General features: G+C 42.8%; 1 protein-coding gene across 1 annotated transcript; it reads left to right on the plus strand.

Annotated features, from left to right (window-relative positions):
* The first annotated feature begins 10519 nt into the window (after positions 1–10519).
* Positions 10520–55983, plus strand: NFE2 (nuclear factor, erythroid 2). The gene is made up of 4 exons (XM_077299785.1): positions 10520–10597; positions 10875–10935; positions 25462–25622; positions 53020–55983. The coding sequence occupies exons 3-4, from the start codon at positions 25551–25553 to the stop codon at positions 54055–54057; spliced, it is 1110 nt and encodes a 369-aa protein (XP_077155900.1). The 5' UTR covers positions 10520–10597; positions 10875–10935; positions 25462–25550; the 3' UTR covers positions 54058–55983.
* Positions 55984–72089: the final 16106 nt, after the last annotated feature.

Below are 72089 nucleotides of genomic sequence, written 5' to 3' on the forward strand. Positions count from 1 at the left end.
TTGACATTTTTTTATTTTAGTATTTTGAGCCACTGTGCTATGAATGATATTGTGTGAGTAACCATTTTAACAATTTAGACATATTTTCCCCCATAGACTTGAATTAGAGGCAGAAAATCCACAGGTAAAATATGCACATGCATTTTTAGTGCGTTTCCTAGGCGGAAATGCATCAACAGTGCATGTAGTCTGCATATGATTATATCAATAAAGTTTTGTCAAAGCAAAGAAATACTAGGAAGTATAAAAACAGAGGTTTATTTAAAATATGACATACCAACAAGAGACAAAAAAACGCACTGTCAAAAACGCAATAAAAACAGACGTAAAAACACACACTTAAAAATGCAAGTAACCTCATTTACATAACAGGTGCAGACATTCTGCAACATCAAACACTCACCAAACGTTCATGGTGGGAACGTACCCTCAATCTTACTGAATCTTGTGCTAATAATTATCACAAGGGTCTGAATACCAACTCTGTGAAACATACAGAACTTTCCAAGATGAAACGCTGGAACCAAGCAGTGGACAATCTTTGATTCTTGGATGATCTGATGTCTCAGTTGCATAACCATCATGATATCTTCCTTAGTAAGTGACATTATTGGTTAGAAAAGCAACGCTCAGCTAAATATAAATCATCTTTGACTGGCTAGCCTTCTCATTACACGGGACTATGCTCCCCTAATTCTCTATTATTAGGCTAAATTGTATGACACATGTAACATGTACAAAGGCGACAGACTATCTTAGTCTTTATTTGTCATCAACTTTCTTTATTTAGAACGTTGTATAATGGCAAATTACAATATATATGCAAGTGTATAGTGAAAAAAAGTACGACACGTTAACACACAGACCTCCAGTAAAATTCTTGACTCCCGCCAGGCTCAGATAAGCATGCTCCAAACTAATGGGCTACAACTGTGCTGATAATGTAGCTTTATCTATGTCTAGCAGTGTGAAAACGCCACTCGTCGTCTGACAGCCCTAAAGCCATAGGTTAATAGACTGAATTTGAAGCAGCTAATCCCTGAGTACTGTTTCTAACAGTCCATTAACACCATAGCATAATTGTTCAGACCTAAAATACTACAAGCATTCCTAGTTTGCCCCATATCCATGAGTAAGACATTCAGCAAATCGGCAGGTATCATGCTTTAAGATAGGAGCACAATACCTGTCGTACAATGTGTCCAGGCACGTACAGTGGGTATGGAAAGTATTCAGAACCGTATACATTTTTCACTCTTTGTTTCATGTTATCCCTGCTGATCAATAAAGTCATCCCATAAGTGGCAATATTAATTTGTTCTAAGACTAGCATTGTAAGTAGAAACTTTGGGTTTGAATCATCATAGCTTTCACTACAGAAATCTAGCATAAAAGCATTTAAAAGTCTCAAAATTTAAAGAGGTTGTCTACCACCATTTCATGGATAGTCAATCCTTAGGATAGGTCTTCAATGTCTGATCGACCGGGGTCCGGCACCCGCCCCATTGCCAATCAGCTGTTATCAGTGGCGGCAGCTGCCGACCAGATGTACTCATTTGCTGAACTGCCCCGTCTACTTGTAGTGGCTGCTACTGGGTACTGTAAATCAGCCTCCTATTGATTTTAATCGGAGACAGAGAAGGAGCAGCTCGTCGAGTGCGCACATGTGGCCACCAAAACCAATAACAGCTGATTGGCAAGGGGGCCAGGTGTCAGACCCCTGCCGATCAAACATTAATGACCGATCCTAAAGATTGGCTACCATTGTAAAAGTAGTAGACAACCTCTTCAAACTTTTAGACTTTTCAATGATTTTATGCCAGATATCTGGCGTGAAATCTATGATGAATCGAACCCAATGTTTCTACTTGCAATGTTTGCCTTAAAACAAATTAATATTGCCACTTAAGGGATGACTATATTTATCAGCTGGGATAGGCCATCAATGTAAAAGTAGTGGACAACCTCTTTAAGCACTACTTGGAGTTACGTCAGAATTTTGCCACATTTGGCGTCTATACTCCAGTTTCTCAGAGCACTGATAAAATGGGGCTGGAGTAGGATTTGTGGTGAGATGCACACAGAGGTGTACTCCGCTCATACGACGCTTCTGATTTATAAAGAGGATCTCAAAAAAATAACTTGATGTCGTAAGGATTGGAACCAGAGCTCTATCATAAGGTTGAGAGGCTACTAGACAGCCAATCAGTGTGTGCATTTCTGTAATACTGGTGTTTAACCAGTTACATGTCCATACAGAGTCTCTGGACTGTGGGACTGAATGCTGGAGGAAGTTTTGAATTACTATTGCTCAAGAAATATTAATGTATGTAGGAAACATTGTAACGCGAGGGACCACTGTATTTGTATTTAGAAAAAGTTCTTGGGTCAGAATTGATCAGTGTGGCTTTTTGTTAATACTGTTATGTGAACATAATATGAACATATTGGAGATACTGATTGTATATTATTAATAATGCTATATAATACAATACAGAAGTGGTAAAATGTAGTCATGGAGCAGCTCTAAATAATCATCATATTATCAGTGAACATTAGACAAAGTTGTTCTTACTTTTTGTAAGTTTTTTGCCAGCACCAATGCCATTGGTACCATATAGGGTGCATAAATGGGGCAGTAAATCTGCAACATCAAAAATTCACCTAAAGCTCATGGTGGGAACATAGCCTTAAGGAGTATTCTAACACCAGCCTCCGGCTTCTTCGTTACTGGGTTCAGATTTGGCTGTGTGAGAGGCGTCTAACCAGGATCCAAGGGGTATTGTTTCTTCTTGCAGAGGTAACATGTCAAGCATGCTGAGATGAGGGCTTAAAAGTCTCCTCATCTCAACATACTTGACATGTAACTCTCCACAAGGAGAATCGATACACCTTGGAGGGGAAGCTTTAGCTCTCATTATGAAAGTAATGGAGGGCTGCTGGAGGACGTTAGGGGAACTAGATGTCACTATCCGGAGAGCTCTGGATCTAACTCGTGACCATCAGGCAGAGTTGAATGTTGCTCCTAGGGTAAGAAAGGTTGGGGATCATTGCTCTATAGCATAAACCCTTCAAGTGGTGTACAGTTCCTACCTAAGTAATCGGCCACTCTGAGACTGCATGGTGGCCAGTAACCTAAGGAACGAGCTATAAACTATAAGATTAAAAAGCCTCGCGGTTTTGAGAAGATGCTTGATTTTACCAGCACTTTACAATTTCAGTCATTCTGGAATTCTGCGGAATTCCAAAGAAAATATAGATTTAAAAGCCAGGTAGGGACCATGCTGCTCAGGTGACTGGTCCAGAAAGACCTTGCCGGTTTCTAACCTCTCTGGTTTCCTTGAGTGACAGTTCTTTCCCTGTATACACATAGAGAAAGACCTATCACTCAAGTGAGAGAAGTCTCCTGGCATCGGTTTCTCGGAGTAGTCACCCAAGTGGAACGGTCCCTGGACGGATTTTAAAAGTATGCTATTCTCAAAACGCCCCAGACCCCATCATACTGCTTCTGGAATGCCCGCCAGGGCCTAGAGGTACTCGGTACCGGGTCCGGTACTTAAAGGGATGTGTCACGGCGGCGGTGACCCGGTCCGTGGCCCTGGGCGCCCATGTTAAAGGGAAGGGCTTTAAAGGGGTTTGTGAAATAAGAAATGTTTGTGACGCCACCTGTGGTATTCGGTCAGAGATGACCGACGCTGCTTAAAGGGGTCCGCTGGGGTGATGTTATGGCAGCTGGGATGGTATGGCTTCCCACAGGTGAAGCTGGGTCCCTAGAATTCCCGATGTAGTAGAAACAGAGGATACAAGTTGCAGTCTCTTTACCTCTTTACTGTAGAATTCAGGCAGCCACAGTCCAGGGTACCGGATCACAGGTGCTGGTATGGTCCGGCTGGCTTGGAAGTGAATCTGGAATCTCCTTAACCAGATGGGGTTGGAAGCCTTCCTTCTAGCACTGCGTCGTAGTCCCTTGCTGCCTTAGGGCCTCGCACAAGGTCTTCACGTTTTCTCTCTGTCCCTCTTTAGGTAGGACACTACCTGCATGATCGGTAACTCGAGCCATGGGGCATAGCGTTACCCACACAACCTCAGTCTTCTGGCTACCAGTATCTACGTTTAGCATGGAGGAAGCTCAGTCGCAGCTTTTCTCTCCAGCTCTTCACTCTCCTTTGCTCCTTTTCCTCCTTCACGCTCTCTATAGCTTGTTCCCTCTTCTCTCTCCTTTCCAGGAGCTGCAGCACCTCACTTGGCTGCACAGCCCCATACTTTCCTCCCAGGAGCTGCAGATCTTCTCGTCTCCATGGCCCCTTTCCTCTGTCTCTCTCACAGACTGACTACTTTCCCTCCAGCCAGAATATATATAGGGGAGCCACCCACAAACTGGATCAGAGCTCCCCCTTCTGGCCTCGAGTAAGAACATGTTGCATGTTTGTGAATACCTGATAAAGGGATCCTTCCTCGCTTCCAAACATGACATCACTCTCCCTGTGAGGAAAGCAATGCCACTGTAACAACCAGGAACCTGGGTTGTTACACTTCCTGTTTTGTATAATGAGAGTGTCCACTGAGCAGCACAGAATACCTAATAGTGACCACAGATATTGTATCTGTTTAGTTTTCTTCATAGCAACATCCATTACGGATTCTGTTGCATTTGACTGAAAAATAGTACAGAACACTGAGTTATATTTTCCACTTAAATAACAGCATGATGGAACCCAACATTATAAGTCAGTTGTGACTATCAAATGACATCGGGGTCCATTATTTTTTTAGTTTGCTTAAATTCCAGTTTTCTGCTCCTGTGATAAAAAAAAACGAATTCCGGACGCATTCAGGAAGAACGGGAACATGAAAAGGAATGGTCTGAGGGATGAACACATAGTAATAACGGGCAATGCATTTATTAGTTTTAAATTATATAATAACGGGCAATGCATTTATTAGTTTTAAATGATAGAACACTGCTTTTACAAGAAGAATTAGGATATAACCAGTATCTCCCCTAGAATAGTAAGATTTTAGGTACTTATGTAACACTAGGAAATTACAAATATTAGGTGGTGAAACAAGTGTGCCCGTTGCTGCACCACGCTGAAATATTCCAGTAGTTAGGTACGAATCCTTCTCACCAGATGAAAGTAGTTCTTGCATTTTGTTTTTAGAAACTTTCCTTTCTTCATTATTTCTGTGTGTCACATTTCCAACTGGTCCTGTTCCAGGGAAGTCTGCATCAGTCACTTGGTGCCACCATATTCACTCTGCAGGTGGTGCTGGAGGAGACATCAAGGCCAATGCCAGGGATTAGTCTAGCTGGTAACTTTGGTGCTGTCCAGCAAAACTAATAGGTATGTGTGCTGTCCATCAGCCCAGCAGGTGTAATCAGCTCCCTGCTATTGGTAATGTGACAGTACCACTCTCTACTTAAACTCCCTGCATGCTACTGGGAGTTGCCAGATATTTTACCTGTTTTACTCCTTGAACTCTGGTATTTTTTGTTGCACTGAAATGCTTGAGTGCTTGGTACTCACACCGAGTGGGTCGGATGCTTGGATGTTCTCGACTAGAATAACAAGCATAATGGAAGTGATTGGAAAACTCGAGCATTTTTCCAGAGGATGGAAAAAAAATCTCTTTCTCCCTTTCTCTCTCTCAAGTATCTGCGCTCCTAGCATGGGAATACCCCGCTTCTGTGCGGCACATGGCTCAGGTGATGCAAATGAGCTTCTTAGGTGGACCCAAGCACTCGAGTAACACGATGCTCGAATGAGTATCGAGCGATGCCCATCACGCTCACCCATCACTAATCTTTGTCACGTGGACATGTGCCTGAGACCTTTTAGTTATTAATAGAGGACTGTATAGAGAACTCTTCAGGCCCAAACCATTTTTGTGCACTTAGTGAGCGGCACAGGCTATAAGCAACAAAACATAAAATCTGTAAAATAAACCCGTAATAATACACTGAACAGTAATAGTACCCCATAAATGGTGATCAAGATGTCTTGATCCTATTTAAAGGTACAAGATATTTTCTTCTCTATACATATCTAAAGCTAAATGCAGATTTCTGCTGGTTTTCTGTGGTTGGTGTGAAGTGTACTGAGGGCGCTCAGATAGGAGTAATATGGTAAACCTGGCCGTACACTTAAGATAACTATTCTACCCTAGCCCAGTATACATATGCATATGTACATTTGACTTCCAGAACATACATTAAGGTATCATCTATGCTGTGGATTGGTGATGACTTCTACCTACCGTAATATCCCTTTAACATTAGAAACCTTACTGTAAAAAGCATGTTATACACTTGAATTGGATTAAATTGCCATTGAGTGTAGTTTTCATGAGCATGCTGTAGAACAGCTACATGTGGCTTTCAGACCCATGTTTTGTGGCTCACGGATGTCTGCCAGCTTGGTGAATTGGCACAAGGTCTAGCAAATAGCCCTGAAGAGCAGCTCTCTAAATGGTGACTTTTGTGAGTAGCCCCACACAGAAGAGCAGATCTGGATGCGCATATACTCTCCTTGTGGGTATAGAAATAATTTATCGGTGTGAGTGCTTGATGCAAAAATACTGAATAGTTGTGGGAACCCTTGGATCTTGGTATACTGCCTCGGCGTGAGCTGGATGTGGTTTTTGATCCTCTCTCAGAGCTGGATGTGATTTGTGACCCTCTCTCAGAGCTGGATATGGTTTGTGACCCTCTCTAAGAGCTGGATGTGGTTTGTGACCCTCTCTCAGAGCTGGATGTGGTTTGTGACCCCCTCTCAGAGATGGATGTGGTTCGTGACCCTCTCTCAGAGCTGGATATGGTTCATGATCCTCTCTCAGAGCTGGATGTCATTTGTGACCCTCTGTCAGAGCTGGATGTGATTCGTGATCCTCTCTCAGAGCTGGATGTGGTTCATGACCCTCTCTCAGAGCTGGATATGGTTTGTGATCCTCTCTCAGAGCTGGATGTGGTTTGTGACCCTCTCTCAGAGCTGGATGTGGTTCGTGACCCTCTCTCAGAGCTGGAGGTGGTTCGTGATCCTCTCTCAGAGCTGAATGTGGTTTGTGACCCTCTCTCAGAGCTGGATATGGTTCGTGATCCTCTCTCAAAGCTGGATGTGGTTTGTGACCCGCTCTCAGAGCCGGATGTGGTTCGTGACCCTCTCTCAGAGCTGAATGTGGTTCGTGACCCTCTCTCAGAGCTGGATGTGGTTTGTGACCCTCTCTCAGAGCTGGATATGTTTTATGATCCTTTCTCAGAGTTGGATGTGGTTAGTGACCCTCACTCAGAGCTGGATGTAGTTTGTGACCCTCTCTCAGAGCTGGATGTCGTTTGTGACCCTCTCTCAGAGCTGGATGTGGTTCGTGATCCTCTCTCAGAGCTGAATGTGGTTCGTGACCCTCTCTCAGAGCTGGATATGGTTCGTGATCCTCTCTCAAAGCTGGATGTGGTTTGTGACCCTCTCTCAGAGCTGGATGTGGTTCATGACCCTCTTTCAGAGCTGAATGTGGTTTGTGACCCTCTCTCAAAGCTGGATGTGGTTTGTGACCCTCTCTTAGAGCTGGATATGTTTTATGATCCTTTCTCAGAGCTGGATGTGGTTAGTGACCCTCACTCAGAGCTGGATGTGGTTTGTGACCCTCTCTCAGAGCTGGATGTGGTTTGTGACCCTCTCTCAGAGCTGGATGTGGTTCGTGACCCTCTCTCAGAGCTGAATGTGGTTTGTGACCCTCTCTCAGAGCAGGATGTGGTTCGTGGCCCTCTCTCAGAGTTGGATGTGGTTCGTGACCCTCTCTCAGAGCTCAATGTGGTTTGTGACCCTCTCTCAGAGCTGGATGTGGTTCGTGACCTTCTCTCATAGCTGGATGTGGTTCATGACCCTCTCAGAGCTGGATGTGGTTTGTGACCCTCTCTCAGAGCTGAATGTGGTTTGTGACCCTCTCTCAGAGCAGGATGTGGTTCGTGACCCTCTCTCAGAGTTGGATGTGGTTCGTGACCCTCTCTCAGAGCTGAATGTGGTTTGTGACCCTCTCTCAGAGCTGGATGTGGTTCGTGACCTTCTCTCATAGCTGGATGTGGTTCATGACCCTCTCAGAGCTGGATGTGGTTTGTGACCCTCTCTCAGAGCTGGATGTGGTTCGTGACCCTCTCTCAGAGCTGAATGTGGTTTGTGACCCTCTCTCAGAGCTGGATGTGGTTTGTGACCCTCTCTCAGAGCTGGATATGTTTTATGATCCTTTCTCAGAGCTGGATGTGGTTAGTGACCCTCACTCAGAGCTGGATGTGGTTTGTGACCCTCTCTGAGAGCTGGATGTGGTTTGTGACCCTCTCTCAGAGCTGGATGTGGTTCGTGACCTTCTCTCAGAGCTGGATGTGGTTCATGACCCTCTCAGAGCTGGATGTGGTTCGTGACCCTCTCTCAAAGCTGGATGTGGTTCGTGATCCTCTCTCAGAGCTGGATGTGGTTTGTGACCTTCTCTCAGAGCTGGATGTGGTTTGTGACCCTCTCTCAGAGCTGGATATGTTGTGTGATCCTCTCTCAGAGCTGAATGTGGTTTGTGACCTTCTCTCAGAGCTGGATGTGGTTTGTGACCCTCTCTCAGAGCTGGATATGTTGTGTGATCCTCTCTCAGAGCTGGATGTGGTTCGTGACCTTCTCTCAGAGCTGGATGTGGTTCATGACCCTCTCAGAGCTGGATGTGGTTTGTGACCCTCTCTCAGAGCTGGATGTGGTTTGTGACCCTCTCTCAGAGCTGGATGTGGTTCGTGACCCTCTCTCAGAGCTGAATGTGGTTTGTGACCCTCTCTCAGAGCTGGATGTGGTTCATGACCCTCTCTCAGAGTTGGATGTGGTTCGTTACCCTCTCTCAGAGCTGAATGTGGTTTGTGACCCTCTCTCAGAGCTGGATGTGGTTCATGACCCTCTCTCAGAGTTGGATGTGGTTCGTTACCCTCTCTCAGAGCTGAATGTGGTTTGTGACCCTCTCTCAGAGCTGGATTTGGTTCGTGACCTTCTCTCAGAGCTGGATGTGGTTCATGACCCTCTCTCAGAGTTGGATGTGGTTCGTTACCCTCTCTCAGAGCTGAATGAGGTTTGTGACCCTCTCTCAGAGCTGGATTTGGTTCGTGACCTTCTCTCAGAGCTGGATGTGGTTCATGACCCTCTCAGAGTTGGATGTGGTTTGTGACCCTCTCTCAGAGCTGGATGTGGTTCGTGACCCTCTCTCAGAGCTGGATGTGGTTAGTGACCCTCTCTCAGAGCTGGATGTGGTTAGTGACCCTTTATCAGAGCTGGATGTGGTTCGTGACCCTCTTACAGAGCTGGCTGTGGTTCGTGACCCTCTCTCAGAGCTGGATGTGGCTCGTGACCCTCTCTTAGAGCTGGATGTGGTTTGTGCCCCTCTCTCAGAGCTGGATGTGAGCTGCAGTGAGGTGCCCTGATGTGAATAAACTTAAAAACAGCTACAAAAATTATAAAACTGGCACAAAAATGGGCATCAAATTGGGCACCGAAGGGGAATAATGAAAGAGTTAAACTTTGGGCTACTGATATCACGCTGCAGACATATAGAACAGGGAGCCCCACATCAAACCCAGGACCCTCTAGCCTGGCCCAAATGGGTTCTGGGAATCAGAACTGGCATCAAAGTGGACAAACAGACCATTTTCACAGATTTAAATAAGTAACTTGACATCACTATCTATGTATTCTTAGTGTGAGATCAGTGGTCAAAGTCATTTAACCCCATAAAAACATCAGTTACTTATTCAAATATGTGAAAATCTGCTGCTTGCCCACTTTGATCCCAATTCTGATGCCCAGAACCCATTTGGGCCAGGCAGGAGGGTCCTGGGTTTGATGTGCGACATCACTATCTGTGTATGCTTAGTGTAAAATCAGTGGAACAAAGTCATTTAACTCCTTGAAAACACCAGGTACTTATTCAAATGGCCAAAATCGACTGCCCACTTTGATGTCAGTTCTGATGCCCAGAACCCATTTGGTCCAGGCTGGAGAGACCTGGTTTTGATGTGGGGCTCCCTGTTCTATATGTCTGCAGTGTAATATCAGTGGCCCAAAGTCATTTAACCCTTTCATTAACGCCCTTAGGTGTCCACTTTGATGTCCATTTTTGTGCCAATTCTATAATTTTTGTAGCTGTTTTTAAGTGTATTCACATCAGGGCACCTCACTGCATTGTATTATTATGTATTGCTATTATTGTGATGCTTATTTTTTGTTGTTAAACCTATAAAAAACAGAAAAGAAAGAACTTCAGCTCTGAATAAGAAACTGGATGAATAAGAAACCAACTTCAGCCTCGTATAATTTGAAGCATTTCTGTTGCTATGAACTACAGAGAAGAGCTAACATACAAGTTCTTTTTTATCTGACTTTAACAACTGTCCCTAATCTGTACCCATGGCCCTCAGTTACAGCAAAGGAGGTAGCTGCGATCAGGAAGGTGGGGAAAAGAGGGTGGGGAAAGGATGCCACTGTCTCTAGTTTGTGGTTTAGCAGCAGCAAGTGTGGATAAACAGGGTAAGACTATGTGCCGAAGCCACTTCCAGTGATAGGACAGGATGGGGGACTAGGAGGTAAGAAAGGGAAAAGGGCGTACGGCAATGTGAGGGGGCACATGTGACAGAGACTGAGACGTGAGGCTGTGAGTATTGGGTTTAGTGTTAGATGACAGGTCTTTTAGACTCAGGTTATTAAAATAAGTAAGAAAAGAGTGAAGAACTAATGGGATGGGACAGGAAAACCTCAAATGGCCAAATGTAGTAGACAGCGCAGAGGAATAGACCTTACTGAAGACAGCTGACTGATGAGATCCACTTCATATCAAGAAACATCATAATTATCTATCAACAGGTTGGACTCCACCAATTTCCACAATGGCACAATATGAATGGTCAAATCAGGAGGACGTCAGGTAAGACCATGGCATTAGCGCATTGTGTTTCCTGGGCTCTGGCCATCGAAAGACCAATAAAGCACGGTGGCATTTAGTACAGCCTCACACTGGCAAGAGGTTTGTGCCCACCATACACTTCTTCAAATGATTTAAGAGGTTTGGTACACCCCCTGTGTGAGTAATCCGTGAGAGCAATAGTCATCATTATGTCTGATTACCTTTCTGTTGATATTGGCTTAATTGCATAAATTACCTTAATACTTAAGATATCAGAAAGGCTAAGCTCACACGAGCATATACAAAAATTATCTCGCTTCCATCCAGAGAAAAAGGTTTTTTTTCCATTTGTATTGTCACTCATATGGCTTCTGTTTTTATACATCAGCAGTGACTTAAGTGTACAAGACCAAATAAGTTTCTTATGTTAATAATAGTATCCATAAAAACCGGATGCTCTATGGCTGATCCTTAAGGCATCCGATTATTTTTGTGCACCCATAGACTTGAATGGACAAATCTCATCCAAAATATGGAAGAAACGAATGCGTGCTGCAATTTTTTTGCACATGGACTTTTGGTCCGTGTAAAAAAAAAAACCAAAAGACGTTCACCTCAACGTCCCTACTGAATACCATTGGTCCTAGTGCTGTCTGTGTATTGTCAGTTTTTCCTTGGACAACACTCGGATAGAATATATGGTCATGTGAAAGTAGCCAAAGAACGAGGGACAGTTTATGCCCACATTACCACAATAGTCCATTACTTGCTGATAGTCCTGATACTTTTAAAACAAGAGAAGCAGCTGCTATATGATGACATTTGTATGACTTTCTTCAAGTTTTGGTTCCAAAAGATTTAGTCTTGGTTTACACCTGTGCTACAGGGCAATATGGGAAGACGTGGCAGTGTTCAAGATCTGTCGTATTTAGGATCTCAACAGCATCTTATGCGAGCATAGCTTTATAATACAGATGTGAACATAGCCTTATAATGCAGATGTGAGCATAGCCTTATAATACAGATGTGGGCATAGTCTTATAATATAGATGTTAGCATAGCCTTATAATGCAGATGTGAGCATAGCCTTATAATACAGATGTGGGCATAGTCTTATAATACATTTGTGGGCATAGTCTTATAATACAGATGTTAGCATAGCCTTATAATACAGATGTGGGCATAGTTTTATAATACAGATGTTAGCATAGCCTTATAATGCAGATGTGAGCATACCCTTATAATACAGATGTGAGCATAGCCTTATAATACAGATGTGGGCATAGTTTTATAGTACAGATGTTAGCATAGCCTTATAATACAGATGTGGGCATAGTCTTATAATACAGATGTGAGCATAGTCTTATAATACAGATGTTAGCATAGCCTTATAATACAGAGGTGAGCATAGCCTAATAATACAGATGTTAGCATAGGCTTATAATGCGGATGTGAACATAGCCTTCTAATACAGATGTGAGCATAGCCTTATAATACAGATGTGAATATAGCCTTATAATACAGATGTGAGCTTAGTCTTGTAATACAGATATGAGCATAGCCTTATAATACAGATGTGAGCATAGCCTTATAATACAGATGTGAGCATAGCCTTATAATACAGATGTGAGCATGGCCTTATAATACAGATGTGAGCATAGCCTTATAACACAGAGGTGAGAATAGCCTTATACTGCACAGGAGAACATAGACTTATACTACAGATGTGAACATAGCCTTATACTGCAGAGGAGAGCATAGACTTATACTACAGATGTTAACATAGTCTTATAATGCATATGCGAACATAGCTTTATAATACAGATGTGAACATAGTCTTATAATACAAATGTGAACATAGCCTTATAATACATGTGAGCATAGCCTTATAATACAGATGTGAGCGTAGCCTTTAAATACAGATGTGAGCATAGCCTTATAATCAATATGTGAATATAGCCTTATAATGCAGATGTGAGCATAGGCTTATAATACAGAGGTGAGAATAGCCTTATACTGCACAGGAGAGCATAGACTTATACAACAGATGTGAACACAGCCTTATACTGCAGAGGAGAGCATAGACTTATAAAACAGATGTGAACATAATCTTATAATGCATATGCGAACATAGCTTTATAATACAGTTGTGAGCATAGTCTTATAATACAGATGTGAACATAGCCTAATAATGCAAATATAAAGATAGCTTTATAATGCAGATGTGAGCATACCCTTATAATGCAGATGTGAACACAGCCTAATAATGCACGTGAACATAACCTAATAATGCAGAAATAATAATAGCCTTATAATTCAGATGTGAGCATAGCCTAATAATGCAGATATAAAGATAGCCTTTTAATGGAGGTGTGAGCATAGCCTTTAGTCTTTAATGTATTTGAATCATTATTTCATCTAACATTAGGTTTAAATTAAACAAAGCAATAAAATAAAAAATACATAATAATAAAAAAAATTGAAAAAAAAGCCCTCATTCCCATTTGCACAGTTTATATTTGAGTAAATGTTCAATTTCCAGTACCGTCAAGATACATTGAATTGATTACTTTTGGTTGCTTTTACCTGGACATAACCTGCTGGAACTGCAGCAAGCGTATGGGTGATTTTATACACGACATACAGAGGTGAGACCAACACGTGCTGCTGGTTTGTGCTGAATCTGGACAGAATGAAAGTTACAATGACTTAAAGGGTTGTTCTCAGCATGTGAAATGATCCCCTATTCATATGTTTCTATGGAATTGTCGCAAGTAGCTGAGTACGGCATTGTGCTTACTCCTACAGTCCCATACACAATAAATGACAGAGCCCTTTCTCGCCATAATTGGAGGACCCATGTCAGATCCCCAGTGATCAGTAATTTATTCACTATTCTGTGGATTGGAGATAACTTGAAACTCTGATAACCCTTTAAAGTGAATGTTTGCCCTTGAACCCCATTTTGTTTTTAAAATGGATGCAAAGTACATTTTTCAACACCAGTCAAAGCTCTGGTTTTCTAAAACAAAGCTAGAAATGCCCTTTATAGACATTCTGTTCATTTACTGTTCGATACAGCGCTCATCAGCCCCCGCAGATGGCTACACCGAACTGGCTTTCCCTAAATGCTAACATTCCGGACAGCGGCGTTTGCCACTAGAGGGAGCTGAGGAGCTCATTGTATATTGTTATACTAATAACGCATTATGTTCCCGCTAGTGTCACCTGCAGGGGCATTAGATGCCCTTTAGGAATAACTGGAGCAGACTCAAAGGCGTTGGTAGTCTGGTGAAAACAAATTATTACCTATTTACACAAGATCTAATCACTTATTGATCAGTGGGGGTCCGACTGCTGTAACCCGCATCGGTGGGTAGAATGGGGAACTTTTATCCCTGTTAGAATGTAGCAGAAGTGCAGATGCTCACCCGCTGCTCCAGTCATTGCCTATGGGGCTGCCAAGTGCTGAGCTGAGCATTTCCCAACAGTTTCATAGAGAATGAGTGGAGCGGTGTTCGAGCGCCTGACCTGTCACCCATTTTGTTACAAGGACGAAGGTTCCCCATAGGGGATAACAATTCCTCTTTCTACCTATCGGTAATGGGACACCCACTGATCAGTACGTTATTACCTATTCTGCGGACAGAGAATAACTTACTTTCACTTGCCTTTTTCTGTAACTACTCTATTTCTCTGTGCCATACATTGTCCCTATCACAAGCACACTTGCATCCTCCTTAGCCAAGTCTTCAGTGTCACAATTTTGCTAGAAAGTTATGTAATAACTGAAACACTTGTATTTCCAGTACAGACGGCACTACAACATAAACTACATTGTGTCTTATCCAACAGACCACATACAAAAGCAGTAAAGGCAGTAGAACCATCAGTAACTGAACATCATCCACACGATATAGAAGCCATTGGGTCACCTTTGTGATACAAGCGCAGTATTGGCTTGTAGACATGTATCCTGAATGTGCGAGGATTCTGCAGGTCTTCCAACCTACTTCAGTGTTACATCGTGGTGTGATCTACTTACACAGTATTTTCAGAAAATGGAGAAACTTTGGAATGTGTTGGGCCAACTACAAATACAAACTATGCAATTTCTTGAATTGGCTAGAAGCAATCCTATTATCTGAGCCCGGAAAATGAAAAACAAAGGGTCCAATTTAATTTGCAAAAAGGGCTTTATTAGTATTTGTGCTAGGTTTACTAAGTGTAATCAGGAGCAAGGGTATAAAATATCTATTGGACCCCATAGAAAAGTCAGGAATAGCCCTCATCCTTATAGTAAGCTGAACAATACTACGTTAATTGCTTAAGGACCACCTAATTTTGTATTTTTTCGGTTTTGCCCCCACACCACCCTCTCTTATTCCAAGAGCCCTATCTTTTTTATTTTTACCATTGACAAACCCGTGTGAGGGCTTCTTTTTTGCGGACGGGGACAAGTTGTACTTTTGAATGACATCATCCATTTTATCATGTGATGTGCTGGAAAGAGGGAAAAAATTCTATGTGTGGCAAAATAGTTTGTTTTTTCACAGAGTTCATTTTATGGTAAAAATGACCGGGCAATGTGATTCCCAACGTCAGTACGATTATGCAGATACTGAACATACATAGTTTTTGTTTTACTTACAGTGAAGGAATTAATTATTTGATCCCTTGCTGATTTTGTGAGTTTGCCCACTGACAAAGATGTGAACAGTCTATAATTTTAAGGGTAGGTTAATTTTAACATTGAGAGATAGAATATCAAAAATAAAATCCAGAAAATTACATTATATAAATTATGTAAATTTATTTGCATTTTGCAGTGAGAAATAAGAATTTGATTCCCTACCAACCATTAAGAGTTCTGGCTCCTACAGACCAGTTAGACGCTCCTAATCAACTCGTTTCCTGCATTAAAGACAGCGGTCTTACATAGTCACCTTGATAAAAGACTCCTGTCCACAGACTCAATTAATCAGTCAGTCTCTAACCTCTACAACATGGGCAAGAGCAAAGAGCGTTCTAAGGATGTCAGGATCATAGATCTGCACAAAGCTTGAATGGGCTACAAAACAATACATAAGACACTGGGTGAAAAGGAGACAACTGTTGATGCAATAGTAAGAAAATAGAAGAAATACAAATTGACTGTCAATCAACATCGATCTGGGGCACCATGCAAAATCTCACTTCATGGGGTATCCTTGATCATGAAAAAAGTGAGAGATCAGCCTAAAACTACATGGGGGGGGGTACTTGTTAATGATCTCAAATCAGCTGGAACCACAGTCACCAAGAAAACCAAAGCTAACACATTACGCCGTAAAAGTTTAAAATCCTGCAGTACCAGCAAGGTCTCCTTGCTCAAGAAGGCACATGTGCAGGCCCATCTTAAAGGGCCACTGTCACCCCCCTCCAGCTGTTATAAACTAAAAGAGCCACCTTGTGCAGCAGTAATGCTGCATTCTAACAAGGTGGCTCTTTTAGTTTTAGGTTCAAGTATACCCCCCAAAAAAGCGATTTGATACTTAGCCACCATTGCTGTCTCTAACCAGGGAGGCGGCTCCTCACTCCCCAGCTCGAAACGCTCCTCTGCCGTCACTCACATCTTCTTGGTCTTTCTGCGCCGCCCCCTCAGCGCTGTTTACGTTTTCAAACCGGCGCCTTAGGGTATGTGTCCACGTTCAGGATTGCATCAGGATTTGGTCAGGATTTTTCATCAGTATTTGTAGCCAAAACCAGGAGTGGGTGATAAATGCAAAAGTGGAGCATATGTTTCTATTATACTTTTGCTCTAATTGTTCCAGTCCTGGTTTTGGCTTACAAATACTGATGAAAAATCCTGACTAAATCCTGATGCAATCCTGAACGTGGACACATACACTTACACTATGGCTGATCCAAACAACGAAAGCAATTGTTACCATCCACCTCTCGTGTCTCCCCTTTTCCTCATAGTTTGTAAGCTTGCGAGCAGGGCCCTCATTCCTCCTGGTATCTGTTTTGATCTGTGTTTATTGTTATGCTGCAATGACTATTGTCTGTACAAGTCCCCTCTATAATGTAAAGTGCTGCTTAATATGTTGGCGCTATATAAAGAGTCAACAGGACTCTGGGTGAAGAAAGTCCTAAAGTAAATCATTTGTGTATATGGTTGATCTGTTTAGTGCTGAGAGGTCGCTCAGATATGGGTAAAGGACTTCTCATACTGAGGAGTGCTGCCTTTTTTTATATTATTGGAGGACTTTAAGCCGAGGCTCAGAGGCCTGGACCCACACTTACCACAGCGCTTCTTTTTCTTCATTTATATTAGTTGACTATAGTGTTCTATATTATTATTATCAGTCTGTGCTGCTATTGAGAATATAATCACTTATGAAAGTATAGTAGACACATAATTACACTGTGTGCAGAATTATTAGGCAAGTATTTTCACCATATAATCAATTTATGCAGATTTTCTAGCTCCAAGCTGTATAAACTTGAATGGCTATTGGATGATGCTGATCAGGTGATGTGTATTTGTATAATAAGGGGGGAGAGGCCTAAGGATACAACACCCTGTATCAAAGTGTGCAGAATTATTAGGTAGCTTGTATCACTCAGGCAAAATAGGCCAAAAAATAGATTTAACCAACTGTGAAAAATCAACAATTGTGACAAGTCTTACAGGGAGATGCAGTGCTCTTGAAATTCCTAAGATATTGTGGCTTGTTCACAGAACCATCAAAAGATTTGCTGCAAATAATAAACAGGGCCACAAAAATTTTTTTAAGAAAAAAGGATATTACTACAGATTTGAGAAGAATCAAACGTGAAGCGACCAAGAAGCCATTATTCTCCAGTTCTGTCATATTCCAGATCTATAACCTTCCTGGAGTGCCCAGAAGTACAAGGTATGTAGTCCTCAGAGACATGATCAAAGTAAGACGGTTGAAACCCAACCATCACTGATCAAGACACAGAAGTGGAAATGTCAACACTAGGCTAAGAACTTTCTGAAGACAGATTTTTCAAAGGTTTTATGAACAGATGAAATGAGAGTGACTCTAGAAAGACTAAATGGATGAGCCCGTAGCTCGATCAGTAATGGGCTCAGAGTTGCTCTTTGCACCAGCAAAATTGAGGTGGGGTACAGCTATGGACTGGTATTATTAAAGATGAGCTAGCTGGACTTTTTCGGTTTGAAGAGAAATCAAAATCAACTCCCAAATCTACTGCTAGATTTTAGAACACACCATTTTTAGTGGTACAAGAAAAAGTCTGCATCTTTCAAGAAAATCATGATTTTTATGCAGGACAAGGCTCCATTTCATGCATCAACGTCTCCACTGCTTGGCTGCCAATAAAGGCCTTACAGATGAAGGAATAATGACACGGCTCCTTCCCCACCTGACCTAAACCCTATTGAGAACTTGTAGGCCCTTCTTTAATTGTAAATTTACGGAGAAGTAAAGCAGTCACCACTCTGAACAGTGTCTGGTAGGCTGTGGTTGGCGCCACTCAAATACCATAATTGTTTGTCAACAGATAAAGAAACTAACATACTCCATGGATGGAGCTTATGTTATTGAAAAGAAGGGCGGCTATATTGGTCACCAATATTTTTTTTTTTAAATGTCAGAAATGTATTTTGTACATGTAAAGTTGTTTGGTTATTATTCCCACTTTAAAAGATAAAACAAACAATTGAGATGGGAAAATTTATGTTTTTCATTGAGTTACATAATAATTCTGAACACATAGGTATTGTCCTAAGAAAGACAAAACATCACTTTTACTCTCTTAAATATTCCGGTTTCTGGTTGATTAAGCTCTTTTAATTTAATGACAGCAAAGTAGTTGTTCAATAATAAAATTAATAATCAAAAATACAAATTGCCTAACAATTCTGAATACAGTGTATTTTTCTATATACAGTACTTTAATTCCAGGGCTATGTGGTTGCTTTTTCCAAGCAGCACAGTTCACGCACCTCAGCTTATGGACCGTGTAGCCTATAAAGCTTTGGCTATAGATATACAGCTCTGGCAAAAATTAAGAGACCACTGCAAAATGTTCAGTTTATCTGATTTTTCTCTTTATAGGTATATTTTTGAGTAAAATGTTAATTGTTCTATTTTATTCTATAAACTTCTGACCACATATCTCCGAATTTCCAAGCAATCAATTTTGTATTTTTTTTTCTGAAAAGGAGAAATGGTCAAAATAAAAATAAAAAATAGTGCTTTCAGACCTCAAATAATGCAAAGAAAACAAGTTCATAATCATTTAGAAACAATACTAATGTTTTAACTCAGGAAGAGTTCAGAAATCAATATTTTGTGGAATAACCATGATTTTTAATCACAGATTTCATGCGTCTTGGCATGCTTTCCACCAGTCTTTCACACTGCTCCTGGGGCAAAAATGTAAGTTCTTCTTTGTTTGATGGCTTGTGACTATCCATCATCCTCTTGATTACATTCCAGAGGTTTTCAATGGGGTTCAGGTCTGGAGATTGGGCTGCCCATGACAGGGTTTTGATGTGGTGGTCTCTTAATTTTTGCCAGAGCTGTACAGTAGCATTTGATAGGTTATCCACCCTTTTTTTCATTTGTTTTTTTTTAAAGGCATCTGATGGCACGAAAATAAACATATACTCACCTACTTTGTAGGGTTGTCTCAGTCCCCTACCGGTCTGTTTTGTGGTGGGGGTAGGCATGTGACCATTCAAAGGTTGCAGTGGTGGATAATGTGTTATTATTTGAGGCAGAGGTTGACTGCATAGGTCAAATGTCTGTACGATCAGAAAAGGATGTACTAATACTAGCTATGTAAAGTAGTACTTTTCGAGGTAGGCCTCTAAAACTTTTAATGTGGGCATCATAAATACCCTTAAATAAGTTATAGCGAGGGTACAATGATCACCCTGTTGATGTGGTGGTGGAGAAGCAGGAGAAGGATGACACAAAATAGACAAAATCCTGAAGAGTATACCCATATTTGGGTGGGAAGGGGTCCATGAGGACAGAAAATAAACACTGGATATGAATTTATGTTCCGCTGCCGTCATCCGGTGGTGTTGTGAAGTCCTGGGCAATCCAGCCCTTGTTCATTTTAAGAAGAGTCAACCTGTCAGCATTTTCAGTTGACAGGCGGCTGCGCCTATCGGTTGTAATACCCCCAGCAGCACTAATGTAGCCGTTTAGTATTGTGGCCTGTGGGTGAGTGCCTGCGTATTTATACTTCTTTTCCAAGAACTAGTGTAGGGAAAGCTGAACGCTGTGCTGTGACAATGGTTGCTGATGGTGGTTGCAAGTGTGCAACAACAGGTGCAGGCTGGGAGGCATCTTTACCTGTATCATCGACAGGGGATTGGAATGTAAAACAGGAGAAGAGGCAGTGGTGTCACCTGCAGACACTGTTTCTGGACCCTGGTGTTCAGCCCAACTAGTCGGGTGCTTTGCTGTCATGTGCCTGAGCATACTGGTAGTGGTCAGGCTGGTAGTTGTGCTGTACCTGTTGATGCTGGATTGGCAGATGTTGCAAATGATTTTTTTTTTGTTTAAATGGACTGTCTTTAAAAAAGTGACAGACATGGGAACTACTAACCCTTGGCCTGGCAACTTCACCCATGTTGGTGCTCTGGGGAACAGTTGCCCGCCTTGTGTCTGTAGCCACCCCACTGCCTCTTCCTGCGCTGGTGTCCATGCTCTGCATGTCACCTTCCCAGTTTGGGTCAGTGACTTCATTGTCCACCACCTCTTCTTTTGGGTCAGTGACTTCATTGTCCACAACCTCGTCTTCTACTTCTGCACTCTGGTCCTCCTGACTTGCTGACTTAGCAACATCACTTGTTGGCAATTGTGTCTCATCACCATCCACCTCTTGCAACAGTAATCGCATTTTCCCACTGTCGCTTCTTGTAAGCGTGGCTGCTCAAATATTTGGGCATCGCTACATACGATCTCCTCATGTCCCGCTTGAAACGGGCAGGGCGAGAGGCCAGAGTCTATAAATGGAAATATGAACAGCTCTTTGGAATGTCCAAGTGTGAGATCACTAGTCTCCGGTCACTTGGCATGATAGGAGAAAGGAAGATCAGGGTGAGGATTATGTGGTCCAGAATCACGACTACAGAGACTGGACCGTGTGGAAGACAGTGTGGTGCTGGCAAAGTGACTGGAAGCATTATCTGCTATCCATCCAACAATCTTTTCATACTGGTCTGGCTTCAAGAGTGGTGTTCCACGCTCCCCTACAAAGTGGTACAGTAAGCTAGGTTGACATGATGTGTGTGTTTGTTGTGCTTCTGCAGCAGGCACAGTTTTACCAAGCCCAATTCCTCGAGGTCCATGCTCAGAGTCACCATTAGCATCATGTCCACTTCCCTGTCCCTTACCACGCGCCTTGCCCATTTTAAATTACGTATGATGTATACCTGTTGGATACTGCTGAAATAATCCAGACAGCCAACCCGTTCAAGCACATCACTGGTCTGATGCAAACATAGTGTGAGGTATCTAGCTATCTTGGGGCTCGTTCACACGACTACATTTTTGGTCCAAATGATGTCATTAAAAAATGGAAAGCACTAGGACCAATGTTATTCAGTAGGACAGCGCAGATGAGCGACTTTTTTCACTGACCAAATCTGCATATGAAAAAAAAAATCGCAGAGTGCACTGGTTTCTTTCCAGAGCCGCAGTAGAGGATCTGATCATTATGGATACATTGTAATTCTGTAGTATAGGAAACTGTAAATGGTTCTGTAAAAGATTAATAGCTGCTGAGTAAAGAAACAGATTGTATACAGACTGCATACAGATGACAAGTGAGAAACAAAATCGAATGAAACTCTGACAATTTTTTATACGGTGGCGTGAACCTGTTCTTATTGTGTTGGATAAAACGTGGAAGAGGAGCTGCCAAAGCAAGGAGAGGTGACTGGAATGGTGCAATCCCAGCAGATTTGATATTAATAAGTTTAATTTTTAGGTTTTAAGATATTTTACTCCTTCAGCCAGAAAATAATAATGGTAATTGATGATGATTAATGATCAGTTGTGTCATTGATCTCATAGATCTCTTGTAGTGCTTGACTGGTATGTTGAGCCTGTATATACAGCACACCTGAGCTGAGCAGTATATTTAATTTGTGTTTTAGCTATTACACATCACGTATAGTACGTGCGGTTCTATTTCCAACATTTTGGAAACTGCATGTCTCCTGATAAGCTTTATCTACTGTGTGCAGTACATACAGAGGAAGACAGGGAAGGAAAAGGGCCTTGCAGGGGAAAGTAATTACCAAAATCAGCTGCTTCAAATGGAAAAGTGCACATTTTAGAATACAAATATTATTTGTAATTTTACTAAATATGCCCCCAACCAGGTGGCTTGTGATCACTGACCTCTATTCTCAAAAAAAGTCACATCCAGGAAGGGTCGTAATAACTGCTGGACTTTCTTATGGGCAGCATGGTGGTTCAGTGGCTTTGCATCACTGGGGTCTTGGGTTTGAATCCCACCAAGGACAACATGTCCAAGGAGTTTGTATGTTCTCCCCATGTTTGTGTGGGTTACTTCCGGTTTCCTTCCAAACTGTAAAGACATACTGAATTTAGATTGTGAACCCCAATAGAGACAGTGAGGAAAATATCTGTAAAGTGCTCTGGAATTAATGGCGCTATAGACGCGAATAAACTAAGCTCCTATCATGAGTATTTGATTTTGCAGATTTTCCAAAGTATTTCTGCACCAATTATGTAAATTAAGTTCATTGTCCATTGCATTTCATTATCTTCAGCTGTTATTTCGTCGCCTTTTGCTGTCATGTTTTAAATAAAATTACTTTGTTTTGGATAGTTCCTGGTATTTAGTTTTGATAAAAACTTCATTGATTAAAGTCATGTGCGAATTACATGCATTTTTAATGAGCTTCCGAAGTGGAAAAGCAATCAAAGCACATATACGTTTTCAGCTGTGAATTTGTAGTGCCCCCACTGCCGCAGGGCCGAGGGGTACCCGGTACCGGGCCTCTGAGTCTCTGCTCTGGGGTTGTCACGGTGGCTAGGCCCCGGTCCGTGACCCTGCCGAAGGGCGCACAGTATCTGATAGATGAATGTGGATGGTGGTAGTGCGGTGTTGCGGTGCAGTGCCGGTCGCAGTAAATAACAAGGACACAGGGGTGCAGTCTCTTTTACCTCTTTACTGAAGATCTCTGGGTCCTCAGTCCGGATTCCGGATAACCAGGCTGCGCAAGTCCGGCCGGTCCAATGGCACCTCCAGAGTTCTCTTTGCAGGTGGAAATCTGTGCCTACCTGCTAGCGCTATGTGTTGCGGTCCTTCCCTGCTGTGCTTACGGAAAGTCCCCACAACTGTTGTGTCTGTTTCTTAAGTTCCCTCACAACTCGATTAGATGATGTTCTGCTAATCCTCCGTCCCTCCCTGATGTTACGGTTAGGACGGCACCCGTTTGACGGGTAGGCTCGGAGCTCTTCCGGGACCCTAGAGTCGCCCCTCTCCACAAGTTGCCCCCCAAGACTGCATAGGTGATTTAGATGAGACAGCCCGCCTTTGACTGACTGTCCTGCCATTGGTTTGAAGTATTGCTTGAAGCTGAATTTATAAATACTTCCTTGGCGTTCCGGCCGCCGGTTGTGCGCCTCAGTAGGATGTTGCCTCGGTCTTACAGCACGACTCCTACTGGTATTCTCCTTCTTGCTTTGATCTCGTTTCTCACTCAGCACAATATATCTCGCTTCTGATCCTTCCTTAGGGCACCGCCGCTATGCTGAGCAGGCACGGTCCCTTGACGTTCCTTCCTGTAGCCAGGCCTCTGTCAGGATCCCACCCCTGACAGGGACCCTACCGAATCTTCCCCCACAACACCTTCTGCCACAAGGTGTTGCCTGGTTCCAACCCAGTCAGCTTTCTTCCTAACTTCCTGCCTGACCCCCAGTTTTACCAGTATGTGAGGAGTGGCCTAATGAATAGAACCCTTAGCTCCCCCTGGAGGCCCGGCTGTGAAATGTATTGGTGTCTGTGATACCTGGTCAGATGAACTCCTTCAGTGCCATCAGACGTACCATGGCTCCCCTTAGTGGCGGAGCCACAGTACTGCAACGACCAGGACTCTGGGGCGCTGCAAATTTACCTTATCTTATTTAAAGCACCACTCCAAAGGGTTTTTTTTTCATCAATGGAGTGGCGCTTTAAATGTAAGCCCCCTACCCCGGGTCCTATAATCACCCTCCAGCGTCTTCACCATTTTTCGGTGCTGCTCCGGTCCTGCTCCAGTCCTGCGATGCTAACTTGTGAGCACAGATTCTGACTGGACGGAAATCAGAAGGTACATCGCAAGCCCTCGATGCAAGTCTATGAGACCTAGAATGAGGACACAACGAGGCCATTATAGACTTGTATTGAAAAGTGACCTCTGCACCACTCATAAAACACTGGAGCAGCCGAAAGATCAGTTTTCACCAGAGACTGACAGGAGCGGCCCTGGAAAACAATGAAGGTGTCGGCAGGTGAGTATGAGACCGGGGAAGGGGAATTACATTTAAAGCACCACTCAAGCGGAGCAATAAAAAAAATGCTGGAGTGGTGCTTTAAACCCATGGGGAAAATCTGCAAATAAAATGTATATTTACATAAAAAGAGATTGACGTGTTGCAAATTTCAAAATCGCACCACAGGTCACTTTCTGCAACGTAATGAAAAAGCACAGTGTGCATGAGATTTATATAAATCCTAAACACTTTGCTGGAGACAGTACCTTTTTTTGCGCTCTAAAATATGCAGCCAAAAAATGCCTAGTAGCAGGTGCTAACAACCTGATAACTCGGACAAGTGCTTTCCTTCGTTTTGACCAATAGCATTCGTACCCATGTTATTCTATGGTGCTGTGCACATTTGATTTTTTTCCTCGGGCCAAATCCGTTTAAAAAAAATATTACAACATGCAATATTTGCCTTTGATAATCGGATGGCACTCTCCCATTCATGTCTAAGGGTCCGTGGATAACAGTGGACCGCAGTCGGATGACATCAGAATGCCAGATGTGGTCCGATTTTGTCACACAGGCTAAATGGAGAACTTTTATTTTCAATCTCCACATCTGAGAAAATCGGATCACAGATCAGAGTGATCAGAGTGTAATTAGCATAAACGGGCCTATTTTTTCTGATGTGGAGAAAATGTCGTCTGCACCTGCCGTGACTGTTCCAAGCAGAGAATGGTGATAGAGATGCTCTCCATTATAGTTCTTAGCCGATAATAAACAGCCAAGACAGCATGCAGGGATCATCCAGTGAATATGTCCATATATGACGGACACATATCATACCATAAAAAAGTGTCCGACAAGCAACGTTATCAATCTGTGATCCTATTTGTTCTGTCTAAAATTTCCACAAATCTACAGGCCTTGCAGACACAGTGTGCCATAAACCATTATTTATAACCAATGTGTTGCTAATGTGTGCTTCATTACATTATGTAATAAACTTGGAAAAAGCTCAAAACATATTTGTTCATTAATTATTTTTCAGTATTACGGAGAACTAAGATGAGCCCGTCCTGCAGATTAATACCTGGTTTCCTCAATGTAGAGCCTAGCTTTGGATCACTCCTTTCGTAAATGGGAGAACCGTGTGCACAAGGAGACATGGATCTCACTTGGCAAGAGATCTTCTCTATCAACGAACTACAGGTAAGTCCAAGTTTCTATTAGTTATTATTGTATAATATGCAACCTGGTGACTTCCATACTTTTTGTAAAATAAAGATTTGAGTGAAAATCTCTTTTAAGACTCGTTCAGATTTCAGTGATTTTTTCCTCCTTCTTGGAAGAAAAGAAAATGAACTGATGGAGGTTTCACGCTTCTCCTATCAGACAGTGGGTGAAAAACAGACATCACGCGGATGGCACCTGAGTGCTATCCATTTTTTTCACGATCCCATAGATTTGCATTAACAAGTTTGATCTGAGACTCAAACAAAATAGGACATGTGTCCTTGATTTTGAGCAGAACAATCCAACTGAAATATACACGGACATGTGTAGAGGCCCATAGACTAGAATAGGTATGAGTTCTTTCCATGAAAAACACAGATAGAACTTGCGAAAAATAAAACACAAAAAATGTAGCTCTTAGGGCTCATTTCCACATGCGAGTCACACGTCCGTATCTCGCATGTGGAAACCAAGCTGTGGAGCCGGCACTCAGGAGCGGAGCTGTGCGGCCGCATAGGAACACATGGAGCTGCACAGCTCCGCTCCTGAGTGCCGGCGCCAGGGCTTGGTTTCCACATGCGAGATACGGACGTGTGACTCGCATGTGGAAATGAGCCCTTATTGATATAAATGACTAATCACAGTTGCACCGTGGAGACAATTCTTTTTTTTTCCCTCTAGCAAGATGGTGCCGGCGGCACCTGTGCAGCAGCAGCTATCAGATCGCCGATAGATGTTACTGTGCAGCTGTCGCCAGGACCATCTTGGTGGAGACAATTTTTTTTTCTAGCAAAATGGCGCCAATGCAGTAGCATCTATCGGCACCATTTTGATAGAGAATTTTTTTTTCTGAATACATGTATATCACCAAATAAAATAATTACATGGACATTATACATGCCAGCATGCTACAACGCAGGCACCCCTTGACTGCTGAATGTAACGTTTCTTTTTTCATCAAAATATATTATATTCAGTATGTAAAACGGGGCAGGTCACTGAGGAATCAGTGACCTGTCATAAGGCATACCGATGAATATGTAAGCAGAGCACCACATAAAGACCCCCCACAGGCCGCCTCTGAGCACAAGCATATCATTAACTGAAAATAAAGATTAAACAACCACAAGATGGATTTCATCAACTAAGGTATCATCTTAATCAGAAAAACGGAGCCAACATGACACTGTCTGTAGTTTACTCAGCACAATCATGCTCACAGGTTCCCTTTAAAGGCACCAACTAGAGTGCCTCATAAAAAAAATTAAGAAGATGTAGTTGTGGAACTTCTAGACTCATAAAGGCATTGAGCAGATTGCAAAGCCAGGAAAATTTTATCAGGTGGGTCATCCAGTCATCCATAGACCATTGTTGAAGGCAACAACTGGTGGGACTCATTCAAATATTTTGAAAGCATAGTTGATGTACCCACACATTCATGGAGGCTTTGCACAAAGTGCACAGCCAGGAAAAAAATTATAAGGGGGTCATCCATAGACCCTTGAAGGCAACAACTGTCCATCTTCATTAAAATTGTCATGATCCAGGATAGGGTTTTGCTTCCTTCCGTCTTGGTCAGGTCTGGGTTAATTTTATCCTCCTCTCTTTGGTTCTGGAGCGGCTATTTAGTGCTGTCTCTGCCTAGGTCCGGTGTCGGTGATAGTTCCGGTCCCTCGGCTTGAGCAGCTGACCTAGGTTTATCTGTGTGATTCTCCTGTCCCCTCTGCTCCCTGTTTGGTGTCTGCCCCGCTTTCCCTGTGCCCCTGTCCTATGTCTTTGTTTATACTTGGCTTCCACATGCATGACCCAGCTTGGTTTATTGACTTGTCTTCCCGTCTTCTGATTTTGTACCTCCCTGTGCTCTCTGGCTTCTGACCCTCTGCCCACTCTTGACGTTGCTTCCGCATCATCCTCTTGTCTCTCCAGTCCCGGCTGGTTACCGACCCCTGTCTAGTTACTTACCTCTCTTCCGTCTCTTCCCCTCAGCGGTCGCGCACCCCCACAGATCTCCGGCGGTTTGGTTCTGGTTGGGTGTGCTCTTGTCCCCGGTTCAGGTCCTGGACATCGGCCCTCTCCCCACCGGCCAGGTCGCGCCTCAGACATCGTCGCTCTCCTCACCGTCCGGGTCACGCTGCACGCTTGCAGCATTGTCCCTGCTCTCCGGCAGGTCCACATTCTGTAGACTCATCTGTCAGAGCTGCTGCACCACCCAGTGGTCTGTTATGATCCGGGGACCCTGGAGCCGCATGAGGCTATCTCTGGAGTAGGTGGTACCTGTACTGACCGCAATCCTAATACTGACACCGCAACTAGAAGTAGCCGTGGGATGTACCTAACATGTCCTAGACACCTCGACACAGCCGGAGGACTAAATACCCCTAAAGATGGAAATGGGAAATCCTATCTTGCCTCAGAGCAGAGCCCCAAAGGATAGGCAGCCCCCCACAAATATTGACTGTGAGTTTAAGAGGAAATACGTACACAGGCAGAAAAGACAGAGTTTAGCAAAAGAGGCACTTCTAGCTAAAATAGAAAAGGATAGGACAGAACTCTAGAAAAATCCACAGCAGAATATACTATCACTACATCTAACTAAAGACATAGGATGTATATCTGCATCTCCAAAGAATCCAGCATGACAGAAAAATCCAAACAAAGTCTAGCTGGACAAAAACACAATAGATTGCACTGCACATAAAAGCACACTGCATGCGTGCTAAAGAGAACAAAAAACAAGACACTTATCTTAGCAGAAAAATCAGCAGGGCAAGTGGAGCCAGACAGAGATGCAATCCCTCCAAGATACAATGGACAACTGGCAGGGATTGAAGGATCCTAAAACCCTATATACCCAATAGAGCTGCAATAAGCAGAAACACCTGCCCTGCTTACAATCCAGAGACCACTGCACTACCACTAACAATCACCGGAGGGAGCCCAAGAGCAGAATTCACAACAGTGGTCCCTGCCATGTCGCGTCCTGTACAACGCAACAAAAATATTGAAGATTAAAAATAGTATGTCATCTGATGGTGTGAAAAAGTCAGGGCTATTAGTGTTTATTAGTCCATGTACATAACTTTTCCGTGTGTATGACCCATGACTTTCTATACACTATTCCTCTTGTATCGTCTTTGAGTTATAATTTTTTTACCATCTCATACTATGGATAAATTCACAGTGTCCATTCAGTGTGGATTTTACATCAAGATTACTACAGCATAATACAGTACTAACTAAATCAATGAGATTTTAAAAATCTCATCATGTTGCGTAAATTTTGCACTTATAATTTGACCGTGGTTTGGATTTTATAATCGGTCACATACCGTATTTTTCAGACTGTAAGACACACTTTTTTCCCAAAAAGTTTTGGGGGAAAATGGGGGTGCGTCTTATAATGCAGATATACCTTACCCAGTAGCATTGCAGCAGGCCGCAGGCTGGATGAGGGGGTGTCCGGTCCTGGTGCCACGGGGGTGTCCTGCGCTGCCGAGTTTCAGGCGGTGCTGCACGGTGGTGCTCATGCTGGTCTCCGGTGGAGCTCCTGGCAGTTCCATGGGTTTCCTCCTGTGCGGTGGACTTCAGGAAAATGGCCGCCAGGGGCGGTGCATGCGCAGATGGAGATCTCGTCACCGAGAACTCGGGAGATGAGATTTCAGCGCTGATAAAAAAATTTAAATCGAGTTAAGTGAGGAAGAAGAGGGCGCGTGGTGTAATGAAGCATCTATTTCTCATGACCCAACCTCAACTGAACCACAACTTACCACACAAAGTAAACTGAATCATCCTGTTAGAGCTTTGGACCTGCCCAAGAGTAAGGCTGAGCTCTTAACTTCCAGGCTACAGCAGTGGAATCTCCTAGTGGGCGATGTTCGGATTTCTTTGTTCTGCAACGGTGATAAAGAGGTATTGTCCAATACTTTTTCATGGAGGGCAATCTTGTCGTATGCAACAAATGCAACTACATCAACAGTTTTATGGTGATAAGTAATAATCCAGAGGAATGGATGCTTTTCAATGATTCATCCAAAGCAAACATAAAAGCTATCTTGGTGCATAATTGTAATGCGCTACCTTAATTCCAGTTGGTTATGCAGTCCACATGAAAGAAACCTATAACAACATGAAACAGCTGTTGAAGTGCCAGAACTAACATTTGTGGCCTTTCTGTGGTGACATAATCCCTTAATGACCGAGCCAATTTTGACCTTAACCCCTTAATCCCATATGACTATCCCGTCGAGGTGACCTGGGACTTAATTCCCAGTGATGGGATAGTACGTCATATGCAATCGGCCGCGCTCACGGGGGGAGCGCGGCCAATCGCGGTCGGGTGTCAGCTGACTATCGCAGCTGACATCCGGCACTATGTGCCAGAAGCGGTCACTGACCGCTCCTCGCACATTAACCCCTGGAACACTGATGATGATCGCAGCGTTCCGGGGGCATAGGGAAGCATCGCGCAGGGAGGAGGATCCCTGCGTGCTTCCCTGAGGCCCTCGGTACAAGGCGATGTGCTCACCTTGTACCGAGCATCTCCTCCCTCCTGGCCCCGGATCCAAAATGGCCGCGGGGCTACTTCCGGGTCCTGCAGAGAGGTGGCTTACAAGCGCCTGCTCAGAGCAGGCGCTGGTAAGCCTGCAGCCCTGCTTGTCAGATCGCTGATCTGACACAGTGCTGTGCAAAGTGTCAGATCAGCGATCTGACCCTATAGTGTGATGTTCCCCCCTGGGACAACATAACAAAGTTAAAAAAAAAAAAATTAGACGTGTAAAAAACAAACAAAGAGACAAACAAAAATTTCTAAATAAAAAAAACTATTGTTCCCATAATAATAAATAATAATAATTTTATTTATATAGCGCCAACATATTCCGCAGCGCTTTACAAATTATAGAGGGGGCTTGTACAGACAATAGACATTACAGCATAACAGAAATCACAGTTCAAAATAGATACCAGGAGGAATGAGGGCCCTGCTCGCAAGCTTACAAACTATGAGGAAAAGAGGAGACACGAGAGGTGGATGGTAACCATTTTATTTAGTTATTCGGACCAGCCATAATGTAAGGCTCGGGTGTTCATGTAAAGCTGCATGAACAAGTTAACTGCCTAAGTATGTAGCAGTACAGACACAGAGGCTATTGACTGCATAAAGTGTATGAGAACATGATACGAGGAACCTGATTATGGTTTAAGTTTTGTTTTGTTCTTTTGTTTTGTTTTTTTAATGGGCCACACAGGGATAGTTAGATTAATGTGTTGAGGCGGTAGGCCAATCTGAACAAATGTGTTTTTAGGGCACGCTTAAAACTGTGGGGATTAATCTTATTAACCTGGGTAGTGCATTCCAAAGAATCGGCGCAGCACGTGTAATGTCTTGGAGACGGTAGTGGGAGGTTCTGATTATTAAGGATGCTAACCTGAGGTCATTAGCGGAGCGGAGGGCATGGGTAGGGTGGTAGACTGAGACCAGAGAGGAGATGTAGGGTGGTGCTGAGCCATGGAGTGCTTTGTGGATGAGGGTAGTAGTTTGTACTGGATTCTGGAGTGGATGGGTAGCCAGTGTAATGACTGGCACAAGGTAGAGGCATCGGTGTAACGGTTGGTGAGGAATATGATCCTGGCAGCCGCATTCAGGACAGATTGGAGCAGGGAGAGTTTGGTAAGAGGGAGGCCGATTAGTAGAGAGTTACAATAGTCCAGACGAGAATGAATAAGTGAAACAGTAAGAGTTTTTGCAGAGTCGAAAGTAAGAAAAGGGCGAATTCTAGAAATGTTTTTGAGATGCAGATAAGAAGAGCGATTCCCATAAATACATTCCTTTATCTAAATAATAAAAAAAATAAAAGTACACATATTTAGTACCGCCGCGTCCGTAACGACCCCACCTATAAAACTGTCCCACTAGTTAACCCCTTCAGTGAACGCCGTAAAAAAAAAAAACGAGGCAAAAACGCTTTATCATACCGCCGAACAAAAAGTGGAATAACACGCGATCAAAAAGACAGATGTAAATAACCATGATACCACTGAAAACGTCATCTTGTCCCGCAAAAAACAAGCCGCCATACACATGCATCATCCGCAAAATTAAAAAGTTATTGTCCTCAGAATAAAGCGATACAAAAATCGTTATTTTTTTTATAAAATAGTTTTTGTCATATAAAAGCGCCAAAACATAAAAAAAGATATAAATGAGGTATTGCTGTAATTGTTCTGACCCGAAGAATAAAACTGCTTTATCAATTTTACCAAATGTGGAACGGTATAAATGCCCCCCTCCCGCCCAAAGAAATTCATGAATAGCTGGTTTTGGCCATTCTGCATCACAAAAATCGGAATAAAAAGCGATCAAAAAATGTTATGTGCCCGAAAATGATATCAATAAAAATGTCAACTCGTCCTGTAAAAAACAAGACCTCACATGACTCTGTGGACCAAAATATGGAAAAATTATAGCTCTCAAAATGTGGTGACGCAAAAACTATTTTTTGCAATAAACAGCGTCTTTTAGTGTGTGACAGCTGCCAATCATAAAAATCCTCTAAAACCCCCGCTATAAAAGTAAATCAAACCCCCCTTCATCACCCCCTTAGTTAGGGAAACAATAATAAAATTAAAAAAATTTATTTATTTCCATTTTTCCCGTTAGGGCTAGGGCTAGGGTTAGGGTTAGAGCTAGGGTTAGGGCTAGGGTTAGGGCTAGGGTTAGGTTTTGGGATAGGGTTAGGTTTTGGGCTAGGGTTAGGGTTGGGGCTAGGGTTAGGGCTACAGTTAGGGTTGGGGCTAAAGTTAGGGTTAGGGCTGGGGCTAAAGTTAGGGTTAGGGTTGGGGCTAAAGTTGTGGTTAGGGCTACAGTTAGGGTTGGGGCTAAAGTTAGGGTTAGGGTTGGGGCTAAAGTTAGGGTTGGGGCTAAAGTTAAGGTTAGAGTTGGGGCTAAAGTTAGGGTTAGGGCTACAGTTAGGGTTGGGGCTAAAGTTAGGGTTTGGATTACATTTACAGTTGGGATTAGGGTTAGAAGTGTGTCAGGGTTAAGGGTGTGGTTAGGTTATGGTTGGGATTAGGGGTGTGTTGGAGTTAGGCATGTGGTTAGGGTTGGGATTAGGGTTAGGGGTGTGTTGGGGTTAGGGGTGTGGTTGGGGTTAGGGGTGTGGTTGGGATTAGGGGTGTGGTTGGGATTAGGGGTGTCTTTGGATTAGGGTTTCAGTTAGAATTGGTGGTTTCCACTGTTTAGGCACATCAGGGCTCTCCAAACGCGACATGGCGTCTGATATCAATTCCAGCCAATTCTGCATTGAAAAAATAAAACAGTGCTCCTTCCCTTCCGAGCTCTCCCGTGTGCCCAAACAGGGGTTTACCCCAACATAAGGGGTATCAGCGTACTCAGGACAAATTGGACAACAACTTTTGAGGTCTAATTTCTCTTGTTACCCTTGGGAAAATAAAAATTTAGGGGGCTAAAAAACATTTTTGTGGGAAAAAAATGATTTTTTATTTTCACGGCTCTGCGTTATAAACTGTAGTGAAACACTTGGGGGTTCAAAGTTCTCACAACACATCTAGATAAGTTCCTTGGGGGGTCTAGTTTCCAATATGGGGTCACTGCAAATGCAATGAGACACCTGCAGACCATTCCATCTAAGTCTGCATTCCAAACGGCACTCCTTCCATTCCGAGCCCTGCCATTCGCCCAAACGGTGGTTCCCCCCACATATGGGGTATCAGCGTACTCAGGACAAATTGGACAATAACTTTTGGGGTCCAATTTCTCTTGTTACCCTTGGGAAAATACAAAACTGAGGGGTAAAAAATAATTTTTGTGGATAAACAAAATCATTTTTATTTTCATGGCTCTGCGTTATAAACTGCAGTGAAACCCTTGGGGGTTCAAACACAACACATCTAGATAAGTTCCTTAGGGGGTCTACTTTCCAAAATGGTGTCACTTGTGGGGGGTTTCAATGTTTAGGCACATCAGTGGCTCTCCAAATGCAACATGACGTCCCATCTCAATTCCAGTCAATTTTGCATTGAAAAGTCAAATGGCGCTCCTTCTCTTCCAAGCTCTGCCATGCGCCGAAACAGTGGTTTACCCCGAAATATGGGGTAACGGTGTACTCAGGACAAATTGTACAACAACTTTTGGGGTCCAATTTCTCCTGTTACCCTTGGTAAAATAAAACAAATTGGAGCTGAAGTAAATTTGTTGTGAAAAAAAGTTAAATTTTCATTTTTTTAAACATTCCAAAAATTCCTGTGAAACACCTGAAGGGTTAATAAACTTTTTGAATGCGGTTTTGAGCACCTTGAGGCGTGCAGTTTTTAGAATGGTGTCACACTTGGTTATTTTCTATCATATAGACCCCTCAAAATGACTTCAAATGTGATGTGGTCCCTAAAAAAAATGGTGTTGTAAAAATGAGAAATTGCTGATCAACTTTTAACCCTTCTAACTCCCTAACAAAAAAATATTTTGGTTCCAAAATTGTGCTGATGTAAAGTAGACATGTGGGAAATGTTACTTATTAAGTATTTTGTGTGACATATCTCTGTCATTTAAGGGCATAAAAATTTAAAGTTGGAAAATTGAGAAAATTTTCAAAATTTTTGCCAAATTTCCATTTTTTTCACAAATAAACGCAGGTTATAGCAAATAAATTTTACCATTATCATGAAGTACAATATGTCACGAGAAAACAATGCCAGAATCATCAGGATCCGTTGAAGCGTTCCAGAGTTATAACCTCATAAAGGGACAGTGGTCAGAATTGTAAAAATTGGCCCGGTCATTAACGTGCAAACTAAACTTGGGGCTTAAGGGGTTAATGACCAAGACAAATTTCACAATTCTGACCAATGTCACTTTATGAGGTTATAACTCTGTAACACTTCAATGGATCTCACTGATTCCGAGTTAGTTTTTCTGTGACATATTATACTTCACAATAGTAGTAAAATTTCTTTGATATGACTTGTGTTTATTTGAGAAAAAAATGGAAATTTGGCAAAAAAAATTGACAATTTCACAATTTTCAAACTTTTAATTCTTATGCCTTTAAATCAGAGGGATATGTCAAACAAAATAATAAATAACATTTCCCACATGTCTACTTTACATCAGCACAATTTTTGAAATACAATTTTTTGTTAGGAAGTTATAAGGGTTAAAAGTTGACCAGCGATTTCTTTTTTAGGGACCACATCAAATTTGAAGTCACTTTGAAGGGTCTATATGATAGAAGATACCCAAAAGTGACACCATTGTAAAAACTGAACCCTTCAAGGTGCTCAAAACCATAATCAAGAAGTTTATTAACCCTTCAGGTGCTTCACAGGAACTGTAGCAATATGGAAGGAAAAAATGAACTTTCAATATTTTTTCACAAAAAATTAACTTTAGACCCAAACTTTTATTTTCACAAGGTTATCAGTAGAAAATGGACCCCAAACATTTGTAGTACAAGTTCTCCTGAATATGCTGATACCTTATTTGTGGGGGAAACCTGTTTGGGCTCACGACACAGCTCAGAAAGTAAAGAGTGCCATTTGACTTTTTTAACATAAAATTTGCTGGAATAATTAACGGATGCCGTGTCACGTTTGGAGAGCCCCTGATGTGCCTAAACAGTGGAAACCCCCCACAAGTTTTACATAGGGATATCCAGGAAAGATATATATCTTGGTACCGTGTTAGCCAGTAGATTGAAAAATATTTAGAATTGAGAGTCCTCAGTGGTTGATACCTTTTAATTAGTGTTGAGCGATACCGTCCGATACTTGAAAGTATCGGTATCGGAAAGTATCGGCCGATACCGGCAAAGTATCGGATCTAATCCGATACCGATACCCGATACCAATACAAGTCAATGGGACTCATGTATCAGACGGTATTCCTGATGGTTCCCAGGGTCTGAAGGAGAGGAAACTCTCCTTCAGGCCCTGGGAACCATATTAATGTGTAAAATAAAGAATTAAAATAAAAAATATTGCTATACTCACCTCTCCGACGCAGCCTGGACCTCACCGAGGGAACCGGCAGCGTTCTGTGCTTAAAATGCGCGCGTTTCCTTCCTTCCGTGACGTCACGGCTTCTGATTGGTCGCGTGCCGCCCATGTGGCCGCGACGCGACCAATCACAGCAAGCCATGACATAATTTTGAGGTCCTGGAAGCCTAATTCTAATTGCAGAAATAGGCATTCAGGACCTGAAATTACGTCACGGCTTGCTGTGATTGGTCGCGTCGCGGCCACATGGGCGGCACGCAACCAATCACAAGCCGTGACGTAATTTTAAAATGCGCGCGTGTCCTGCCTCCCGTGACGTCATGGCTTGTGATTGGTCGCGTCGCCCATGTGACCGCGACGCGACCAATCACAAGCCGGAACGTAATTTTAAAATCCTGAATGCCTAGAATTAGGCTTCCAGGACCTCAAAATTATGTCATGGCTTGCTGTGATTGGTCGCGTCGCGGCCACATGGGCGGCACGCGACCAATCAGAAGCCGTGACGTCACGGAAGGAAGGAAACGCGCGCATTTTAAGCAAACAACGCTGCCAGTTCCCTCGGTGAGGTCCAGGCTGCGTCGGAGAGGTGAGTATAGCAATATTTTTTATTTTAATTCTTTATTTTACACATTAATGTTGTATTTTACACATTAATGTTGTTTCGATACCGATACCCGATACCACAAAAGTATCGGATCTCGGTATCGGAATTCCGATACCCGCAAGTATTGGCCGATACCCGATACTTGCGGTATCGGAATGCTCAACACTACTTTTAATGACTAACTGAAAAGATGGTAACAAATTGCAAGCTTTCGAGACTACTCAGGTCTCTTCAACAGGCATAGACTAATAGAAATTCTGAAGAATCACATATTTATACACAACACAGCACAGTACTGTCATTATGGGAGAGTAATAAGTGAAAAACAGTTGTGTCCATAAATATTGAAACAGTTCCTAGATTAGGAGTGAATTTTTGTTGTCCTCTGATTGGGGTCTGGTTCTATGTTATGATGACCCCACATGGTCTGAAGTGCAAATTCCTTAATTGATGTAAAAATACATAAATCCACACGACCCATTCATTCCTGCACTAAGTGTGTCAAAGGTTGTCATAAACTTATACTCCCAAATCCTCCTGTCTCTCTGAGATTTGAATGTACCTTTCAATACAAGTAATTTCAGGTCCATGGTGCTATGATGAGGCATACAAAAATGATTGGCCACAGGTAGATCCATTCTTTTTTCTCTTATTGTATGGCGGTGAGCGTTCATCCTTGTTCTCAGTTTCTGCCCTGTCTCCCCCACATCAGACCCCCAGTTGGACATTTAGTACAAATAATTAGGTACACCACATTAGAAGTGACGCAGCTGAAAGTACCTGGGATCTTGTAGTCCTGATGTGAGTTGGGGATCTTTATCTTGTCCGTGGTCAATATAAATGGACAGGTTTAAAAAATTTTCTGGTTGCAAGGAAAGCTTTCTGCAGCTGTTGGAGAGGACAGGGAGCTCCTGACAATGATGCTTCTTAGATTTGGGAGCTGCCTAAAACACAGTAGTGGGGGGGTCTGTAAAAATGGATTGTAATCGGGCATCTTTTTTGTAGTAAAGGTTGTAATTTCCGTGCAGCTCCCCTTAGCACCTCCAGATTTGGAATGTAGGTGACCACTAGAGGCACCCGGTTATTTTCTTCTTTAGCTTTGTAATGTAGCAGGTGATTCCTTGATATTCTGGTGGCTCTTGTAATCTGGTTTTGATTTGTTCTTGGATGGTAGCCCTGATTCAGAAAGGTCTTTCTGAGGAGACCAAGGTGTTCATCCACTAATGTGGTTTCTGTGGTGAAACTTATAAAATTCATCCTCACCCACAATTACTTTGAATGTGACAACAAGATCTATCTACAGGAGACTGGCATAGCAATGAGAAGTAAAATGGTACTAATTACAAATTAAGAAAAAACCAGGAGGCGCTGCTTTATCACTTGAGGTTGATTGCTGCAAAATATAGGGACGAACCCACTCCTGTTCGTCCAAAAAGTAATATACAAAGGGAAAAGTTGAAATATTTGCGCTAAACACCTCAATTTAAGATTTAAAAAAAAAAAAAAAATGTAAATAAAAAACAAAATATACGTTCAAACTTAATATCCAAATGAATGGCAATCTAAAATTACCTGAGTGTCCAAGACTGTGTTCAGATTTTGCCAGTTATATCTTCAAAAGGTCCTGCAGTTATGTGCTGTGAAGCATGCGGCTGGATCCTTATCTGTATAACTGTTCCATTAATGTCCAATGCCAGATAAATAATGAATTGTAGCTCAGAGGGTGCTGTCCCGGCCGGTGAATGGCGTTCCCCTGGAAAATGCAAACTCTGCCGTGCACTGGCAAAAAGCGGCTTAATGTGGAAGCAAAAAAGCCGGCAAGGTACAGGACCTTGCGTGACGTTACAGGCACGTGATGTGATCACGTGACCGGCTACAAGGAGCACACAGGACCACACTATCCTACGCGTTTCAGAGTCTCTGACTCCTTCCTCAGGGATGGTGCTGTGTGCATAGTGTGTGCCTTATATAGCGTACTGTATCTGTTGTTACAACCTTAGGGTACCGTCACACAGTGGCATTTTCATCGCTATGACGGCACAATTCGTGACGTTCTAGCGATATAGTTACGATCTCGCAGTGTCTGACACGCAGCAGCGATCAGACACCCTGCTGAGAATCGTACGTCGTAGCAGATCGTTTGAAACTTTCTTTCGTCGCTGGATCTCCCGCTGTCATCGCTGGATCGTTGTGTGTGACAGCGATCCAGCGATGCGATCGCTTGTAACCAGGGTAAACATCGGGTTACTAAGCGCAGGGCCGCGCTTAGTAACCCGATGTTTACCGTGGTTACCAGCGTAAAAGTAAAAAAAAAAAAACCGTACATACTCACCATCTGATGTCCGTCAGGTCCCTTGCCGTCTGCTTCCCGCTCTGACTGTCTGCAGTGTGATTTCTAGAAGTGTGTTCTAAAAGTGTGGATTACATTAGAATTAAAACCTGAAAGATGTATACAGACTGTGCCCTGCTACATGCCACCATCGCACCCTAACAAGCATCTCTATTCTTCCAACAGGTATGTTCATCCAGCTCTCCTACATGAAGTGCACATAATACATCACCCAGCTTTGCACATAGACTTCCCTCTGCTCTTTGCTTTCATATGGTATGTTCATCCAGCTCTCCTACATGAAGTGCACATAATACATCACCCAGCTTTGCACATAGACTTCCCTCTGCTCTTTGCTTTCATATGGTATGCCTTTCAACTAACCCCCGCTTGCCCTGTGTTATTTATGACATTGTTTACTCAGGCTTGATTGTATGCATCTGGTCCACCCTTAATTCTCTGACCAAGATGAGCAGAGACCACTCCTCTCTGCTCCACACCTGAACGCACTTAGTTTTCCATATATTGCATAGCACAAGTCTGCTAGACTTCAGTCTGCAGTGTGATTTCTAGAAGTGTGTTCTAAAAGTGTGGATTACATTAGAATTAAAACCTGAAAGATGTATACAGACTGTGCCCTGCTACATGCCACCATCGCACCCTAACAAGCATCTCTATTCTTCCAACAGGTATGTTCATCCAGCTCTCCTACATGAAGTGCACATAATACATCACCCAGCTTTGCACATAGACTTCCCTCTGCTCTTTGCTTTCATATGGTATGTTCATCCAGCTCTCCTACATGAAGTGCACATAATACATCACCCAGCTTTGCACATAGACTTCCCTCTGCTCTTTGCTTTCATATGGTATGCCTTTCAACTAACCCCCGCTTGCCCTGTGTTATTTATGACATTGTTTACTCAGGCTTGATTGTATGCATCTGGTCCACCCTTAATTCTCTGACCAAGATGAGCAGAGACCACTCCTCTCTGCTCCACACCTGAACGCACTTAGTTTTCCATATATTGCATAGCACAAGTCTGCTAGACTTCAGTCTGCAGTGTGATTTCTAGAAGTGTGTTCTAAAAGTGTGGATTACATTAGAATTAAAACCTGAATTGAACCTGAAGGGAACGGAAGGTAACTGGCCAATCACTGCAAACAATGTTTCTGTTTATTTTCACTTTCACCCCTATAATCTTTCACTTTCTGCTACCTCCCCTAATCCCCACACCAAGTAAGGAACTGTTCATCTCCTCTTCAATCCTCCCCATCCATCTCACGTCCTCCTCAGAACTGTTCCTTAACATACAATCCTCTGTCTCAAAACACAGGCAGCCCCCTCATGCCCTCTCCTGCTCCCACCTGCTAACACTATCTCTGCTCCTTCTCACTGCTGGTGATATCTCTCCAAATCCTGGTCCTCCTCACCACATTCCCACAGTCATTTCTACCTCCCATCCACGCTCCATCACAAACTTCCGTAACCTCTCTAACCTTATACCCATTCGCCCAGCCCCCGCTTCCCCTGTCCCACTAACAGGAGCTCTGTGGAACGCTCGCTCTGTCTGTAACAAGCTTTCCTACATCCATGATCTTTTTGTTACTACCAAACTTTCCTTCCTCGCTATCACCGAAACCTGGCTCACCCCTTCTGACACAGCCTCTCCTGCTGCACTCTCTTACGGTGGCTTCCACCTTTCTCACACACCCCGCCCCAGCAGCAAGCATGGTGGAGGAGTTGGTTTTCTCCTGTCAGATAATTGCTCCTTCACCCCAATCCCACTGCCACCCTCTGTTACCCTCCCTTCCTTTGAGGTGCACTCTGTGCGCATCTACTCCCCCTCCAACCTCCAACTGGCTGTCATTTACCGCCCCCCAGGGCCAGCCACCATCTTCTTTGACCACTTCACCACCTGGCTACTTCATTTCCTTTCTGCAGACATCCCCACTATCATCATGGGCGATTTCAACATCCCCATTGACACTTCCCTCTCAGCTGCCACTAAACTTCTATCTCTCTCTTCCTCCTTCGGCCTCACTCAATGGTCTTCTGCAGCCACTCACAAAGATGGTCACACACTGGACCTCATCTTCACCCGCCTCTGCTCCCTATCTAACCTCTCTAACTCACCTCTTCCTCTCTCTGACCACAACCTTCTCACATTCTCATCTCTCTCCACTCCATGTCTAGAGTCCCCACCCCACAAACTTTCACACCCTCGCAGAAATCTTAAACATATTGACCTACATTCATTCTCTGAATCCCTCCTACCTCTCACAGACATAAGTTCCATACACAATGCGGATGATGCTGCCGCTCTATATAACACCACAATAGCTGTAGCTTTGGAATCTGCTGCCCCACTTACACATACCAAAGCTCGCAAAATCAACAGACAGCCCTGGCACACCAGCCTGACCAAAGAACTGAGGCGAGCTTCCAGGGCTGCTGAGCGCAGATGGAAAAGATCCCACTCCAACGACCACTTAATCGCATTCAAACAGTCCCTCACTACTTTCAAGACCGCACTCGCCACAGCTAAACAAACCTACTTCTCATCTCTCATATCCTCCCTGTCTCACAACCCTAAACAGTTATTCAACACCTTCAATTCTCTCCTCCGTCCCCCAGCACCTCCTCCCTCCCCACTTATCTCTGCTGAAGACTTTGCCTCATTCTTCAAGCAGAAGATTGATAACATCAGAGACAGTTTTGGTCAACAAGCCCCAGAGCCCTTCCTCCCAACTTCCCTACCCTCCACCTCCAAAACCAACTACTCCACCATTACAGAAGATCAACTCGCCACTCTACTCTCAAGATCGCATCTCACCACCTGTGCACTTGACCCGCTCCCATCCCACCTCATCCCAAACCTCACCACAATCTTCATCCCAACCCTAACCCATCTCTTCAACCTATCACTAACAACTGGTGTTTTCCCCTCAAGCTTTAAACATGCCTCCATCACACCTATCCTCAAAAAGCCCTCTCTTGACCCATCCTCTGTATCTAGCTATCGCCCTATATCACTTCTCCCCTATGCCTCAAAACTACTGGAACAACACGTCTACCTTGAACTGTCCTCCCATCTCTCTTCTTGCTCTCTCTTTGACCGCTTACAATCTGGCTTCCGGTCACACCATTCCACTGAAACTGCCCTAACTAAGGTCACCAATGACCTCTTAACCGCCAAGAGCAAGCGACACTACTCTGTTCTCCTACTCCTCGACCTGTCGGCTGCCTTTGACACAGTGGACCATTCCCTATTATTACAGACCCTCTCATCCCTTGGCATCACAGACTTGGCCCTATCCTGGATCTCATCATACCTAACAGACCGGACATTCAGCGTCTCCCACTCACACACCACCTCCTCACCTCGCCCCCTATCTGTCGGAGTCCCACAAGGTTCAGTCCTTGGGCCCCTGCTTTTCTCCATTTACACCTTTGGCCTGGGACAGCTCATAGAATCTCATGGCTTTCAGTATCACCTCTATGCTGATGACACACAGATCTACATCTCTGGACCAGATATCACCTCCCTACTAACCAGAATCCCTCAATGTCTGTCCACTATTTCATCCTTCTTCTCCGCTAGATTTCTGAAACTTAACATGGACAAAACAGAATTCATCATCTTTCCCCCATCTCACGTGACCCCCCCAACGAACCTATCCATTACAGTAAATGGCTGCCCACTCTCCCCAGTCCCACAAGCTCGCTGCCTCGGGGTTATCCTTGACGCTGATCTCTCCTTCAAACCACATATCCAAGCCCTTTCCACTTCCTGCCGACTTCAACTCAAAAATATTGCACGAATCCGTTCATTCCTCAACCAAGAATCTGCAAAAACCCTAGTCCATGCCCTCATCATCTCTCGCCTTGACTACTGCAACCTTCTGCTCTGTGGCCTCCCCTCAAACACTCTCGCACCCCTCCAATCTATTCTAAACTCTGCTGCCCGACTAATCCACCTGTCCCCACGCTATAATTTTTGAGGAAAGAAAAATTATTTTTTATTTTCATGGCTCTGCGTTATAAACTTCTGTGAAGCACTTGGGGGATCAAAGTGCTCATCACACATCTAGATGAGTTCCTTGGGGGGTCTAGTTTCCAAAATGGTGTAACTTGTGGGGGAGTGTTGTGAATTCTGCTCTTGGACTCCCTCCGGTAGTTGTTAGTGATAGTGCAGTGGTCTCTGGATTGCAAGCTAGGGCAGGTGTTTCTGCTTATTGCAGCTCTATTAGGTATTTAGGTGTGTAGGATCCATCTATCCTTGCCAGTTGTCCATTGTATCTTGGAGGGATTGCATCTCTGTCTGGCTCCACTTGCCCTGCAGTCATTTCAGCTAAGATAAGTGTTTGGTTTTGTTCTCTGTAGCACGCATGCAGTGTGCTTTTATGTGCAGTGCAATCTATTGTGTTTTTGTCCAGCTTAGACTTTGTTTGGATTTTTCTGTCATGCTGGATTCTTTGGAGATGCAGATATACATCCTATGTCTTTAGTTAGATGTAGTAGATGGTATATTCTGCTGTGGATTTTTCTAGAGTTTTAATACTGACCGCTTAGTACTCTGTCCTATTCTTTTCTATTTTAGCTAGAAGTGCCTCTTTTGCTAAACTCTGTCTTTTCTGCCTGTGTACGTATTTCCTCTTAAACTCACAGTCAATATTTGTGGGGGGCTGCCTATCCTTTGGGGCTCTGCTCTGAGGCAAGATAGGATTTCCCATTTCCATCTTTAGGGGTATTTAGTCCTCCGGCTGTGTCGAGGTGTCTAGGCCATGTTAGGTACATCCCACAGCTACTTCTAGTTGCGGTGTCAGTATTAGGATTGCGGTCAGTACAGGTACCACCTACTCCAGTGATAGTCACATGCGACTCCAGGGTCACCGGATCATAACAGTACAACTGGCCAACAATGAGTTAAATGCATCTCAGAAGAAGGGAAGAAAAGTGCTGAGCCATTTTTTATTCTGTAGTCTGTTTTGTCTCTCCTTCCCTCTTTTCCTCTGGGTGACTGAAGAGCTGTGTGCTAGCATGGATGTTCAGGAATTAGCTTCTCGTGTAGACCAACTGGCTGCTAGGGTACAGGGTATTTCCGATTATATTGTCCAGACTCCGGTTTTAGAGCCTAAGATTCCTACTCCTGATTTATTTTTTGGGGACAGGTCTAAATTTTTGAGTTTTAAAAATAACTGTAAACTGTTTTTTGCTCTGAAACCTCGTTCTTCTGGTGATCCCATTCAGCAGGTTAAAATTGTCATCTCCCTGCTGCGTGGCGATCCTCAGGATTGGGCATTTTCCCTGGAATCTGGGAATCCTGCCTTGTTTAATGCAGAAGCCTTTTTTCAGGCTTTATGGTTATTGTATGATGAACCAAATTCTGTGGATCATGCTGAGAAGACCTTGTTGACCCTGTTTCAGGGTCAAGAAGCGGCAGAATTGTATTGTCAGAAATTTAGAAAATGGTCTGTGCTGACTAAGTGGAATGAGGATGCTTTGGCGGCAATTTTCAGAAAGGGTCTTTCTGAATCTGTTAAAGATGTTATGGTGGGGTTTCCCACGCCTATTGGTTTGAGCGATTCTATGTCTCTGGCCATTCAGATTGATCGGCGCCTGCGTGAGCGCAGAGCTGTGCGCACTGTGGCGTTGTCCTCAGAGCAGACACCTGAGCCTATGCAGTGCGATAGGATTCTGTCTGGAGCGGAACAACGGGGATTCAGACGTCAGAATGGGTTGTGTTTTTACTGTGGTGATGCTTCTCATGTCATTTCGGTCTGCCCTAAGCGTACGAAGAGGATTGCTAGTTCAGTTACCATTGGTACCGTACAACCTAAATTTCTGTTATCTGTGACATTGATCTGCTCATTGTCGTCATTTTCTGTCATGGCGTTTGTAGATTCTGCCACCGCTTTGAACTTAATGGACTTTGAATTTGCTAGACTTTGTGGTTTCCCCTTGCAGTCTTTGGAGAACCCTATTCCTTTAAGGGGCATTGATGCTACACCTTTGGCTAAAAATAAACCCCAGTTTTGGACACAGGTGACCATGTGCATGGCGCCAGCCCATCGGGAGGATTGTCGCTTTCTGGTGTTGCATAAATTGCATGATGCTATTGTGCTGGGTTTTCCATGGATGCAGGTACATAATCAGGTGTTGGATTGGAAATCTATGTCTGTGACTAGTTGGGGTTGTCAGGGAGTTCATGGTGACGTTCCTTTGATGTCAATCTCCTCTTCCCCCTCTTCTGAAATTCCAGAGTTCTTGTCTGATTTTCAGGATGTGTTCGATGAGCCCAAGTCCAGTTCCCTTCCACTGCATAGGGACTGTGATTGTCCTATTGACTTGATTCCAGGTTGTAAGTTTCCTAAGGGCCGACTTTTCAACCTGTCTGTGCCTGAACATACCGCCATGCGGAGTTATATTAAGGAGTCTTTGGAGAAAGGGCATATTCAGCCATCTTCTTCACCATTGGGAGCGGGATTTTTTTTTGTTGCCAAGAAGGATGGCTCCTTGAGACCCTGTATTGATTATCGCCTCTTGAATAAGATTACGGTCAAATTTCAATACTCTTTGCCTTTGCTTTCCGATTTGTTTGCTAGGATTAAGGGGGCTAGTTGGTTTACTAAGATTGACCTTCGAGGGGCATATAATCTTGTTTGTATTAAGCAGGGTGACGAATGGAAAACTGTGTTTAATACGCCCGAGGGCCATTTTGAATACCTTGTGATGCCTTTCGGGCTCTCTAATGCTCCATCTGTTTTTCTGTCCTTCATGCATGATATCTTCCGGAATTATCTTGATAAATTCATGATTGTATATTTGGATGACATTTTGATTTTTTCCGATGATTGGGAGTCTCATGTGAAACAGGTCAGGATGGTATTTCAGATCCTTCGTGATAATACTTTATTTGTGAAGGGGTCTAAGTGTCTCTTTGGAGTGCAGAAGGTTTCTTTTTTGGGCTTTATTTTTTCTCCCTCATCTATAGAGATGGATCCGGTTAAGGTTCAGGCCATTCATGATTGGATTCAGCCCACGTCCATGAAGAGTCTTCAGAAATTTTTGGGCTTTGCTAATTTTTATCGCCGTTTCATTGCTAACTTCTCCAGTGTGGTTAAACCCCTGACCGATTTGACGAAAAAGGGCGCTGATGTGACGAATTGGTCCTCTGCGGCTGTCTCTGCCTTTCAGGAGCTTAAACGCCGATTTACTTCTGCCCCGGTGTTGCGTCAGCCAGATGTTTCTCTTCCATTTCAGGTTGAGGTTGATGCTTCTGAGATTGGGGCAGAGGCCGTTTTGTCTCAGAGGAATTCTGATGGTTCCTTGATGAGGCCATGTGCCTTCTTTTACCGAAAGTTTTCGCCTGCTGAACGTAATTATGATGTCGGCAATCGGGAATTGTTGGCTATGAAGTGGGCGTTCGAGGAATGGCTACATTGGCTTGAGGGAGCCAAGCACCGTATTGTGGTCTTGACCGATCATAAAAATCTGATTTACCTCGTGTCTGCCAAGCAGCTGAATCCTAGACAGGCTCGATGGTCTTTGTTTTTCTCCCGTTTTGATTTCGTGGTCTCGTATCTTCCGGGTTCTAAGAATATTAAGGCTGATGCCCTCTCTAGGAGCTTTTTGCCTGATTCTCCGGAGGTCCTTGAACCGGTCGGCATTCTAAAGGAAGGGGTGGTTCTTTCTGCCATCTCCCCTGATTTGCGACGGGTTCTTCAGGAATTTCAGGCTGACAAACCTGACCGCTGTCCAGTGGGGAAACTGTTCGTTCCTGATAAATGGACTAGTAGAGTGATTTCGGAGGTTCATTGTTCTGTGTTGGCTGGTCATCCTGGTATTTTTGGTACCAGAGATTTGGTTGGTAGGTCTTTTTGGTGGCCTTCTTTGTCGCGGAATGTGCGTTCTTTTGTGCAGTCCTGTGGGACTTGTGCGCGGGCTAAGCCTTGTTGTTCCCGCGCTAGTGGGTTGCTTTTGCCTTTGCTGGTCCCTGAGAGGCCTTGGACGCATATTTCTATGGATTTTATTTCAGACCTTCCGGTTTCCCAGAGGATGTCGGTTATCTGGGTGGTTTGTGACCGGTTTTCTAAGATGGTTCATTTGGTGCCTTTGCCTAAGTGCAATTGTTATCATCCACCTCTCGTGTCTCCCCTTTTCCTCATAGTTTGTAAGCTTGCGAGCAGGGCCCTCATTCCTCCTGGTATCTATTTTGAACTGTGATTTCTGTTATGATGTAATGTCTATTGTCTGTACAAGTCCCCTCTATAAGTTGTAAAGCGCTGCGGAATATGTTGGCGCTATATAAATAAAAATTATTATTATTATTATTATAAGTTGCCTTCCTCTTCTGATTTGGTTCCATTGTTTTTTCAGCATGTGGTTCGTTTGCATGGTATTCCGGAGAATATTGTGTCCGACAGAGGTTCCCAGTTTGTTTCTAGGTTTTGGCGAGCCTTTTATGCTAGGCTGGGCATTGATTTCTCTTTTTCTTCCGCATTTCATCCTCAGACAAATGGCCAAACCGAGCGAACTAATCAGACTTTGGAAACTTATTTTAGATGCTTCGTGTCTGCTGATCAGGATGATTGGGTGGCTTTTTTGCCATTGGTCGAGTTTGCCCTTAATAATCGGGCTAGTTCGGCTACCTTGGTTTCGCCCTTCTTTTGTAATTTTGGTTTTCATCCTCGTTTTTCTTCAGGGCAGGTTGAGCCTTCTGATTGTCCTGGTGTGGATTCTGTGGTTGACAGGTTGCAGCAAATTTGGGCTCATGTGGTGGACAATTTGGTGTTGTCTCAGGAGGAGGCGCAGCGTTTTGCTAATCGTCGTCGGTGTGTTGGTTCCCAGCTTCGGGTTGGGGACTTGGTCTGGTTGTCTTCCCATCATGTTCCTATGAAGGTTTCATCCCCTAAGTTTAAGCCTCGGTTTATTGGTCCTTATAGGATTTCTGAGATTATCAATCCGGTTTCTTTTCGTTTGGCCCTTCCGGCATCTTTTGCCATCCATAATGTTTTCCATAGATCTTTATTGCGGAAATATGTGACGCCCGTTCTTCCCTCTGTTGATCCTCCGGCTCCTGTGTTGGTTGATGGGGAGTTGGAGTATGTGGTTGAGAAGATTTTGGATTCTCGTTTTTCGAGAAGGAAGCTTCAGTACCTTGTCAAATGGAAGGGTTACGGCCAGGAGGATAATTCTTGGGTTTTTGCCTCTGATGTCCATGCTGCTGATTTGGTTCGGGCCTTTCATCTGGCTCGTCCTGATCGGCCTGGGGGCTCTGGTGAGGGTTCGGTGACCCCTCTTCAAGGGGGGGGTACTGTTGTGAATTCTGCTCTTGGGCTCCCTCCGGTGGTTGTTAGTGGTAGTGCAGTGGTCTCTGGATTGTAAGCTAGGGCAGGTGTTTCTGCTTATTGCAGCTCTATTAGGTATTTAGGTGTGTAGGATCCATCTATCCCTGCCAGTTGTCCATTGTATCTTGGAGGGATTGCATCTCTGTCTGGCTCCACTTGCCCTGCAGTCATTTCAGCTAAGATATGTGTTTGGTTTTGTTCTCTGTAGCATGCATGCAGTGTGCTTTTATGTGCAGTGCAATCTATTGTGTTTTTGTCCAGCTTAGACTTTGTTTGGATTTTTCTGTCATGCTGGATTCTTTGGAGATGCAGATATATATCCTATGTCTTTAGTTAGATGTAGTAGATGGTTTATTCTGCTGTGGATTTTTCTAGAGTTTTAATACTGACCGCTTAGTACTCTGTCCTATTCTTTTCTATTTTAGCTAGAAGTGCCTCTTTTGCTAAACTCTGTCTTTTCTGCCTGTGTACGTATTTCCTCTTAAACTCACAGTCAATATTTGTGGGGGGCTGCCTATCCTTTGGGGCTCTGCTCTGAGGCAAGATAGGATTTCCCATTTCCATCTTTAGGGGTATTTAGTCCTCCGGCTGTGTCGAGGTGTCTAGGCCATGTTAGGTACATCCCAAGGCTACTTCTAGTTGCGGTGTCAGTATTAGGATTGCGGTCAGTACACGTACCACCTACTCCAGTGATAGTCACATGCGGCTCCAGGGTCACCGGATCATAACAGGGGAGTTCAAATGTTTAGCCACACAGGGGCTCTCCAAATACGACATGGTGACCGCTAACGATTGGAGCTAATTTTTCATTCAAAAAGTCAAATGGCGCTCCTTCCCTTCCGAGGCCTGTCATGCACCCAAACAGTGATTCTCCCCCCACATATGGGGTATCAGTGTCCTCAGGATAAATTGTACAACAACTTTCGGGGTCTAGTTTATCCTTTTACCCTTGGGAAAATAAAAAAATTGTTGCTAAAAGTTCATTTTTGTGACTAAAAAGTTAAATGTTAATTTTTTCCTTCCATGTTGCTTCTGCTGCTGTGAAGCACCTGAAGGGTTAATAAACTTCTTGAATGTGGTTTTGAGCACCTTGAGGGGTGCAGTTTTTAGAATGGTGTCACTTTTGGGTATTTTCAGCCATATAGACCCCTCAAAGTGACTTCAAATGTGAGGTGGTCCCTAAAAAAATGGTTTTGTAAATTTTGTTGTAAAAATGAGAAATTGCTGGTCAAATTTTAACCCTTATAACTTCCTAGCAAAAAAAAATGTTGGTTCCAAAATTATGCTGATGTAAAGTAGACATGTGGGAAATGTTATTTATTAACTATTTTGTGTCACATATCTCTCTGGTTTAACAGAATCAAAATTCAAAATTTGAAAATTGCTAAATTTTCGAAATTTTCGCCAAATTTCCATTTTTTTCACAAATAAACACAAAAATTATAGACCTAAATTTATCACTAACATGAAGCTCGATATGTCACTAAAAAACAAGCAGATGTAGACAGGTGCACCTTAATGCGCCCACCATTTTTTTTTTTTACCAGGAAGATGACGCCGGGCAGGGGTATGGATCAGGAGGGCCCAGGGATGGTGGAGATACCAGAGGGTCTCGGGGGGCATCATTTCTCTTTCCTCTGACATGTATATCATGTGAGAAGAGAGAGAAATCATTGAAACAGTGGGCACACTTTTTTTGTGATCACGTTACTCACTTAATATCGGGCACCGGAAAATCAAGTCCTGATTATATTCTTTAGGGTCTCGGCTATCCCTGGTAGCTGAGACCCTGGAGATTTTCCGACTCTGGGGGTTGCTACAGCCTTATTCCCAATCGCCATTTTAAAACAACGATGAGGGGGAATAAGTACCCCGGCCACCGTTTTGACGTGTATCAGTGGTCGCTAAGGGGTTAAAGGTGGTTGCCCTCTTACTTGGTCTCCAGGGTGGATACAGAAAGTATTGCTGCTTTATATATGAGTGGGATAGTTGTGCAAGAGAATATTACTACAAAAAAAGAGACTAGCCTCTCTGACATTCACTTTAGCCAGGGAGTAAAAATGTCCTGCGCTGCATCCTTCATTTGTTTATCCACGTACGATGTTGTTACCACCACTGCATATCAAATTGGGCCTAAAGAACTTTGTAAAGGCTATGGATTAAAATGCAAAGGCATTCCAGTATCTCATTGATAAATTTCCAAGCTTGAGTGAAGCAAAGATAAAGGAAGTAGTCTTTACTGGACCCCAGATTCGTAAGCTTCTTCAAGATGAAGAGTTTCTCTGTTTTTTGCAGAGCAAAGAAAATGCTACATGCCTAGCATTCGCATTAGTGGTAACAAATTTATTTGGAAACTCAAGAGCAGATAACTATGAAAAGTTGGTGGAAAATCTCAAAACATATAAGGATCTTGGATGTAACATGTCCTTAAAGATTGATTTCTTACATTTGCAACTAGACTTTTTTTCAGCAAACTGCGGAGCAGTGAGCGAACAGTGACACGCATGTCCAGGAGAAGTCTGTGTTCGGGGTCTGTGCATGGACGCCGCACATTACCATTGGCTATGGAGTCTTTCTAACATTTGAACCAATCAAAATTTTCCTTTTTGACATATGTTTATCAATATGTTATTTGTTGAAATTGTCAGTTCTTTCATATACTGATTAATCCTTTATATTTTACGTTTGGATGCATGTTGTGATTCGTACACTAAATACTATGTCCATTGTTCCCCCTCTATTGAGATCGTTATTTTTTTATGGAGATGAGATCATATATTCCATGGTCTCCATGGACTTTTATATCATTCATCAGTATGTCTGCTGCAGTCACCCTTTACTGCCTATCCGGGGATACACGCTTGGCAGGGCCAATGATCTGTCGGGTGCCATGACTAGGTTTTTAATTCCTATCACTGTAGCCGTGTCTTATTTTGGACACAGCTCATGTTGTACAATATTCTGTGTTTTGCCTATGCTTCATACTGCACTAGATTACTTGTGTTCATTGCTCACTATGTGACATAGCCTTTCCCTGCATTCCGTTGCGGTTCACATAGTCTTGTGTTGTGCGTTCCAACATGAGACGTAGGATTTCCTCCTCTCCTTTACATATGGTTTGGCAGGGTGATGCAGCTCACCATGGCACGCACGCACTTGCATCATTTCTGGCACTGCGGTCCACAGTGACACGCACGCCTCTGATGCACCATTGCACTTTGGGATTTCCCTGATCCTGTCTTTGTGTCTGCACCTCTCTATTGGGTAATTACTGTCTGATGATACATTTGGGATACTTTCTATTTGTACCAACTCTGCACAATGCACTAGCACTTTACCCCTGAGGAAGCCACACTGCTGTAACGCACTTTGGTTTATATTGGCTGTACTGTGTCACTATAGGTGTTGTGGTAGCATAGTTAATTTCTGATTCTTTCTATAAGAACTATTTAATAGTGCCATGGGTAACCCTCATTTATTTAACGTCATCAAAAATCTGCATATATTTGTTGCTATTCTGGGAGTCAGTTTTTTGTTTCTAGCCTTGTTTATTATAACATGGTAAATGTTGTTTGCTTGTTTTAAAATGCATATTTGTGTAGGTTTTTGGTATCAATAAAGTATATTTTGTGCTTGATACAGTCCTACATTTATTGTATTGTTTTTGGATATTTGGTACCTGGTATATACCTGTCACGGATTTACCGCAACAGAGCAGTACCAGAAGACCGCAGCGTCTGATGGCTCCTGCTTCGCCGCTGAGAAGAAGTACTTCTCCAGTGTATTAAAGGTGTTTGTTTTCTTTCAGCAGGACAGGGGTTAATAGGCCATGTGGAAATCCCTGCTTTCAGCTGTGCTCAGTTAGCCACTCATCTCTCCTATAAAAGTTAGGCCTTCTGGCTAGATCCTTGTCTGAGAAAGCACTTGCTAGATAGACCTGGAGAGTGAGGAGCTGGTGTCTGGAGAGCTGGACAAGTTTACTGTGCGACGGTTGCTTGTTTGTACGCTTGGAAATTCCTCATCCTTACCTGCCTTATTTTCTTCCCCCGTCCTTCACACCCTGGTGAATACCTCTGTTATTTGTGAGAGTATATTTTGTGTGAGTGGAGTTTTCTTTTACCCTTGTCTTGGTACCCCTGTTTGTCGAGTTGGTGTACTGCGGTACACGGTAGTGCCTCTCTTCCCCGGGTGGTGAAGAGGACAGACGCAGGGCTGCAGTTAGGCGACAGGGCAAGGGCGGAGGCCCCGGCATCCTCGCCATCTGAGGTATCCCGGGGAACAGGGCAAGTTAGGGCGCCCCCTAGTGCTAGGGCCAGGAAACGTGCCCCTGGTCCCAGTTTACTCGCCTGTCCTGACAACACCTTTCTTTTTTTCATACAGTACATATAGTTTTTGGTGTATGGCACATTATCCTACATTATTGTTGCTGTGGTTCTGGTTCATTGTTGTCTCTGGGTTCACCCATCGCTAATGATAACCAAAGAATTTATGTAGCTTTAAACCTTTGATTTTAGCATGTAGTAAAAATATGGAGTTTGCATTAAGTTTATTTCTTCTTGAATATACTTATCACTACATGTACAATATGCATGTTAAACAGTTTATCAGCTACTTGAACAGCCCTTTTTTTAAAATCCATGAGGCCCACAAATAAAATAACAAAAGCTGATACTCACCTTTTAAACCGACACCGTTCCAGCGATGTCATCTGAGTGCTGCAGCCAATCCATGGATGCTGATTGGCTGCTGCATATCAAAATTTCTTCAGAAAGAATGTCCACTCTGACAAAATAGAAAAGGTTGCAACCGGTCAGCGACCACTGATTGGCTGCAACACTCATAGGACATAATATCAAGCAAATGCAAAGAGATCAGGCGCCAACATCACTGGAACAGCACCTGTGCTACAAATTAGTATTAGCTTTTCCTATTTTACTTGGGATAATTTGGGATTTCAGAAGGGGCTGTCTAAGTAGTGAAAACACTTTTAAGTATTTTTAGCAAAATGTTACTTATGGTAAATCACATAATTATCCAATAACACCATTAATTATTTAATTTCTTTGGTCATTTAGGGCTTGGATTTACACCCAGATTCTTCATATGATGTTGAAAATGGATATCAAACAGCCATGTTGCCTAATCCAGGATGCAGTTTTGGTAGTGTTCCAAGAGATGGCATGGTACCAACTACAAACAATAATATGCCAATCTGTAACCGATTTTATATGGACTGTCAAGCCCAGAATTCAGCAGCAATCCCTATGACTTCTGGATATATTCCAACATCATATACAGGGATGTTAATCTCATCAAGTATCTCTCAGATGGGGGCAATAAATCACTATCCATCGAAGCACCTACCATCCAGAGCAATGAGTGCATCAGAAGACCAGGTGATTGTGCCTGAGCCTTACTTAACTAGTTTTAATACTCTGCAGCATCCCATCAAGAACCATGATGATCTTGAATCAGACTCTGGATTGTCTTTAAATTTTAGTGATGGAGAATCAATAGAAATAGAGAATTTAGACAACCACAGGCTTCGCTCAGAATACATGGAAATAATTCCACAACAAGCCTACCAAAACCAGTATACTTTGGTACCAAACCTCACACAACCTATTATGGAAAATTTGGGTGAAACCCAAACATACTTTGCATCAAGGACTCAAGAACTTGTCTGCAGTAGGGATGAGCGAAGGGCAGCTGCAATGCAGATCCCATTCCCCACTGACAGGATAGTCAATCTCCCTGTTGAGGATTTTAATGAGCTTCTTTCTCGGTACACATTGACTGAATCTCAGCTGGCTTTAGCCAGGGACATCCGAAGACGTGGCAAGAATAAAGTAGCTGCTCAGAACTGTCGCAAGCGCAAGATGGAAAACATTTCCATCTTGGAAAAAGAAATTGGGCAGCTCAGATTAGAACGTGAGGGATTACGTAGAGAACGAGAGCAAGTTGAAAATATAATTTCTGACCTAAAAAACAACATGAAGGTACTTCAGAAAGAGGTTTATAGTATTCTAAAAAATCCGGACAGCCATCGGCACCCAGATGATATGTTGCTCCATCAAACCTCAAATGGTAATGTAAACTTCTCGTTGGAGTAGCATGGATTGTCCTTTTCCAGATCATGACCTTTTTTCAAAGTGAAGTAGAAAGTTTTAAAAACATGTTTTGTCATTTTTATTCTTGTACATATTCACTTATGCTGATAAATTTGAAGACTGCAGACTGCAGCCATTGTATTAGTCTCTGCTCCGTGGTCTTCAGTGGAAGTCACATAATTTATTGAAACTATGGTCAACTTAAGCCTAACATACTCAATCCATGTCTAGAATCTCTGTGCATAAGCAGGAAAATATTATTATTCCAAAATCATTGATCTCTGTGTAGTTAATCCGTAACTGTACACATGGGGACAGAGGTGGATGCCTATGGAAGAACATTATAAAAATAAAAAATAAAACACTGCTATCATATTTTATTAATGCACTTCAGAAAAAGGAAAATATACAGTTATGCAAAAAAGTGTTTGCCCCTTCCTAATTTCCTATTCTTTTGCATGGTTGTCACACTAAAATGTATCAGATCACCAAACAAATGTAAATATTAGACAAAGATGACAGAAGTAAACACAAAATAGAGTTTTTAAATGAAGGTCTTATTATTAAGGGAAAAATAAATCCAAACCTACAGGGCCCTGTGTGAAAATGTGATTGCCCCTAAACCTAATAAATGGTTGCGCCACCCTTAGTGGCAACAACTGCAATCAAGCAATTGCGATAACTGCCGAGTCATCTACAACATTCTGGAGGAATTTTAGCCCACTCATCTTTGCAGAATTGTTGTAATTCAGTCACATTGGAGGGTTTCCAAGCATGAACCGCCTTTTGAGGGTCATGTCACAGCATCTCAATCGGATTAAAGTCAGGACTTTGACTAGGCCACTCAAAAGTCTTAATTTTGTTTTTCTTAAGCCATTCAGAGGTGGACTTATTGGTGTGTTTTCGATCATTGTTCAGCTGCATAACCCAAGTACATGTCAGCTTGAATTCCCATCAGATGGCCAGACATTCTCCTTCAAGATTTTTTGGTAGACCGCAGAATTCAAGGTTCCATTAGCCACAGAAAGTCTTTCAGGTCCTGAAGCAGCAAAACAGCTCCAAACCACCACCATATTTTACTGTTGGTATTGTTCCTTTTCTGAAATGCTGTGTTACTTCTATGCCAGATGCAATGGGACATACACTTACCAAAAAGTTCAACTTTTGTCACGTCAGTCCACAGAGTATTTTCTCAAAAGTCTTGGGGATCATCAAGATGTTTTAAAGCAAAATTGAGATGAGCCTGTATGTTCTTATTGCTCAGCAGTGGTTTTTGTCTTAGATCTCTGCAATGCAGGCCAGTTTTCCCAGTCTCTTCCTTATGATGGAGTCATGAACACTGACCTTAACTGAGGCAAGTGAGGCCTGCAGTCCTTTGAATGTTGCTGTGCGGTCTTTTGTGACCTCTTGGCTGAGTCGTTGCTGAGCTCTCAGGGTAATTTTGGTCAGTAGTGCAGTCCTGGAAAGGTTCACCACTGTTCAATGTTTTCGGCATTTGTGGATAATAGCTCTCACTGTTGTTAGCAGGAGTCCCAAGGCTTGAGAAATGGCTTTATAACATTTTCCATACTGATCGATCTCAATTACTTTGTTTCTCACTTGTTCCAGAATTTATTTGGATCACGCATGATATCTATCTTTTGAGGATCTTTTCGTCTACTTCACTTTGTCAGGCGGGTCCTATTTAAGTGACTTCTTGACTGAGAACAGGTGTGGCAGTAATCATGCCTGTGTGTGGCTAGAGAATTTGAACTCCCGAAGATGTGATAAACCTCAGTTAATTTATGTTTTAAGGGAGGGGGGGCAATCACTTTTTCACACAGGACCTGTAGATTTGTATTTATTTTTCCCTTAATAATAAACACCTTCATTTAAAACTGCATTTTGTGTTTACTTGTGTTATCTTTGACTAATATTTAAATCATTTGTTTGGTGATCTGAAACATTTAAGCTTGACAAACATGCAAAAGAATAGGAAATTAGGAAGGGGCAAACACTTTTTCACACAACTGTGCATATGTGTATATATATATATATACCGTATATATATATATATATATATATATATATATATATAGTGTTTGATTTCACAATTCGAAACAATATTAGTACCTTAAACACCTAAACCGTGTATGTATAATGGAACTATTTTTTTTTTAAAGTCGGTTGCTAATATTCACACATCAGAGCTCATACTTAGCTTTTAGACCATTTCTCAGTGGTTCTAAGGTCACAATGATTTTACCTTCCTTGGTTCCACTCAATGCTTGGTAAAAAGAGCACCTTAATGACTTGAACTTGTTATATTTGATCAGCTGGATGGCTCCAGGTTTACAACCCTGATATGGATACTAATGTGGCTGCCATACACAATGTTAAAGTCATGACAGGTTATAACTCCAACTTCTAACTATAAGTTCCAAGTTGACAATGCATGATGAGTGTCACCAAGTTGATGTAATATATGGAAAAGCATTTTAAAAAATGGATTTATTGTGGCAAACTGGATTGTGAAATATAGGCATTCAATGATCTCTTTGGTGCATGCTTCCTTGCTGCCAAGTAACCTTTTTGACATTAGATTTGGTGATTTGATCAATAGTCATATAGCAATCTACAATATGCTTTAGTATCTTCCTGTAAAATTGTAATTTAAAGAAAGATTGGATTGTATAATACAAATGATTCTATTAATAAAAATCTTCTGATTGTTTTATATGTGTCAGATATTCATGAGAATGAATTGGTAGCATAAAAAGTAAGTAAACTTTTGAAGGATTGTTTTGCGTCGTAGGCCTTTTAACTATGTGCAGTTGAGAGGGGGTCCAAGTCCTGAGACTCCTGCCGATCGCTCAAAAGACCTAAAAAAAGTGCAGCCCAGTAGGTGGAAATGCACAGCTTCTGAATAAGTGTGCACACAAAGCACAAATTCAATAGAAAGGCTGTACCATGTGTGCGCTCTTTCATCCTGAGCCGTCCACTTCTACGAGGTCTTTTGCGTGAGTTCAGCATCACCATCTATCTGCACAAAATTAAGGAGCCTATAACGTACAAAAAAAGCTTTAACAGCTCCAGCGGTTCTCTTTGATTGCCTCACATAATGCCTTCACTATTGAAGCATAGGTGCCTCCAGTAATTGCTGTCTCATGTGGCAGGAATTCTACTGTTTAAACGCCTACTGTATCCCAAAATACTGTTGCCATGATCTTTCCAGCTGACTGCTAGACACAAAATATCTTTGGAGTTGGTGACCCCTTGTGCTTCAATGGCATGGACTCTTGTTTGGTTTCAGGATCATGCGTAATAATCACCCGTCATAATTTGAGAATAGAAGTCTCCTGAACTTTCTCTAAGCATGTCTAAATTCTCTTGGCTAAATTGCTGGAGACATATTTTCTTGCTCAGGCGTCAACAATCGTGGCACCCGCCAGGAACTGACCATTGACATCTACACATCATGAATGATACTGGAAACTGTGCCAAATTAAATGCCTAATTCATGAGTTAGGTCACCCTGATGGGGATCATCTGAAATTGATTACCCACCTTATTTCAATTTTTTGACACCAAAATTTACTTGGAAGTAGGAAGGTGCGTCATCACTATATACAGCAATCATCATCCTTTCATGGACTGCTTTAGGCTTCTTTTCATCATGAATTTAATCACGGAACGAAGCTCCAAGTCACTCACTTTCTTTGTAGAGCTGCATTGTACTGCACTTGCCATCCTGTCACTTACAGTGCTTTCATTACTTCTACTGTGTCTGTTGCATGTCCAGACATACCTCAACATGCATAGAAAAGCTCTACTCTCTAATACTGACAGAACAAACTGGGCTAGATTTATTGAATGGCCTTCATGCACAGTGCGGTAGCACATTGTGATTAACCCCTTTACCCCCCAAGGTGGTTTGCACGTTAATGACAGGCCAATTTTTACAATTCTGACCACTGTCACTTTATGTGGTAATAACTGTGGAACGCTTCAATGGATCCCACTGATTCTGAGATTTTCATCACATATATATTATGATAGTGGTAACATTTCTTACATATAACTAGTGTTTATTTGTGAAAAAAAAACTGAAATTTGGCAAACATTTGGAAAATGCCCTTAAATCAGAGAGATGTGTTGCACAAAATCTACTATATAATTGTCTAAGGGTCAATTCCGTCTTTCTGTCTGTCTGTCTGTAACGGAAATCCCAAGTCGCTGATTGGTCGTGGCAAAACAGCCACGACCAATCAGCGACGGGCACAGTCCGGCGGCAAAATGGCCGCTCCCTACTCCCCACAGTCAGTGCCCGGTGCCCGCTCCATACTCCCCTCCAGTCAGCGCTCACACAGGGTTAATGGCAGCGGTAACGGACAGCGTTATGCCACGGGTAACGCACTCTGTTATCGCTGCTATTAACCCTGTGTGACCAACTTTTTACTATTGATGCTGCCTATGCAGCATCAATAGTAAAAAGATCTAATGTTAAAAATAATAAAAAAAATAAAAAATAGTTATATACTCACCGTCCGTCGGCCCCTCGGATCCAGAACCGGCCTTTCCCGCTTCTCGCAACGCTTCATGCATTGCGATCTCGCGAGATGATGACGTAGCGGTCTCGCGAGACTGCTACGTCATCATCTCGCGAGACCGCAATGCACTCTTAGGACCGGAGCGCGCGAGGATCATCGGTAAACGCTTCGCCTGGATCCAGGGCCAACGGAAGGTGAGTATATAACTATTTTTTATTTTAATTCTTTTTTTTTAACAGGGATATGGTGCCTACATTGCTATATACTACGTGAGCTCTGCAATATACTATGTGGGCTGTGCAATATACTACGTGGGCAGTGTTATATACTACGTGGGCTGTGCGATATACTAAGTGGGCTGTGCAATATACTACGTGGCTGTGCAATATACTACGTGGGCTGTGCTATGTACTACGTGGGCTGTGCTATATACAGTACTACGTGGCTGTGCAATATACTACGTGGGCTGTGCAATATACTACGTGGGCTGTGCTATATACTACATGGCTGTGCAATATACTACGTGGGCTGTGCAATATACTATGTGGGCTGTGCAATATACGTGGGCTGTGCAATATACTACGTGGGCTGTGCAATATACTACGTGGGCTGTGCAATATACTACGAGGCTGTGCAATATACTACGTGGGCTGTGCAATATACTATGTGGGCTGTGTTATATACTATGTGGGCTGTGCAATATACTACGTGGGCTGTGCAATATGCTACGTGGCTGTGCAATATACTACGTGGTTGTACTATATACTACGTGGCTGTGTTATACACTACATGGGCTGTTATATACTATGTGGGCTGTGCTATATACTATGTGGGCTGTGCTATATACTATGTGGGCTGTGCTATATACTATGTGGGCTGTGCTATATACTACATGGGCTGTTATACACTATGTGGGCTGTTATATACTACGTGGGCTGTGTTATACACTATGTGGGCTGTGTTATACACTACACTGTGTTCCAAATTATTATGCACAAAGTGTTTAGGAGTGATAAGGTTAGAATTGTTTTGTTTGTCATTTAAACTCATTGATGGTGATGTGTGTCAGGGCTCTTTATATCACTGAAAGCAATTGCAGATACCTGTGCAAATTAGTTTGGCAGGTGTGTCCAAATAAAAGCAAGACTACTTAAGAAGGCTGTTCCACATTATTAAGCAGCCTACATTTTTTGCCAAAATGGGAAAGAAAAAGGATGTGTCGGCTGCTGAGAAGCAACAAATTGTGGAGTATTTAGGTCAAGGCATGACTAGAAACAACATTGCCAAGACACTTCATCGTGATCATCGCACAATCAAGAAGTATGTAGCTGATTCCCAGCACACACGTGTGCGTGCTGATAAGGAAAAATTGAGGACTCTTTCCAACAGGCAATTGCGTAAGGTTAAAAGAGCAGCTGCAAAAATGCCTTGTCATAGCAGCAGACAAGTTTTTGAAGCTGCTGGTGCCTCCAACGTCCCCAGAACAACAAGATGCAGGTTCCTTCAGAGGTTTGCAGCTGTGCGTAAGCCATCCTGTCGACCACCTCTATCCACTGCACACAAGCAGAAACAGCTCCAGTGGGCCAAACGATACATGAAGACTGACTTCCAAACTGTTTTGTTCACCGATGAGTGCCGTGCAACGCTCGATGGTCCAGATGGATGGAGTGGAGGATGGCTGGTTGATGGACACACCATGAAAACACGGCTAAGGCGCCAACAAGGAGGAGGTGGAGTAATGTTTTGGGCTGGAATCATGGGGAGAGAGATTGTCGGCCCCTTTATGATCCCTGAAGGGGTAAAGATGAACTCCATAATCTATGTGGAGTTTCTTAAACAACACTTCCTAACATGGTTCAAGAGGAAGAACCGTGCTTTCCGCAGCAAGATCATTTTCATGCATGATAATGCACCGTCTCATGCTGCAAAAAACACATTTGCATCTCTGGCTGCTATGGGCATAAAAGAGGACAAACTTATGGTGTGGCCACCATCTTCCCCTGACCTCAACCCCATTGAGAACCTCTGGAGCATCATCAAAAGGAGTGTCTATGATGGCGGGAGGCAGTTCACATCTAAGCAACAGCTCTGGGAGGGTATTCTGTCCACATGCAAACAATTGAAGCAGAAACCATCCAAAAACTGACAAATTCAATGGACGAGAGAGTTCAGAAGCTTCTTTCGAACAAGGGGTCCTATGTGCAAATGTAACATCATCTAGAATAAAGTTTTCACTTGAAAACTGTTTGATTTCATTTTGTAATAAGCTGATAATGCTTATAACTTCACAATTGACCATTTTTTTGTTCAAAATAAAAAAAAAGGTTGAAAACTCTGCTGTGCATAATAATTTGGAACATGCATTTTGAGTGTTTATTTTTTTTTTAAAGATACTGTTTTCATAGGCAGTTTGTTCCAAAACATTGTAATTATACTGGAATAGTAGATGACTGGAAAATAACAATGACTGCAATTCAGATAGGTAATTTAGAGAAAATATGAGGAAATATTATTTGCATAATAATTTGGAACACAGTGTATGTGGGCTGTGTTATACACTACGTGGGCTGTGTTATATACTGCGTGCGCTGTTATATACTACGTGAGCTGTGTTATATGCTACGTCGGCTGTTACAAACTACGTGGCTGTGTTATATGCTATGTGGGCTGTTATACACTCCGTGGGCTATGCTATATACTCAGTGGGCTGTGTTATATACTCCGTGGGCTGTGCTATATACTCCGTGGGCTGTGCTATATACTACGTGGCTGTGCTATATACTACGTGGCTGTGCTATGTACTACGTGGCTGTGCTATGTACTACGTGGCTGTGCTATTTACTACGTGGGCTGTTATATACTACGTGGCTGTGCTGTATACTACGTGGCCAGCCACAAACAATCAGCGACAGGTGCAGTCCGGCCGCGAATTGGCGCGGGATTTGAACCACGCTTCGCTAATTGGTCGCAGTTGGCCGAATCCTGTGTATTCAATGTATTATTCTAAAATCTTCATAAATAAACTACATACATATTCTAAAATACCCGATGCGTTAGAATCGGGCTACCATCTAGTAGTTGATAAACTACATTACATCACAATTTTTTAAACAACATTTTTTTTTGTTTAAGGAAGTTATAAGGGTTAAAAGTTGACCAGTGATTTCTAATTTTTCCAACAAACTTTACAAAAGCATTTTTTAGGGACCACCTCACATTTGAGGTGACTTTGAGGGTCTATACATGATATAAAATAACAAAAAGTGACATCCTTCAGATGCTTCACAGGAGTTTTTAGAATGTGGAAAAAAAAATGAACACATTTTGTTTTCACCAAAAAATTACTTTAGACTCAATTTTTTTTTATTTTCACAAGGGTAACAGTAAAAATGGACCACCACATTTGCTGTGCAATTTCTCCTGAGCATGTCAATACCCCATATGTCGGTGAAAACCACTGTTTGGGCGCATGACAGAGCTCGGAAGGGAAGGAAAGCCTTTTGACTGGAACAATTAGCGGATGCCATGTCACGTTTGGAGAGCCCTTGATGTGCCTAAACAGTGAAAATCCCCCAAAAGAGACAACATTTTGGAAACTAGACCCCTCAGGGAACTGATCTAGATGTGTGGTGAACACATTGAACCCTTAGGTGCTTCACAGATGTTTGTAACGTTAAGCCGTAAAAATAAAAAAAATCTAATTTTCCCCACATATATGTTTTTATCACAAAATATTGCATTTTCATAAGGGTAACAGGCGAAAATGGACCATTCAATTTGTTGTGCAATTTCCCTGGAGTACGCCGATACCCTATATGTGGGGGAATACTACTTTTGAGGCACAGTGCAAAGCTCAGAAGAGAAGAGGTGCCATATTGGAGTTCAGATTTTGTTGGAATGGTTTGAGGGGGCCATGTCACAATGGCATAGCCTCTGAGGTGTCAGAACAACAGAAACCCCTATATGTGAACGCATTTTACAAACTACACTCCCCAATGAATTCATCTAGGGGTGCAGTGATCATATCGACACCACATGTGCCTCACAGAAATTTATACCATTGAGCGGTGAAGAAAGAATAAATTACATTTTTACCACTAAAATGTTGTTTTAGCCCCAAGTTTTTAATTTTTCTAAGTGCTAAATGACATTTGTTTACAACAAACTGACGTTAATTTTTTCCTGAGTGCGCCAATACCCTACATGTAATGGGGAAATATTTTTCAGGCACAGTGCAAAGCTCAGAAAGGAAGGAGTGCCATACTATAGTGCAGATTTTACTGTTATGGTTTGTGGGTGCCATGACCCACTGGGAGAGTCCCTGAGGTGCCAGAACAACAGAACCCCTCATAAGTGACCCCAATTCACAAACTACACCTTTCAATCAATTAATCTAGGGGTGCAATGATCATATTGACACCACAGGTGTGTCACAGAATTTTACACCATTGGGCAGTGAAGAAAAAATAATTACATTTTTAGCACCAAAATTTAGTTTTAGCCCCAGATTTTACAATTTCACAATAGAATTAGGTAAACATGGCACCATAACTTGTCCCACAATTTCTACTGAATGTGGCAATACCCCATATGTGGCTGTACAGTACTGCTTAGCCATATGGAAAGACTCAGGAGGGCTGGAGCGCAGATTTTCCTAGAATAGTTTGTGGAATCCATATACAGAGCCCCTAATTGCTAGAAGAACAGAATATCCCCTCAAGTGGCCCCATTTTGGAAATAATATCCCTTTGGGAATTTATCTACACGTGTAGTGATGATTTTGACTCCATGGGTGCTTTCCAGAAACAAGCAGCAATGAATGTTACGGAGTGAAAATTGCAAACTGCCATTGTAGTGACCAGTACGCTGTAGTGACCAGTACGTTGTAATGATCAGTACGTTATGCCCAGCTTATTCCTCTGGAGACATGCATTTCTTTCTTAGTACGTTACAGTGGGGAAAACAAGTATTAGATCCCTTGCTGATTTTGTAAGTTTGCCCACTGACAAAGACATGAACAGTCTATAATTTTAAGGGTAGGTTAATTTTAACATTGAGAGATAGAATATCAAAAATAAAATCCAGAAAATCACATTGTATAAATTATATAAATGTATTTGCATTTTGCAGTGAGAAATAAGTATTTGATCCCTCTGGCAAACAAGACTTAATACTTGGTGGCAAAACCCTTGTTGGCACCCACAGCAGTCAAACGTTTTTTGTAGTTGATGATGAGGTTTGCGCAGGTTTGCGCACATGTCAGGAGGAATTTTGGTCCACTCCTCTTTGCAGATCATCTCTAAATCATTAAGATTTTGAGGTTGTCGCTTGGCAACTCGGAGCTTCAACTCCCTCCATAAGTTTTCAATGGGATTAAGGTCTACAGACTGGCTAAGCCACTCCATGACCTTAATGTGCTTCTTTTTGAGCCACTCCTTTGTTTCCTTGGCTGCATGTTTTGGGTCATTGTCTTCCTGGCAGACCCAGCCATGGCCCATTTTTAATGTCCTGGCGAAGGGAAGGAAGTAGGTTGTCTCTCAGGATTTTAGGGTACATGGCTCCATCCATTCTCCCATTGATGCGGTGATGTAGTCCTGTGTCCTTAGCAGAGAAACACCCCCCAAAACATAATTTTTCCACCTCCATGCTTGACAGAGGGGATGTTGTTCTTTGGGTCATAGGCAGCATTTCACTTCCTTCAAACACGGCGAGTTGAGTTTGAGGAAAAAATTATGGAATCACCCTGTAAATTTTCATACCCAAAAATAACACCTGCATCAAATTACATCTGCTTGCTAGTCCGCATCTAAAAAGGAGTGATCACACCTTGGAGAGCTGTTGCACCAAGTGGACTGACATGAATCATGGCTCCAACACTAGAGATATCAATTGAAACAAAGGAGACAATTATCAAACTCTTAAAAGAGGGTAAATCATCACGCAATGTTGCAAAAGATTATGTTTGTTCACAGTCAGCTGTGTCTAAAATCTGGACCAAATACAAACAACATGGGAAGGTTGTTAAAAGCAAACATACTGGTAGACTAAGGAAGACATGAAAGCGTCAAGACCGGAAACTTAAAGCAATATGTCTCCAAAACAGGAAATGCACAACAAAACAAATGAGGAATGAACGGGTGGAAACTGGAGTCAACATCTGTGACCGAACTGTAAGAAACCGCCTACAGGAAATGGGATTTACATACAGAAAAGCTAAATGAAAGCCATCATTAACACCTAAACAGAAAAAACAAGGTTACAATTGGCTAAGGAAAAGCAGTCGTGGACTGTGGATGACTGGATCAAAGTCATATTCAGTGATGAATCACAAATCTGCATTGGGCAAGGTGATGATGCTGGAACTTTTGTTTGGTGCCATTCCAATGAGATTTATCAAGATGATAGCCTGAAGAGAACATGCAAATTTCCACAGTCATTGATGATATGGGGCTGCATGTCAGGTAAAGGCACTGAGGAGATGGCTGTCATTACATCTTCAATAAATGCACAAGTTTATGTTGATATTTTGGACACTTTTCTTATCCCATCAATTGAAAGGATGTTTGGGGATGATGAAATCATTTTTCAAGATGATAATGCATCCTGCCATAGAGCAAAAACTGTGCAAACATTCCTTGAAAAAGACACATAAGGTCAATGTAAAGGCCTGCAAATAGTCCGGATCTCAATCCAATTGAAAAACTTTGGTGGAAGTTGAAGAAAATGGTCAATGACAAGGTTCCAACCTGCAAAGCTGATCTGGCAACAGCAATCAGAGAAAGTTGGAGTCAGATTAATGAAGAGTACTGTTTGACACTAATTAAGTCCATGCCTCAGAGACTACAAGCTGTTATAAAAGCCAGAGGTGGTGCAACAAAATACTAGTGATGTTTTGGAGTGTTTTTTTGTTTGATTGTTTTTCATGATTCCTTAATTTTTTTCTCAGAATTAAGTGATTCCATAATTTTTCCCCTATGCTTGGTTAAAAAACCTAGCCATTACTGACTACCACATTTTTTTGTTCTTGATTTCTTTTAGTGTTTCTTAAAGCCAGAAAGTTGCCATTTGAAATGACTTTAGTTTTGTGCCATGTCTGTGATCTGCTTTTTTTCTACAAATTGAAACAACTGAATGAACATCCTCCAAGGCCGGTGATTCCATAATTTTTGCCAGGGGTTGTACTAGTAACGTGGAAGCCCACTATATTTTCCTTAACAGATGACAGGCCTGAGTGGGGACTTGCTTTTATTGGGGACTGATTTGAAGCTTTTGTTGGGAACATTTTACATAACGTTTGGGATCAAATTTATCTGGCGCTCTATGCTGAGCACTTATTTGGGGGTTTCCATCGAAATCTCCGAGTGACATGACAGATGAAATCCTGAGTGATCCAATCACTATTATGAGGCCGTAGTTAGTCTGGACTCCGTCTGGCCTCTGTTCAGCGGTGTCCTTCTTTTCAAAAGTGCATAAAACTGTGGCCAACTGCACCTTTATGCAATCCTAAAAAGACGTACACCGTCTGATCACAGGTCCTAAGGTGTCCACAGTGCCTCCATCTGCCTCATTATAGGGAATCTTCTGCCGGAAACCCTGGTGTAAGCGGCCAGCGCAGAGCGCAGGATAATTGTGCGCCGAGTCTTAATGCGATCTTTGGTAGGCAGAATGAACAAAACCGGTGAAGAATTGTTTTTTGTTGTTGTTTTTTTACGCCATCCCTCGTATGGTGTAAGTGATTAGACGACTTTATACTTCGGGTCTGTGCGATTACGGCGATACCAGATTTATATCGGGTTTTTATGTTTGGCTGCTGTCACACACTAAAAGACGCTTATAATTGCAAAAACTAGTTTTTGCATCTCCATATATTGAGAACTATAATGTTTCCATATTTTGGCCAATAGAGTCATGTGAGGGCTTGTTTTTTGCGAGACGAGTTGACGTTTTTATTGGTACCATTTTCAGACACGTGACTTTTATGGTGTTCACTAAAGGTGTTAACTAATGGGATAGTTTCATAGGTCGGGTCATTACGGACGTGGCAATACCAAATATTGTTGTTGTTTTTTTCATAAAAACATTCATTCATGGGTGCAATATATTTAGATTTTTTTTTTTAAATACTTTTACAATTTTTTTTTACTTTTTTCTAATTTTTTTACTTTGTTCCACTATGGGTCTTTCATTTTTTGCAGGCTGATCGCTTGTATAGCATAGGGATTCAGGAGCATCCCTGTGCTATGCAAACTGTCAGCGCTGTACTGACAGATAAAGTTGCTGATCATGCAGTGAGCATGATCAGCAACTTTCCTAGCTCTGGTGACCCGGATGTCGTCATGAAGACATTCGGTCACAATGGCAAGATCAGGACCCCGCGATGACGTTGCGGGATCTCCGATCCAAAGGCAGAGGGGCTGTCTTCAATCTGCCTGCTTCCAAAATCCTGTGATCGCGTTCAATTGCAGCATTTAGGGGGTTAAAGTGCCTGGGGCGGTCCGGGACCTCTCCTGGCATTGAGTGCCGGGTGTCAGCTGTCCGCGCAAAATTGCCGGGACGTATCCATACGTCCCTTTTCATTTAGACCCAGGTCACAGGGATGTACGGATATGTCTAAGGTTGGAAAGGGGTTAATGAATAAATGAATGGTACTATTGTCATATACTAAAAAAAAAAATAAGGTTCTTGGTTATCATTTTTATAAGCCAAGAAAAGAGAAAGACATTTCACTTTTCCAGAGCCTTTCTGCTACCAGTAACACAAAAACCCATATCTTTTCATTATCAGGTGACGTACCTGAGGCCGGTTTCACACGTCAGTGGCTCCGATACGTGAGGTGTCAGTTTTCTCATGTACCGGAGACACTGACACACGTAGACACATTAAAATCAAAGTGTCTCTGCACATGTCATTGATTTTTTGCGGACCGTGTGTCCGTGTGCAAAACACGGAGACATGTCAGTGTTCGTGGGAGCGCACGGATCACACGGACCCATTAAAGTCAATGGGTCTGTGTAAAACACGTACCGCACACGGATGCTGTCCGTGTGCCGTGCAGGAGACAGCGCTACAGTAAGCGCTGTCCCCCCAACGAGGTGCTGAAGACGCCATTCATTTCTTCTCTCCAGCAGCGTTCGTGACAGGGATCTTTATTTTAAACACAAAAAAAATGATTTTTCATATCTTCTCTCCAGCGAACGCTGCTGGAGAGAAGAAATGAATGGCGGCTTCAGCACCAGATGCAGGGGACAGCGCTTATCTCTAGCGCTGTCTCCTGCACGGTCCGTGTGGTACCCAGTCGGCACACGGCTGCCGCACGTGTGCCACACTGATGTGCCACGTGAGCACACGGACACACGGACACGGATAACTCCGGTACCGATTTTTCCGGTACCGGAATTATCTGGGCGTGTGGGACAGGCCTGAAGGAGACTTTTTTTGGATTGAGTTGTGGCTTTTATTGGGAACATTTTTCATTAAATTTTAGATCACATTTATTCTGTGCTTTACCCTGAGCACTTACATTAGGGTTTTCATCTAAATATCCGAATTACATGATTCAGTTGAAGCCATTGAGGGGTCCATTCACTATAATGAGGCAGCAGAGTAACTCTGGACTCCATCTCACTCCTGTTAAGCAGTGTCCATCTTTTCAAAGGTGTTATGGTTGGCTGTGCTTTTATGCATGCCTAAAAAGATGGACACTACTAGATCTTAGGCCAGAGACAGTCCAAAGTGCCTCCATCTGCCTAATTATAGCGAATCTTCCACTGGAGGTTTTGTCTGATACACATATTTCAGAGATTTACACAAAAAACTCTGATGGAAGCGTTCAGCGCAGAGCTCAGGATAAATGTGAGCCAAGCCATTTTTGGGCATATTTTCTGATCGCTTTCTATTCCGATATTTTGGAGGCAGAATGAACAAGAACCAGCAAGTCAGGATTTTTTAAATTTCGTTCACTGTGTGGTAAGATTGATTGTGTATCGCTATATTCTGAGAGTGATATCGTTATTTATCCACTAATGGAGCCAAGTGGGGGCTTGTTTTTTTTGCGGGACAAGATAAAGTTTTCAGCTACCATTTTTATTTACATTCGTCTTTTTGATCATGTTTTCTTTCACTTTTTTTTTAACGGTAAGATGAAAAAGCATAGTATTTTACCACATTTTTTATTATTTACGGTGTTCACTGTAGGGGTTAAATAATATGACAGTGTTGTAGATCGGGTCGTGCTGGATGCAGCAATAAAAAGTGGTTAATTTTTTTGTTCAATTTTTTTTACATAAATATAAGTGTTTATTGGTAATTTTTTCTTTTTTGTGATTTTTAAAAAAAACAAAACTTTACTATTTACTTTTTTTAGTCTCTCTATGGAACTTTTACTAGTCTGATCACTGGTATAATGCATTGTAATCTTTTACACCTGTCAGTGGTACACCATGACCATGTTCTTATAGGCTACCATAGCTAATAGACCAGGTGATTATTATTTGACCTCCTGCTGTCTTGGCGACCATCAAGCCCCCGCGATCACATAATGGGGGTGCAGATCAGGTGGAAGATAGAGCCCCCTCCCTCTCCTGACATTCTAAATACTGCAATCGATATTAATTGCAGCAGTTAAATGGTTATACAGCCTAGGACAGTGCAGGCACCGTTCCTAGCTGCGACAGTCGGAGCTCGGGTATCACTTAAGGAGAGCTCCTGGTGACGATCATGCAGGCACAGCACATCATGATTGTCAGGAAGGGGTTAAACAGAAATATATCACTTATTGAATACATGATTTTAGGACAGGACTCTTGGCCTGAGCAGTGGTTAATAGCATTAAAGAATGTCATAGAGAAAGATTAAAATCCATAAGACATCTCCAGGGAGGAAGCATTCACCCCCCACCCCCTCACATAAAACATCTGGCACAAGAGCTTACACTTCAAACTCTTTGAAATAGATATCTTTGGACAAGGGAAGAGGAAGTAAGATGTATAGCTAGGAAGTGAGAACACTGATGGGAAGAGCTAACCATTCAACTCCTTTAGGAGCCAGGACTCCGTGCAGTGTCCACGTAATCATACAGCAAAAATCTTCTCCGATAACCAGAAAACAAAAGCACATGTGTTTACCAGAGGAGGAGAAGTATTCTGTGTTTACCAGCGGAAGAGAAGTATTCTTTCCCAGGCCTAGATTTTAGCCAACCCGGCTCCCGGGTCCAGATAGCGGAGCTCCTGCAACCCTTGACCTACTGTCTTCTTCCCCACCACCCTGTAGAATGTAAGCTCGCAAGGGCAAGGTCCTCGCCCTTTTGTATTAAACTGTAATTGTTAGTTTGCTTACTGTAAGTGATATCTGTAATTTGTATGTAACCCCTTCTCATGTACAGCACCATGGAATCAATGGTGCTATATAAATAAATAATAATAATAATAGGAATAATGGGGATTAGTCCTACTGGTAATTTTATTTCCAGGAGTCCATCCTGACAGCACCATGGAGGACATCCTTTCTTATCCTTATAGGGACAGGAAACACACAATAGATTAAAAGGCCCCTCTTACCCTCACCCGAGTGTCTCTTTCAAGTACCACACCAGGATGGATGCAATGATATTTTATTGAATTTTCCATACCAATGTTAAATCACATGAGTAATAGAAAATTCTTAAGGGAGGGAAACTAACTTTGCTGTCAGGATGGACTCCTGGAAACATAATTACAGGTAGCGCAAATCCCCATTATGCAGGATGTCCCTCTTGACAGCACCATGGAGAATACCAAAGTATGGTATTAGGGCGAGACAACTGCCTGGAGAACCATCCTACCAAAAGCAGTCTGCTGCCCTGACATATCCAATTTGTAGTGTCTACGAAAAAATGTTCAGGCTGGACCAAGTTGGGGCTCTGTAAATCTGATTGACTGAAGCCCCTGCTCTGTCTGCCTAGGAAGTGGAGACTGCTCTAGTTGAATGAGCTTTTTTGACCTCAGGAGGAGGTTTCCCTACTGATGAATAAGCTAGGCATATTGCGAATCTGATCCATCTTGCTATGGTAGGCTTAGACGCTTTCTTCCCCCTATTTCTACCTCCCCCGGATAGCCTCTAGGTAGAGCATGACTGCCTGCCTGACATCTAAAGAATGGAAAAACTGCTCCTTCTGATTTCTGGGGTGTTGTCAAAATGAGGGCAGGATAATCTCCTGGTTCATGCTTGGAGTAGATACCACTTTAGGAAGAAATTCCGGATCAAACCTGAAGACTATTTGGTCTTCTAAGGGTACCGTCACACATTGAAATTTTCATCGCTGCGACGGCACGATCCGTGACGTCGCAGCGATCGTATGAATATCGCTCCAGCGTCGTAGACTGCGGTCACACGTTGCAATCACGGCGCTGGAGCGATGCCGAAGTCCCCGGGTAACCAGGGTAAACATCGGGTAACTAAGCGCAGGGCCGCGCTTAGTAACCCGATGTTTACCCTGGTTACCAGCGTAAACGTAAAAAAACAAACAGTACATACTCACCCGTCGGTGTCCTTCAGGTCCCTTGCCGTCTGCTTCCTGCTCTGAGTGCAGCCGTACGGTGAGAGCAGAGCGCAGCACCGCTGTGATCTGCTCTCACTTTCCGTCCGGCACTCAGAGCAGGAAGCAGACGGCAAGGGACCTGAAGGACACCGACGGGTGAGCATGTACGGTTTGTTTTTTTACGTTTACGCTTGTAACCAGGGTAAACATCGGGTTACTAAGCGCGGCCCTGCGCTTAGTAACCCGATATTTACCCTGGTTACAAGCGAACACATCGCTGGATCGCTGTCACACACAACGATCCAGCGATGTCAGCGGGTGATCAGCGACGAAAGAAAGTTCCATACGATCTGCTACGACGTACGATTCTCAGCAGGATCCCTGATCGCTGCTGCGTGTCAGACACTGCGATATCGTAACGATATCGCTAGAACGTCACGAATCGTAACGTCGTAGCGATGGAAATTTCAATGTGTGACGGTACCCTTAGACCTGAAGTTATGGCTCTGTGATAGACCTGACTTGTATCTCCCCAATTCTCTTAGCAGAGGTGATGGCCACCAAGAACGCCATCTTATAAGAAAATGTGCTAATGCTTATGTCACCTGTAGGTTGGTAGGGATGTTTGCATAGGGCATTAAGCACTAAATTTAAATCCCATGGGGGCACTAGTTTTCGCACCAAGGGTCTCAGTCTCTGCACTGCTCTGGAGAATCTGGCCACCCAAGGGTAAGAAACTAAGGGAAAGTCAAAGAAGGCTGATACCTGACCTTTTAGCATACTTGGTCTTAGGCCCTTATTAAACCCTGCCTGTAGAAAGTCTAAAATTCTATGGATATCTAGGCGAGAAATATCCATGGAAGAACCATCACATTCTGAACAGATTTTTTCCCAGATTTTATTGTATATAGCTGTGGTGACCGTCTTCATGCTTGCCTGTATAGTACATGTCACCTGGTCAGAAAGACTCCAGGACCTTAAGATCTGCCTTT

This window comes from Ranitomeya variabilis, chromosome 3 (assembly GCF_051348905.1).
Source record: "Ranitomeya variabilis isolate aRanVar5 chromosome 3, aRanVar5.hap1, whole genome shotgun sequence".
Lineage (NCBI taxonomy): Eukaryota > Metazoa > Chordata > Amphibia > Anura > Dendrobatidae > Ranitomeya > Ranitomeya variabilis.

Bases quoted from the DNA above. Each gene is read 5' to 3' on its own strand.
- NFE2 (XM_077299785.1), top strand. From the start codon at position 25,551: ATGGGAGAACCGTGTGCACAAGGAGACATGGATCTCACTTGGCAAGAG. The intron at 25,623-53,019 runs GTAAGTCCAAGT...TTGGTCATTTAG, and splicing joins TCTCTATCAACGAACTACAG to GGCTTGGATTTACACCCAGA.